The sequence below is a fragment of the Microtus pennsylvanicus genome, chromosome 15, assembly GCF_037038515.1.
Source record: "Microtus pennsylvanicus isolate mMicPen1 chromosome 15, mMicPen1.hap1, whole genome shotgun sequence".
Classification (NCBI taxonomy): Eukaryota; Metazoa; Chordata; class Mammalia; order Rodentia; family Cricetidae; genus Microtus; species Microtus pennsylvanicus.
In genome coordinates, this window is record NC_134593.1 from 29,096,775 (window position 1) to 29,167,447 (window position 70,673).

Below are 70,673 nucleotides of genomic sequence, written 5' to 3' on the forward strand. Positions count from 1 at the left end.
TGAGGAGATGGGAGATAGGTTAGGCTAGAGGTGCCCAATCAGCTCGTCTGCATTTAAGGTTAGTGACTCTGAGTACTTCCTGGGATCAAGGGAGAAGGGAGCAGAGACATGACCTCAGGGGTGGTATGTATGAATGTGAAATACTAGGAACTTATGAATTCTCAGTACTAGTGAATCTAGCTCTGGGGCACATTGGAGCACAGACACCCATCCTTGAGGACCACTGTACAGTAGTAAACACTGAAATGCCAGTTCTTTGGGTTTTGGTTTGGAGTCTGGGTCTTGGCTATGAATCCCAGACTGCCTTCCTTCACAACTGCCCTGCCTCAGCCTCCTCGGAGCTGGAATTACAAATGGATAGGTTCATCACCGTATCCATAAATCATTATTTTTAAAACACTGTGATAGGGATCTCTGGAGAACTGGCACATTCCGATTTTTGTCCTGTATGGATTCCTATTCTGTTTTTAAAATCTAACTTGTTTTTGAGACAGAGTCGAAATCTGTATGTAGCCTTAGCTGACCTTGAACTCACTGTGTACACCAGGATGGCCTTCAACTCAGAGGTCTGCCCACAGCTGCCTTCCAAGTTCTGGGATCAAACGGGTATGCCACCATTCCTGGCCCTCACCTATTTTTGTTATTTTAATATTGTGAGTTTTTATTTTTATTTATTTTATGAGTGTTTTCCTGCATATATGTGCATGATATGCGTGCCTGGTACCCGCATAGCTCAGACGGCGGTATCTGATCACCTTGAACTGGAGTTACAGACGGTTTTGACCACACTATGTAGGTGCTTGGAATCAAGCCCAGGTCTTGTGCAAAAGTGAGTGATCCAAACCGCTGAACACCCTCCTTAGTTCCTCATTATTTTAGCCCTCCTTCTGGCAAAATCTTCGCCAACAGACTCCAGTCACACAGCAGGACAGCGCCTGGGGGTGGCTGTTCCCAGGCATGCTGTAGTGTCTTGTTGCTGTGGCTTCAGGAGGGAGACCCCCACTTCTGAGTAGTCTCTGCATCGGTGTTCTTATGCTGACATTGTACATCAGGGCTAGCTGGGCTCTATAACCAGCCCCAGCCCCAACAGCAGGTGTGTGTGCCACCCTCACATCTGATGCCCTGTCTTTGTCTCCGTTGGCAATGTGTTGGTAACAAAGCAAAACAAGGCATGCCATTAGGTACAAAATACTCATGTATTATGAATTCATGACCAAATTAAATATGAAACCTTATATAAAAAGGTGTGGGTTTGTTTGTTTGCGCCCCCATCCTCTAACACAGTCCTGAGTGACATAGTCCAGGGGAGCATGTTCTTGTGTCACTGACCCCTGCTGCGGGGCTTTCATGTCACAGGCTTGCCCTGCACTGAAGTGTCTCCTGCTTCTGTCTCCCTGGAATCCAGAGCACCCATGGACTAAGGGACTTTGCATGTCCTCTCCTCTTTCACAGACCCCCTGGGTGGTTCTACTAGGCGGTAGGGCTTACCTGACACTGGCTCTGACAGATGTGGGGGGTGGGGGGGGTCCCTGAGGGGTAAACTGGCCTGGGTGGGGCATGGTCTTCCTTGACCTTCCTCCAACTCCATAAATCCTCCCTTTCTCCCACCGGCCTGTCCATCCTCCTCACCAGTGATGCTCGACTGAGAGACCCGATTCCCCTTGCTCTTTAGGACTGGACGCTACTTCTTCCTTAGCTCCCAGGAGATACATCCCTCTCTCTGTCCTCAAAGGAAGGGGTGAGAGGCAGGCTGACATGCCCTTTCAACCTAGAAGTCATTTAGAATTCAGCTGCAGGAGGGCACACTAGCCAGCAGAGGGCAGCATACAACACACTTCCCCAGCCAGCGATTCTGAAGGCCTTGATCACAAGACAGCTGTAGTCTTGGTGGGTCCAGGTTCAGACTATGGAGCTCAGTACTCGGTGAGACTGGTTACTGCCTATTCCTTCTGACAAGGCAAGATCAGAACTCTAGGTCCCGGTACCAAACAATTGTAAGGTTGCATTTGTTTCTGGGTTTGCTTTAATCCCAGACCTAAGCAACCTATCCAGGGCCCTGTACCTCCACCTCAAGTCTAAAATATGGTCAAAGGAGCTGACGTATGGAGTATAATTACGAAATGGAAAGGGTCAACTGAGGCCCAGTGTTTGTCCCATGGGGGCTTCAAGCCACTGTGTACATTCTCCAGTCACCCAGATTCCTCCCTGGACTAACATCGTTTCCTTCCCGCTCAGCTCTCCCATTCTCTCCTTCCCTTTATCCTCAGCCAGTACCAGGTCGTTCTGTGTGGCCTGCTCCCCAGTGTGTCCTTTCCTGACATTTAACCCCTGCCGAAGGCCTCCCACCCCACCCATCCCATCCCCGGAAGCACAAGCTCCCATCCATCCTGTGAAGTCACCCTTGGAAGAGAAGGCTAGCCTGCATCAAGATGGAAAATGTCCAAAGCCACTTAAGCCTGGAAGCTAAAACCTTCCCTGAAACCCTGCAACCATCAGCCTTGGGCAACAGCATTCTCAGATATGGAGAGGATGCGAGTCTTTTCCCGAAAGGCATTGGAGTAGCTGGGACCACTGGCCCTTCGTTTCCACATTATTGTAAAGGCCTCAGTTCAGCTTTAGGAAAATGCATACCCTACAGGGTCTCTTTTTGGAACTTCATTCTTTGGGGCAGGGCGGGGAGGGGGGGGAACAAAGGATAGAGTGGTCTCGGTGGTGATTTCCTTTTGAGTTCGGTTGTCATTTGTTGGGCTGCTTTTGCCCCGCCCCATAAAAAAGCAGTGCTACCCAGAGCCGGGGGAAGAGGCCTAAAGGATCATGGGATTGCTGAGCAAAGCGCCCACCCTTCCCCTTTCTCCTTTCACGTTCAAAATGTGAGGAGTGCAGGAGGGGCGAGGTAGAGGACTCTCATAGGACTAAGAGGTACCGCCCTCAAACCTGAACCCTAAATCAACGCTGCCACCTGCCGCTAGATGTGCATAGCCTATAGCCCCTAAAAGATGCTAGCAGGATGAACTTTACACCATTCTCCCCCGCCCCCAGCAGCCATAACTCATGACATGGGCTCTGCAGACTTCTTTCCTACCCTGACTTCTCAAGCGGGGTATTTAATGCTCACGGAACACTTGTAACCCTTGCGCAGAATACGTGCTACCCTCAAGTCTGTTGGTGAAAAAAACATGGGGAGGAAACTGCCTCCCCGGCCAAAGCAGAGACCAATACAGACAAGCCCACGTCCAGGGAAGTTTTCCTCCATTGGCTCTATTGTCAAGTCCAGAGAGAAAACACCGGAGCTCTGAGCTCTGCCCTGCTCCCCACCTCGGGGCAGATGTCTTCCTGCTCTGCCTGGAATTGGAGGTGGACCCTGTTCTGATCTGCAGGGCCGGGCTCCTCTTGGCCTGAGCCACGTTGGCTGGTGAGAACGGCTCTGCCCGTAGGGCCCTGGTAAGGTGAGTTCCCTCGTGCCCTGTCGGGTGGAGAGGATGGTAAAGAAGAGCAGAAGGACAAGGGCTAATGAGGACAACGGCAGCAGGATCAGAAGAGGGTGGCAGCATCTCAGACCACGGCCGAGGAGGAGGACGACGGGGACGCCGAGCCCGCTGCTGAGGAGGACGGTGATGAGGGACTGTTCCAGAACAGCCACCGCCGCTTGGGCTGCCTCCGCAGGTGTAAGTAGTCCTCTTTCTCGCGTTCCTTCCGCGCGCGCTGATAGTGGTCCTCTTCTTTCAGGTACCAGACTGGTGGCCACCGGTGCTTCTCGAAGTACTCCTGGTTTTCTACAGCACAATGCAAGCGGCGCTAAGTTAGGAGGTAGCCCCAGCTCAGCACCAAGCCCACCCGTGTCCACGGTCCAGGTTAGCTCCTGCTGCAGGCTGCAGGGGCTGGCATAGAGACTCACCTGGGGACATGGCCTTCATGTCTCTGGGGAACTTGCGGCACACGTTGTTGTAGTTGGTGCAGATGTGGTGGAGACACCAGTCGGCCAACTGATACGCACAGTGGAACTGTGGGTGGTACAGAAAAGCATCCCTGTTGGAGCAGGGACTCTGCATAGAGGCCCCATGTCCATGGAGCAGCAGCAGTGGGCAGTGCCCACACATGCTCTGCAGTCATAAAGGGCTTGCCCTCCAAGCGAGTTAACCCAGAACCAAGGAAGACAGTGCTTGATGTAAGCTCCTGGACCTTAGTACCAACCCCACAATTGCCTCCAGCACGGTGCTACTGATATTCGTGTCCCACATGCCCTTCCTCTGGCATCTGTCCTCAGCTCTTACCCCACTGGGGTCCCTTCTCCTCCCATGTGCAGACAAAACAGTCCACACTAAGAAGTGTGCAACCACTTGGAAACCTGGTACCAGGCACACTCAAGGACCGAAGTCCTGGCACTGTGACTCCTTTGTTTGGCAATAAGGAGGCAGGCAGTTAACTTCAGAGAGGTCTCCTCAGTACTCCCTAGAGGACCCCAGTCCTATTCTGGGGTCCCCTCTGATGACCTATGGTCTCGGTCCCTCCGTCTCTTGTCCAGCTTTCATTGCAGATATCCAAAAGTTCTCTAGTTGCTTCCTAGTATATCAGATGGCATAAACCCCACCCAGCTAGTGAGCCAAGGCTGTTCGCCATCCCAGCTCTCACCTCCCAGAGCCCTACACTCTGCCTATGTGCAGAGAATGCCTGGAGGCAAGCCTCGTCCATCTCTTCCCTGCCATGATACCTGTGCCAGTTCCAGGAACACAAGGACATCCCCATCGATGTCCACCATCATCTGGGTTGCTTCCATCAGCCCGGTCACTGTGTACTGCTCTGTGACACACACATAGAGCCAACAGTCAGCTGAATAAACATGGCAAAGGACCCACAGTGCTTATCCACCACCTAAGGGGATTGCTGCAGGGAGGGGTCCAAACCGATCAGGTCCTAGATAAGTCCCAACAGACCAGAAAGTCCAAGGGAGACTTGAAGTTTGTTCCCATTGCAGGGAAGACTTCAGTGGGGTCAGGAGAGCAAATAAAAAAAAAAATGTTAAGAGGTCTTTTCAAACTACATATGTCCCGCCATATAATCTGATATGACAGGGTCACAATCCTCAGTACAATTAGCCACACAAATGCAAGAGGGCCTGGGGCCTCATGTTTGTTGCAAATGAAAACAACCTGAGAACTCTGATCTAGAGCTGGGTTAAACCTACTTATTGATATCCACTTAAGCTTTATTAACAGACGGTACATTAATCTTCCAGTTTACATGAAAACATTTATATGGTGAAAGTAAACTCCTTTCACCCTAAATTTAATTAAAAGTATCAAAATAAACCCAGGAGGTAATTTTTTATCCTTAAAAGGTGAGTACGTTTTCCCCAGCTCCTCCTATAGGAAAGACCAGGAAACAGGAAGTATCACAAGACCAGTGAGCCTTTCCATTGTCAACCATAAGAATCCAGGACTTCCAGCATGTCCAGGGCCCTGGGTTCATCAACACAAAGAAGCCAGAGTGTTTTGGAAAAATGGCTGATCCCAGGTATGAAGCATAAAGGTACAGGGTGGAGCTAGAGATATCTTTTCATTTCAGACAGCAAGGAAGCCAAGGATTCCAGAGCAAACGTAAAGAGACTGCTATGGGTTAAAAGTACAGTATTTGAACTTCAATGAATAAATGTGTTGGTTATGGGGGTACCTGTCTACTATTCTGGCACTCTGGAGGATGAGGCGGGGGAGCAAGAGTTCAAAGCCAGCAGCGTAAGCTACACAGCAAGTTCAAGGCCAGCCTGGGCTTTTATAAGGCCCTGTCTTAAAAACAACAAACAAAAGAATAAATACAATTAAGTGAAACTTACCAAATTTGTTCACGATAATACTTTAAACACACACACACATTGGTCAACCTCAAAGGTGGGTGCTATATCTCAAAAACATTTACGTCAAAGGAAAGGACCAAGAATTACTGCCTTTCCGACAGAAACTTCAATTACTGAGTAATCAAACAGTAAGAGATGGGTGTGTCTCACTTCGGATAAGAAGGAATGGCTAAGCTGGGGTGGAACCTTTTTGCAGCACCTAATTGGTTGATAGACTCAACAGCTGCTAAAACCAGAACAAAAGGAAACCAGGCAATCTTTGTCTCTTGATGAAGAAGAGAAATAACCTATCAGGCAGTTGATTTTTTTTAAGTGCTCCAGGATCTAGATTCTAAATTGAAAAGTTTACAAGAAATATGGTGTGGAGAGAATTCTATTACCTACACCATTGAACTTGGAATTGTGGGACCAGGGCTATAGCTCAGTTGGCAGAGTACTGGTCTACCACGCATGAAGTCCTGGGTTCTATCCCAGCACCACATGAGCTAGGTGTGGTGGTGACAACTAATAATCCCAGCATTCATGAGGTGGAGGCAGGAAGATCAAAGTATGAAGCAAATCTAGCCTTCAGAGGATGAAAGGAAGGAAGGAAGGAAGAAGGAAGGAGGAAGGAAGGAAGGCAGGCAGGCAGGCAGGCAGTAAAAATCTAGATCACAGAAAACTACAAGACCAAAAGAGCAGAACAGGGCTGGGGAGGTGGCTCAGGAGGTAAAGGTACTTGCTGCCAACCCTGAGTTTGATCCCCAAAGCACATAGGATGAAGGAAAGAACCAACTCCCAAAAGTTGTCTGCAGACCACCACATACACACAGCAAATAAGGAAATGTATTAAAACGGACCAGCATTGGGGTGGGCTGGCTACATTCTGTCAGCTTGACACAAACTAGAGTTAACCTGGGAACAGAGAATGCAGCAGCCTTTCTTTTGGGTCTCTAACCAGCTCCCAAATCATGACACGGAGACTTCCTATTAGTTAGGACTGCTCAACCTTAGCTTATACTTGTCCTACTAGCTCTTAGAGCTTAAATTAATCTATTTCTCTTCATCTACATTTTGCCTCAGGGCTTTTTAACCTTTCTTTCACTCTGTACATCCTACTCAAGTGTCTGGTTGCTGGAAATTGCCTGGTGGTTAGCCCCAGGTATCTCCTCTTCTGTCTCCCTCCTTCTCTTCTCCCTCTTCCCCTGAGCCTAGATCCCTCTTACTCTCTGCCTGCCAGCCCCACCTATCCCTCTACTGCCTATCTACTGGCTGTTCAGCTTTTTACTAGACCAATCAGGTGCCTTGGGCAGGCAAGGTGAAACAGCAACACATCTTTACATGGTTAAACAAATGCAGCATGAACAAATGCAACACACCTTTACATAGTTCAAGTAATAGTCCAGAATAAGGGAACCTTGATCCAGGAATTGCCTTCATGAGATTGGCCTGTGGGCATGTCTGTTTGGGGCATTTTCTCCATTACTGATTGATCTGGGAGGGCCCAGCCCACTGTGGGCATAACCAACCTTAGGCAGGTGGTCCTGGTTGTATAAGAAAGCAAGCTGTAAATCAGTAAATTCCTCCTTGGTCTCCGCTTTAGATTCTGCCTTGGCTTCCCGTGATGATGGACTATAACTTATAAGCTAAATAAATGCTTTCCTTCCATAAGTTAATTTTAGTCTTTTTTTTTTTATCACAGGAGCAAACAGCAAACTATGACAGTTTGCTTTTCACAAATAACTTTAGGGAGTTTTTGTTGTTGTTGTTGTTTAAATGGACAGGTACTCACTGATTAAAAAAAATTCAAAAGAAAACACACACACACAAAACTAAGCTGTAACATTTAAAGGAAGCATGCTCGGATGATAGGACAATAGACTGTCAGGAAGTGAGTCTGTGAGAATTCTCTAAGAGTGCTGGGCAGTATGGTTTCCTCAAGGGACAGGAGAAGAGCTGTAATGGGGGGAGAGAGTGGGAACTAACTCCTGGTGTGCCAGGGAGGCTCAAGTTCCTGACATCCATCAAGATTAGAAAAGAATTTTGCTATATTATGCAAGTTCAAGTATGAACGGACAGCCTCAGAAAACGTACAGCCGTTACATTTTCTGTACGTTCGCCGAGCACCTGAAACTCAGCCGCTCCCATCGATCCTTAAGCACAGTCATGCTTTCGTGCAGTTTCTAACTTCACTGATCGTTTCTGGGGGAAAGTAATTAGATGTTGCTTTCTGTTACTTCCTGCAAGGCCTCCCACAGGGCAGTGCACTTTGATATTAAATGGCAGCCATGAGAAAATCACCTATGTGGGCTTAACCAGGGGTGCTTCTCCGACTGGCTTCCAATTCCTGCCCTAGTGAAAAGAACTCCTAGAAATACCTTTATGGGTTTTGTTTTTCCCTGAGGTGATTACTTTAGAGACGGCTTTTTGGAAATGGAATTACTCCATGTCAGAATTTGAAATGTTATGGCCTCTGGAAAGACCACCATTTCCCATGGGCACCGAAGGGTGCTATAACAACAATCCCGAGATGCGGCTCTAACTCCCTCCCCTCAAGTCCCTCTTGCCCCTAGCTTGGGTCACTGGACTCCCCCTATAGGCCTGAATTTTAATATTCTGTCCTGATCAATGATTTCTGCCTTCTGGCTGTGACTGACATGTCCCCTCTTATTCTCCTCTCCTCACAGGACTGCTGTCTCCCCGGTGTCTGCCCTTAACCTCAACTAATCACCCAGGGCTCCAGCAGCTTTGACACCGGCCCCTGTCTAAATCCTGACTCAAGTTCTAAGGCTCTTCTCGCTGCCCTCTCCTGACCTGTCTTGACCTCAGTGCTGACATCAGGATCAAAGTCAAGAGCAACACAAACACCAACCCCACCGTCAACAGAAGTGGCCTGCCTGCCTGGGTCTCCATCTTTAGATGCCTTTCCCACTGAGGGCACCCAGCTGCCCACAGCTGCATCTACCAATTGCCTACATCTTTCTTTGCCTTGAGGGCTTCTGGGATTGGCTCATTTAAAAGCTGAGCTATGGCTCTCATAATCTCTCCTCTTTTCCTGCCTGCCTCCCCCAGTGTGTGTGTGTGTGTGTGTGCATTACTAGGAACTAAACCCAGGGCCTTTCACAAGAAAGGAAATGCCACCTCTGAGCTACCCCACTTTTTTTGAGACAAGGTTTGCTAAACCACCCAAAATAATGAAACTTCTGTCGCTCAGGTGAAACTTGAACTGAGGTTCCTTCTACCTCTGCCTCCTGTTAGCTCTGATTACAGCCCATAATACCAGGCCCAGCCTTCACAGGCCTCACAAGGAACAACAACAGCTTAGTCAATGCTTGCTTTATGTTTCTGCAGAGAAGAAGGAAGAAAAGGTGGAGTCAAAGAAGAAGGAGAGGAAGAAGAAAAGACCAGGAAGCTGACCAGGAGAAGAAACATAGCAGCAGCAGAAGAAATATGTTCTATTCCCCGGGACTTCTTGACCTTGCCTGAGTGAAGGTCAAAGTGTCATCACCTACAGAGGCCATTTTGTGATGTCACAAGACCTCTAAGGTGTCCCATCATCCCAGCAACACCAACACACACACATTGCACATCTATGTACTCAAAAAAAAATCTACAGAGGCCAGCAGACTGAATTTTTTTTTATGAGCATTTGTATTTTGCCTCCATGTATGTCTATATGAAGGTGTCAGATCCCCAGGAACTGGAATTACAAGCAGTTGTGAGCTGCCGTGTGGCAACTGGGAATTGAACCCCGATCCTCTGGAAGAGCTTCCAGTGCTCTTAACCACTGAGCCATCTCTCCAGCCCCCAGCAGACTGAATTCTAAGAGCACTTTTCCCCTTGGCATCCCAGTTTGTCCCCAAGAGGAGAGAGGTAACAAAAGATACATAATCACTCCCTGGGGTCTCCAGGGCCTTGTCCCAGGGAGGTCCCAGTACACTATAGTTAGTTACCTGTGAGGGCGACCAAGTGCGGCAGGCAGAGGCGGTTGGCTAGGACGATGAGCTTCATGTCATCCAGGTCTGGGCTGGAGGTGAACATGCCCGTGTAGAGGTACTCCAGCACGGCTCGCATGCAGCTCTTGCTCGTGTACGGGAACACCACCTAGGGTGGAAGGAGCAGGCAGGTGCCATGATGTCTCGGGAGGCCCAGAATAACTCAGTCCTGGCAGATGAAGACCTAACTCGGTGGGCTGGTCTCCCGCAACCAACTAGCTTCCTGGGTTGTTCCTGAATCCTCTTGCGGAACTCCCATAACCTTGGCACCCAGCCTCGGAGACCTGACAGCATTAGTGAGTGGGGCTCTGGCGTCTTCTAAAGGGACCTAGATTCTTGGCATCTTCTGAAGGCACTCTGGGACGGAGGATGCTTGGAAGGGGCCATTTGGGTCAGCTACTCCCCCAAGCCCCTGGCGCCTGCAGGGAACCGCTAAAGTGGGCTACGGAATGAGCAAAGGGAACCAGCAGTCTGCTCGGCGCTGCTGCTTGGGGCCTCTGGGATCTCATCAGAGCAGCAGGGAAACGAAAAACTGCTTTCTCATCAGATGTGCGTCTCTCTGGACTTGCTGGAAACCAGGTGGAGCTTTAAAATGTGTCTGTGATGCTGGGAAATGCCCAGGGCACACGCGCCCCTGAGGCTTCAAAGAATCCTGGCCCCTTATCCTATATGTCCAACTCCTGCTCCCAAGTCAGAGACCAATTCAGCTCTGAACCTGTCTGCTCTTTTTCCTTATTCACTTCCTTTCAAGAAACCTTATGGAGCTCATATTCCAATTCACCCAGCGTGATCGCTAATTGCTCTTAGTTCGGTTTTTCAGTCAAGGATCTGGTGAGCATGGTCAAAGGGGTGGGAACCATGGTGGGGGTGACAGGGGTACGTGGCAGAAGTCCCTGCTCGCCAAAGAAATTACAGACCAGCTGGGAAAACCGAATAGGGATACTTTCAATTTTATACACTGTACAAAGTAGAATCCTGTGAACTATAAGAGAGTGATGGGCAAATGATGGTCCAGCAGACAGAGATAAAAGGAAACCAAGGGTTGCTCTGCTTGTCTGGGAGGATGAAAAAGAGGGAACAAATGCAAGAGAACATTTCTAAAGCTCATCAACAAACACCTTCCAGCTATAGGCTGAACTGGTACTCAAGAGGGTAGCAAATGAGGAGGAGGATGGGTCAGCTGAGGTTGGGCACTGTTCGGAGAGCAAGGTGTCTGTATTCATTATGTACTTTTATATTCTGTATTGATGCTCTGGCACCTAGAGCCTGGCTGGTCCTTTCCAGCCTGGTCAGCCAGTTCCTAGAGCTAGCTAGCAAAGGAGCTGCCTGCAAGTGGGCCCCCCTCTGCCACACTCACACCCCAATCTATCATTTCCTGCTGTAATCACCCCCAGAGCCTGGTATCAGACAACCAGGAGACCACCACCTCCATGTCCTGGATGACTCTTGATCTTCCCTGTGGAGCCCCACAGGGTGTAGTCCCCCTTCTTGGGATCTATATCAAACCCCTTTTCAATGGCATTATCTCCTGATAGGTCTCCCCACAGCTCAATAAAAAATAAAGCCTTTCCTTACAGACACTGCTGACTTCAGCTTGGAACACAGGCTTTTCGAGTGCTTCTGTGTGTCTCAGGGAACCAACAGAGTATAACCAAGGAACCAAGGACTTGTCAATCCTGCGTTCTAGACCTACCCTCTTTCTTCTAGCTGCATAACATTGTGCAAGTTGCATAACTTCTCAGGGCATCCTTTTCCTGCACATAATGGATTCGGTCTGCTGTATGTATGTCAGGGTAAAGTAAATAAAATATATATGGAAGAGTTTTCCAAACGACTAAAATCTTGTAATTCCCTCTCCTGCAATATTGAAAAACCCTTAGCTATCCGAAGCATCTCATAACTTGTTTTGAGTCTATCACTGTGGTTAGAACATGACCAAAGCTAAGGCAAGTGCCATAAACTGATGCTCTCTCAAATTCAAAGATGCAAACGTCTCTCCCATCCTCTCCCTTCCCATCTCCAGCCTCACCTCCCTGGTAGAACTCTCCACAAATGGCCCCCCAAACATGGCAGCCATCCAGTCACAGCTGGAAATCAGTAGGGGTTTATGGGCGCTGATGGTCCCATCATCCAGGATGAAGGTCACATCTGTCCAGGAGGAGAAGAGGCGTCACATAAGGACACAGGCTTGGAATGCTGAAGAATCAACCCCAAGATCAATCACTGGGTCCTGACTACCCACCCAACTTCTGGAGTCATATAATAGGAGTCCCAGACAATCAAGCAACTGGCTTGTGCAGGACGACATTTTCAGGGCATTGGGAGCTGAAGCCAACTCCCAATACTAAGGGGATAACCTAGGGCCCTCAGAAAGTTTCCTATGGAGAACCCCTTGTCTTCTAAACATGTCCCATACCTGAGAAGGTGCCCTTTGCCAAGCACTCCTTAACCCGGTTGGTCCGGCGGACATGGAAGGCCTTGGTGATCTCCTGATTCATGAAGGCCTCGTTGTTGAGAATGTTGGCCACCATCATACGTAGATCAAAGACCTCTAGCAGCTCAGCAATGTGGGCGATGTGCATGAGGTCTCGCTCATTCTCACCCAACTCCCCGGTGTACAGGTACTTAAGAACAGCCCGGAAGGGTCCCGGCTGAATAGAGCTATCCATCTTCACCACCACCATCAGCCGGGATTTGAAGGTCAGAGGATCCTCCGCCATCTCTTCCTGGATACTCACAAAAGCTCGGCTCCAGGAAGAAAGCACACGCCCTCTGCCAGGCAGGTACCCTGTTCCATTACCCCTTAAGATTCCATCACTGGTTGAAGCCCGGAGGCCAGCAGGACCAGAGCCCCCAGCCTCGTCCACACTCTCACACACATCAAAGCTGGCTGCCCGAAGCAGGAAGTCCCGCCCATGGTGGTGATGGTGATGATGGTGGTGTTGCTCAGGGTGGCTCCGGTGGTCCTCTGGGCGGGGGCCCCCTGGCCCTGAGGGGCCCCCCAACTCCCCCTCACTCAGGTCCATGAGGAACAAGTCATAGAATTTGGAGGAGGAGGTGGAGAGGTAGATCTTGTGGGCAAAGATGCGCACGCGCTCCTGCAGCACCAGGATGACGTCCGCACAGAGCGGGTCTTCCAGGAGGTGGGCGGGGCACTCCTCGCTGCTGGAGGGGGGGTCGGGCACCACGATGATGGGGGGCGGCGGCTTGGGGGGCAGGAAGGGTGCTTGCAGTAGAGGCCGCTGCACATTGCGCAGATGAGATTTCCAGAACTGCAGGTGGCGGCGGGAGATGAGTGCGGCCCGGATGGCATTGTCAAAGACGTCCTTGATACCAAACTGGGCCACCACGCTGGTCTCGTAGTAAGGGATCCCCAGCTCCTTGGCCACTTCCCGACCCTTCTCTGGGGGGAGGATCTCATTGGGCTTGATGGGCCTGGGGCACGGGAGAAGGGAAAACAACTGTGTTGGTGGTGGAAGGAACCTGGCCATTGTTTCCCAGGCTGGAGGCATCTACTCTACTCCCAGAATTCCCTTGGTATCTGAAGGGGACCAGTTGCAAGATCCGCTTCAGATTCCAAATCTGTGGAAACTCAAGTCCCTCATATAAAATGCCATTGTAGTTATAAAACCTGTGCGTATCTCTGCTATTCTTTAAACCTCTTCTAGATTGCTTATGAAATCTAAATGCTAGGCTATGGCTCTGTGTTTCTCAACCTGGGGGGCGCAACCCATGGGGGCAGCGAATGACCCTTTCATGGGGATCTCTTAAGATCATCAGAAAACACAGACATTTACACAATGATTCATAACAGTAGAAAAATTACAGTTAAGAAGTAGTAAAAGCCAGGCGGTGGTGGCACACGCCTTTAATCCCAGCTCTAGGGAGGCAGAGGCAGGTGGATCTCTGGAAGTTCGAGGCCAGCCTGGTCTACAAGAGCTAGTTCCACTTTAATCCCAGCACTCGGGAGGCAGAGGTAGGCGGATCTCTGTGAGTTCGAGACCAGCCTGGTCTACAGAGCTAGTTCCAGGACAGGCTCCAAAGCCACAGAGAAACCCTGTCTCGAAACACAAAAAACAAAAAACAAACAAACAAACAAAAAGAGCTAGTTCCAGGACAGGCACCAAAGCTACAGAGAAACCCTGTCTCGAAAAAAAACCAAAAAAAAAAAAGAAGTAGTAAAAAAATAATAATTTTATGGTGGGGGGAGTCACCATAACATGGGGAACTTAATTAAGGGGTCGCAGCATTAGGAAGGTCGAGAACCACTACCACAGTTGCTATCACGCTTTAGTTAGGGAATCATGATGGGGCGACAGGAGTCTGGACGTTCCCACTCACACTGGCTGGGCCCACAGATGTGGAAACCATGATAGGAAGAGCCAACTGTATTAGCATCATGAAATTATAAGACCCTTTCATACAAATATTCTCACACATGACTTCTCCTAGATGTTTTTCATCATGGGATATAGTACAGGACTGCTCCCACGGTGGAGTACATGACTGAGAAGGATGAATGAATGAGTGAATGAATGAATGAAGCATGCTTGTTATTGACTCTGATGCGAATTTGCTCCAAATGGAAGGAGATGTAAGGGTCAGTGGGACTACTTCAGGGCTTAGCCGGGAGCCATCGCAATGACCCGCCCCCCCCATGCCCCTTCTCTCTCCCTGAGCACCAGAACCCCTACCTAGCCAAGGGTCTCCTGGCCCGGTTAACGGCTTCCAGATCAGCATAGCGAAGGTCCAGCTGGCAGCCCACCAGAATGACAGGAGCTCGGGGGCAGAAATGCTTGATTTCCGGGTACCACATGGTCTTGACATGGTGGAGGGAATTGGGGTTGGCAATGGAGAAACACAGAACCACCACGTCGGATCTGGGGGGAGGGAGAGAAAAGTTACAGGCTGAGAAAGTTGGTGGGGGGGGTCCATTTGCCCCTGAAAAGAGGAACACATGTCTGCTTACTCCTGTCCCACCTCAGCCTACCCCAGTTTTATGAACCGACTTACACCATCTTCTACAATCGTGACTATAATGTATGCAGCCATTTTAAAGCACAAAAACTTATTTGGCCTCATAGTTATCTTGTGAGTTAAAAATTATCATCTGGGGTTTGGGATATGGCTAAGTTGGTAAAATGATTTCTATGCAAGCATGAGGACTTATGTTCAGATCCCCAAGTACTCAGACACTCACGTAAAAAAATCAAGCATAACTGTAAGCATCTCCAGGATAGAGATGCAAGGGGGCGGGGAGGCAGGTTATCGCTGTGAGTTTAAGGCTGGTCTGGTCTACAAAACAAGTTCCAGGACAATCAAGGCTGTTATACAGAGAAACCCTGTTGGGAGGGGGAGCTGTCTCAAAAAAACTAAGGTGGAAGAAGACACCCTGATGTCCTCTAGCCTCCACAGTTACACACACGGGTGCAAGGCTCTCTCCCTGCCAATTTGCACACACATGAATAAGTATATGCCCATATATGTATATATGTGTGTATATACGTACATATATATATATATATGTATACACACACACACACACACACACACATACACAACTTACTATTTTTCCAGACCTGGTGGTACAGGCCAAATATTTGAGAGGCTGAGGCAGAAAACTTCCAGCTCAAGGTTGCCTGGGCAACAGTTAGTTCAAGGCCAATCTGGACAACTGAGGAAGACCTTGTCTCAAAATGAAGTTCTCTGCTTGTTTGTTTAGCTTTACAAAGGGTTAGAGACAAACATAGCTCAGTGGTAGAGCACTTGCCTATGATGTGTGAGGTTCTAGGTTCAATATCCAATATTGAAAGAAAACAAAAAGGAAGAAAGAAATGATCACCATCTCACGGTGAGAAAAGTCATCCCGGAACTGCTCAGAGCCAGTAGGTTGCAGAGTTGCGCCTCAAATCAGGCATCCAATCCCGGGATGCCTGCAGGCTCAGGGAATGCCCACCGCCATATCCCCTCCAGTCCTTTCTCACAGTTTCTACTGCATCGAGTTACTAAGTTCCTCAGAACAGAGTGAAAACTCTCCTGTATGGCTTCCTACCTTCCATAAGCAAACCGCCGGTCTTTGTGGTGGTCTCCAAAGGTGTCCCAGAGGCGCAGGGAGACACTGACATCATCTACCACATCTCGGGAGCGCTCTAGCACCTGGGCATGGGGGAGACAGGACAGTGGTTCTTGTGGCAGATGTCAGCTCAACCCTGACCCGGAGGACAGTGCAGGCACGTGTGTCTTGCACAACCTGCTGTCCGCATGAAATCTCTGGAGAATCAATGAGGGTAGTCTCCATGTGAGCAGAAGCAGGCGAGACCTCAAGAGAGCACACTTATTGTTGGAGAAGGTAATGTTACCACTTGGGGCTGTGACTGCACAGAGCATGGTACACAGCCAAAGCTAGAAACCTAGCCACCGGCTTATCCGATTGTGCTGGCTAGTTTTATGTCAACTTGACACAAGCTAGTCATTTGAAAGGAGGGAGCCTCAATCAATTGAGAAAATCCTTCTGTAAGATCTAGCCACAGGAGGGCATTTTCTTAATTGGTGATTGATGGGGGAAGGCCCAGCCCATCAATCACTTTCTTAATTAGTGATTTATGGGGGAAGGCCCATCCCCGGACAGATGATCCTGGATTCTATAAGAAAGCAGGTTGAGCAAAGCCATGAGGAACAAGCCAGTAAGCAGCAAACCTCTGTGGTCTCGGCATCAGTTCCTACCTACAGGTTCCTACCCTGCTTGAGTTCGTGTCCTGACTTCCTTCAGTGTTGGTAAACTAAACTTACTTAGTGGTGTAAGCTAAATAAACCCTTTCCTCCCCAACTTGCTTTCAGTCATGGTGTTTCATCACAGCAATAAAGCCCTAACCACGACAACACTGAAAAAGCAAATGATCAAAGATACATCCTTGGGGATGGACTTCCTTCAGATCTCTCTCCGGGGGCTCCTTCTACTTCATCCACCTCTGCCCCACCCCTAGGGGCCTCTCATGAGCTCTAGAGACACCCACCTACAGTTCAAAATACATAGAATGGACCCCCCAACCAAGGGCCTTGTAGTCTTACCTCCTGACATACTCGATACTGGTCAATGGCCCACACTGTGGGCACATGGGTGGCAAGAAGCTGGTACTGGGTGAGGGTGGCATTGCAGGCCCGGGCGCAGATGAGCCTGGTCTTGCCCACGGCGTTGTCCCCCACCACCACGCACTTGATGGTCTCTACGTTTGGCCTTTCATAATCCATGTCAGAATCCATTAATTGGGACCTGAGGGGGCATGAAAGGAGGAATCAGGACAGGTTGGCATGTTATACCCCTGAGGACCAGGGTCAACATAAGCAGCCCTCCTCTGCTGGCTCTGTGGCCCTGTCAAGCATTAGCGCCGATGGGAAGAGAGAGGAGTGGGCAGCATTCAGGGAAGTAGCTTTGCAGGCCCTAGGAGACAGGCGATCATTCAAGCTGAGTAGTTAAGCACCGTCAGAAGGTCCCCCACCATCCTGCATCTGGCTTTCTGGATGAACGCAGTCTGTGAGAGATCCCAAGGCAGAAACTGCCTTGCACCTGGCCCCAGCCCACTCCTCCAGAGACAGGGAATCTGCCTGGTAGCTTACCCATCCTCTTCCCTCCTCCTCTTCCCTGGGGCTGTAGCAGCAGCAGAACAAACAGCTGAGAGAAGCAGACATGGGGCCAGGTCCCCACCCCTTCCCAGCATGCTCCAATGCAGAGTCACTTTAAAATTTAATGGACATGTCAGGGCTGGGCAGCAGCTCTCCCAGCTTTCCCTGTTTTCCCCTGGCCCTCTCATATGGTAAATTTCCAAGACCCAGACTGCTCACTTCCATCCTCCTACCCTATCCTCTTTTATGGGCTAGGAGCGGTTTATCTGGCAGTGCCTCTAAGTAGAGGGCCTTCTATGTACCTGCTGAATCTGCAAGCCCCCCTCCCCTTACGCTGGTTCTCTCTCATTGCCCATGTGTCTTCTCAGCTGCAGACCTACTTTGAGGCAGGGATGGAGGGAGTCCTAGCCCAGAACAATACACTCTATGGTCCCTGGACCTTCCCCTCCCTTATCCCGGCTACCCGCCGCATGCCAGCCACATCCAGCTCCCAAGAGTAAGATCTACCTCCTTCGAACCTCCTACAGAGGAAGAGGCTTAGAGCGGAAGATCCTCATTCCTCTGGGTCTCTGAGTAGAAGCTAGACAAACTGTCTGTGTGGGGAACTGGTTGCCAGAGGAAGTTGAGGGTCAAGCTTAGCCTAAACTTCTGCCTCAGTTTCCCTTGGTAAGAGGCAGAGAAGTTGTATGTCCATCCCGGAGAGTAATTGAGCAGATGAATGGATAGAAGGCACTTCTGGAGTTAACAGTGGTTAAAACACTGAGGCCCTCAGTTTGAGGAAACTTTGAGGGCAGTCTCTCCCTTGGCGTGTACCCTTCTAGAAGGATAGGAAGGGAGTAGGGGCAGGGCAGAGGTGCTTAGGGCTAGCAGTTTGCCCCTGCTCCTTCCCTATATACAGCAAGATGTCTCGGGGTAGAGCTATCTGGAGCAAGCCTTCCCAGGTACAGGAAGGCTGACCCCAGGAGAGTTCTGGAGGCTGCCCAGGCACTGTCCTGCTGAGCCATCAAGACCAGAGCCAAGCCACCAGCAGCAGCAGCAGAGGAGCACTGTCCCTGGCAGGCTGTAACTAGATGCTAACATGCAGGAATGCAGAACTGAAATCCTCAAGTAACGTGGCAAGTGGGATCTGTGCAAGTGGATGCAGCTCAGCAACCTAAGCAAAAAGTGCAGCAAGGACTTCTCAATGAGACAGACTCCTCTCCCTCTCTGGAATTTTACAGGATCTGGACCCTTCCACTCCAAAGGGTTGCCACCAAGATCTGACCCGGTCTCTATGGCAACTCTCTGCATTATTCCTGCTCCCTCCTGGTCCTGTCCGCCAGGCAACTGTTATAGCCTTCCGCTTTCTGCTACCTCTCCTCTCTTCTAAACTGAGGACATAAAATCCTCCTCGACAGCTTCTAGTCTCAAGTTAGACAGCTGAGGGATGGGTGGGCACCAGGGAGAACCAAATGGATGTGGTTTTGCCTTATGGGATGGATAACAAAAAAGAAAAGAAAAACAGAATCTTGCCTATGAATGAAGACAGAAACCCAGAGGGCAACAGAACTTCCTTGTGTGGTTTTGATTCACTAGCATGTAGGTCTGGAAGCAAACAGGAGAAGGAGGCACAGAGGCGGGGCCTGGGTTCTTAAGTCCAGGGTCACATCCAAGTTCAGCTGCTTTGTGACATAGCGCTCACACACACCTTGTGATTTTGCTTCCAGAGTTCAGGAGGGGACAGCGAGCCAACAAGTAGGAGAGTGGTAAACACTAGCCATGAGTTTAGGAAGCGGCCTGCCTAAACTGCCACCTAACCAGAACACTTCAGCCCATCCTCTTTCCCGCTGCCCCTTCACACACTCATCAACTCCCCACCCCCTTTTTTTTGGTCATCATCCCTATTGCAACAGCAAGCTTCATTGTCCTATCTAGAAAGAGGCAAACCTCTTCACCTTTTGTGGACATCAGTCTCTGCCTCCAGAAAATGGGTACGAGGGTGTTGGGAGAAATTTTTTGAGTTTTGGTAAATTCATGCCAAGAGAGCCTGGGTGAAAGGAGGCATTTGTCTTCTTATGTAATGTGGTATTATATAATGCTAGATTGCATATCCGTATGTGTAATTATATCTCTCTTTAAGATACAGGCTGGCCCAATTAAGCCAGCAGAACTTTTTGTCTAATCGGGCCTATCTTAAATGAGGATCCTGTCCTGGGGACAGCATGCCAATATTAATATAATTTCTGCTCTAGACTATTACCACTTTCTGGATTGCTGCTGGTGCACAATGGTACAAGCACTCATGATGGTACCACTGCCCTCTCCCCTATGGCAACTCTTTTCTTCCGTGACTCAAGACTTTCATTCACAGTTGCCTCAGCCCCATTCCTTCAGAGACTCCTGACCATCCTCCGCCCTGCCCTGGGTACCACAACCTCCAATTCACTCCACTCCTTGACAATCCCAAAGTCACCGGTACTTCCTCCCCCAACTCTTGTCCCCAAACCACCACTCCCCTCTTCACAGTCTTCTGCACAACTGCTTTCCCAGTTCCCTGTACTCTGTCCAGGACAGATCCGAAGGTGTGCTCGGATTACCCACAAATCTCAAGGGCTCCCATTCCCACCCCCGCACCCCTACACACACTCTTTGCAGAGCTCAAAAGCCCCCCTTTCCCTCCCACAGCTGATAGGAGGCTTGTTCATCTGTGGCTGCCCTAGTCTGGTTGTCAAGGAAACGACAATCTCCCTGGGAGCCTGGCTTGTCTCCTAGCAACCAATATCCCACATCCTGCATCTTACAAAAAAAAAAAACGTAAAAGGGAGGAAAATAGAGAAAATGAAAGTAAAAATCAAGGAAGATGGATAGAAAGGGAGAATCGGAAGGAGAGGAGCAAAGGAAGGCTGGATTCGGAATTAAAGGAGCTCCTACTGGGGAAGCTGACATTGTAATATGGGCGAAGGTGGAGGGGTGGATCTTCCCCACGCAGAAAACGTAAAGCAAGGCCCAAAGGGATCTTGAATGATCACTTAACAAAAACAGAAGCCTAAATACAGGATAAACCTTTTCAATCCGAGGATACCCAAACATTAACAAACAAAGCTCAACATTTCCACCAGTAGTTTGCCAAAACTCAGCTGGGCAGACCACAGTGGAGTTGACTCTAAAGAAAGATCTCAACAACCGTCAGCAAACACCCCAATTGGCTTTGAGAGAGAGAGAGAGAGAGAGAGAGAGAGAGAGAGAGAGAGAGAGAGAGAGAGACCGACCTCTACCACTCTGGATCTCTTATTTTCCCCCTAACATGGTGCTGTGCACACACATTTCTTTTTAAATGAAATAAATAGGGAAGGGGGAGGGGCACGCCACGCCAATGCAAGGCATATACTTTCCCCTAAAAACACCCAAGAAAGGTTAGTTTCTCTCCTCCTCTGAATCGAGCAGCCTCAGCAAGAGCCCAGAAGAACAGTGGAGCTTGGGGGAAAGGCAGGAGGGGCTCAGGCAGGAGAGGGGAGGGTGCTGAAGGCTGAGCCAAGGCAGGCAAGGCGGCGCGTTTGCAGAGGCTGCTTGCAACCCGGCCATAATAAAAATCAATCATGTACTTACACCACTACATGTGACGGGGTAATTTCTAGTGTAGGGAACACATCTCTTCCTGCTAAGCACGCTCATTTTAGTGAGATGTCTGGGGTCACTCCGCGCGTGCAAGCAAGTTGGGGCGCCGCCGACGCCGCTGCTCTGTGCTGGGGATCCAGTCTCCTGGGGTCCCGGTTCGAGTGCGATCAGAAACTCTGGCACAGCAGCCCAGGCCGAACCGCGGCGCGTGAGCAGTCTCGCGCGCTGCACTGCAGCCACTGCCTCTTCCGGATCAGCATCTCCGCGCGCCCCGGGCGCCCAATGTCATGGAGGCTCGTGGAGCCGGACTGCGCGCCTCCGCTCGGACCTCCGGTCGCTGGGCCGCGCCGCCGCCCGGCTGCGCTGCGGAGGTTGCGGGCGGCGCGCTGGAGAGCGAGGTGCCGGGCGAGGCCGCCGCACGCGCGCAGCCTTAAGACGCCGCCGAGCGCCGCAGTCCCGGGGACCGCTCACGACCTCCTTTTTTCATTCACAAAAAAAGCAAAGTTAGGGGGGGTTGGGGGGAGAGAAGGAAAAAAAGGGAAAAAAATTGCACCCAGGAACGGTTGCTGTGACAGAGACCGCCCACAGCGGCGCGCGGTTGGTGGAAAGGGGAGCGAAGGGGATTGGACACCCGGAGGCCACACCCTGAGCACGCCTCCAGGCCCGGGCACGCCCCGCCGCTGCTCTGCTGCTATTTGCGCCTCCTCCCTCTTCCCCCGGGAGCCTCGGATGGTGGCCAGTGACTGACCTGGCCAGCCTGAAAAACTTACTGGACTCTCACACGGTTTCCCCAGGAGGCTAGGAAGAATCTCTTCCTGGTGCGCCTTGGGAACGCGAGTTCAAGGGGCACGAAAAAATTTTCCTGTTTTCCCTGAATTCATCCAAGCCTCCATCAGTGAGTGGCACACAGCTGCATTTCAGTACAAGTCCTCGGTCTCCTTGGGAGTTTTTCCGAGTACTCAAGGGCCTTCCTTCCTGCATCAGCCCAGCAACTCTGGCTCTCGGAGCTTTTGTTGAGTTTCGTGTATGAATACCTGTACCATCTTCAGAGGTTCCCATCCCAACCTGTTGCCGAGGAAATGTTAGCCAGAGAAACCCTAGGTGCTCTTCTGTAACATGCAGTAACTCAAGTCAGATGTGGTGACCGTAATCCCTTGGGAGGGTGAAACTGGATGATTGTCATGAGTGCAAAACTAGCCTGGGTTACCTAGCAAAACCTTGTCTGCAAACACTGAAAATAAAAACGGGCTGATTCTAATGCCATCCATTCTACTCATCAGAAGGAAGCTTCCTTGTTCAAGGCTCGTTTTGTTAGGATGGTCTGGACTGTTAGAAATTAAAATCTTGTCGATTATCTCTGGACAGATTTTAAAGACCAGGCTGGCAAGCCTCCTATCTCAACCCTCTATCACACTTCCGACTTGTTCTTTAAGAACGCAGATCCATTTTAATATTAGTTTATGTAAAATATGACAAGAAAGAGAGATTTACTACTTCTCCCCAAAGTCAAATAAAAACTGGATATTGGCCAGGTTCTGTGATACACATCTGTAATCCCAACCTCAGGAGGCTGAGGTAGGAGGATGGAAAGTTTGAGGTCAATTTGGGCTACATGGGGAAACACTGCCATAAACAAATTTGTATTATCTGAAACATATCTCTTGTCTGTGAGTGCCTATGATTGCAAGTTGCCCATCAGCGTGCGTGTGGTAAGTGTACATTCAGGCTCACTTAATCATCATTTCGTACGTAGATAATACTTTACTTTTGGGGGATGCTCCCCCACCTCCAACATCTACCCAGAACTAGGGAGAAGGCTGACGGTGACCGGGGATGCTTCCTTAGAGCTCATGTTCAGACTCAAGCTTCATAGAAGAAACACTAGTTCATACACCTGTTTAGGAAAGAAGCTGGACTTTGCTCAGCTCTGTTCTTCCGCCTGTATTTGGTACAGGAGAGCCTCACTTCACTGTTTATGCTCCTAAGACTGAGTGTACTAAAGGAAAACACAGTGTGAAACTTCTCTGGGTCTGTGCATCCAGTCAGGGCCCCTCCCATCCATACCCTGGCTCTCTCCACCCGGCTCCAAAGAGCCAGCCGGGTGCTGGGTGGATGCTGGTGCCACCTTTCATGTGGCCTGCAGCTTGTCACTTGTGCGATGCTGAGTAGACAAACAGGACTCTCCTTTGCTAGAAGTGGGCTTGAGGTGTGCTTGTGAGCCTGTAGTTCTGTAGCCAATGCCTCTTCTCCTTGGGAAAGAAAGGCAGGCTGGATCATGGATAGGTCCAAGATGCAGGTTTAGGGTCCAGTCTTGGACCAATGTAAATGTCGAATGAAATTATAAACCTGCTCAGATTCAGGAGAGTGGCCCGAATCACCGCTCCTGCCAGGGTACACAGTCTTTAATCCCTGCTTTCGGCTTTTCTTCAAGCAGGAGTTGTGCTGGATAGCTTTCTGTCAACTTGACACAAACTAAAGTCATCTGAGGGAGGAAACCACAATGGAGAAAAAGTCTCTATAAAACGGCGCTATAGGCAAGTCTGTAGGGGATTGATTGGTGATCAATAGGGGAAGACCCAATTGATCCTGGTTTCTATAAGAAGGTAGGGTGAGCAAGCCATGTGAAGCAAGTCAGTAAGCAGCACCCCTCCATGGCCTCTGTATCAGCTCCTGCCTCCTGGTTCCTGCCCTGTTTGAGTTCCTGTCTGACTTCCTTCAGTGATAAACAGTGATGTGGAAATGTAAGCCAAATAAACCCTTTACTCCCCGACTTGCATTTGGTCAGTGTTTCATCACAATAGTAACCCTAACTGAGAGAGAAATCTTCCCGTCACCTCATCTTTCCAGCATTCCCAGTCAGAGCCAACTCAGTCCTGTCTTGATATGGCAGCTATCCTCCAGGCTGAACTTCCTCAGAAACAAGCGCAGCTCCTCTTCCCAGGCTCCTTATCCAGCTCTGGGATAATGCTTACCTTATCTCTTTGCCCAACCTCTCCCCCACCACCAGGTTCTCTTGGTTTGTTGAGGCAGAGTTTCTCTGTGTAGCCCTGGCTGTCTGGGAATTTGCTCTGCAAACCAGGCTGGCCTCGAGCTCAGAGAACTGCCTGTCCCTGCATCCAGAGTGCTGGGATTAAAGGGGTGAGCCTTTAATGCCCAACTTTATCTGTGTAACTTTTCAATGACAAAGTTATTGACAAATCCCTGAGGCCAGATTTACTTCAGTGACAACCAGTAGCTGCCAATGACCCTCTCTGTGCCCCTTCCTACAGCAGCAAGCAGCAGCTGTCATTGCACGACAGCAACCTCCTGCCTCCGTCACCTGAGCCTACAAGCCCAGCTCTAGAGACTGCTCTCTTTGCTTCAGGCTTCTTCTCAGGCCTGGAGTTCCTGCCCACCTCACCCCCATTCTTCCCTTCTTCCTTCTACCCCTTTCTGCCCGTTTCCTGCAGCTTAGAGTCTCTGCTGCCTGATCCATCACCTCACTAGTTAGATGGTCATCTGCATGGCCCTTCCGGGTGGCATAAGCACTGTCCTGCCATGGCCTCCCTTCCTTGCCCTGGAAGCAGTGCTTCATTGCCACCTTAGAGATTCCTGCGACACAAAGATAGGTTTAATTCCAACATTTCCTGTCCCAGACCCCCAGCATCCCTTTCCTCACCACAGCTGTCTGTGACCTAAAATCCCCTTGAACCTGTCCTCTGATGTCACTTCCTCCTTCCCTCCCCACAGCCAAACCAGGCCATCACCTGGCTGCCGTTTTCCTGTGGGCAGATGCCTGCTTCTAGGCCAGGGGTTTAGGTGGAGAGAGTAGCCTCCAACCTAGTTCTCAGGGAGGCTAGTCCCAGCACTTCCCCAATTCCATGGCTCTCTCCGGCTCTGCCAAGGCCAGCCCAGCTTGGGCAGGACCCCTGAGCCCATCCCTCTTCCAGTCTGTGTGCTCTATGTAGTTAGCAGGCAGCTCAGCTTTCCAAACTGATCAGCCCTTGTCCACGGTGCCTGTCTCCTCTTGGAGTTACCACGCACATACACAACCAGAGCTTGTGATAAGAGCCGTGTGCCCACTGGAGCAGCATGCCCACTGGAGCAGCAGGCCCACTGGAGAAGTGGGCATCCCTGCTCAGAATTAACAATTCAGAAGTAAATCTTGAGCAAAGGCTGAGGCACTTGGAGATGCAGAGCCCAGATAAGGAGAAGCAGCACAGACAGGATAACCAGGCTGTTTTCAGCTCCCTACCCAGGGTTAAGACCACTACCAAGTCCTCATGAGGAGGCGTGGTTTTTGTGGAAACACTCCCCTGGACTCAAAGACACTCTCCACCCACACCCCTTATACTGGAAAATGCTTAATCATCCTTTAAAAGCGGCCTGGATGTCACATCCTCCAGGAAGTCCTCCACTAACACCCCCTATCAATCTTGAGTTCCCTGACCTTCTCCTGCGCTCCTCTAGTAACTCAAGACACACGCTGCTGGTCACAGTGTGCTCTCTCTGTCCTCCAGTACTGAAGCCGCCTTTGGCGGGGACATGCTTATCCAAAGGGGTCTCGTCGCTATTCGTCATGCTCCTGTTGTGCTTCAACAAGCACCTAGTAGATGCTTAATAAATATTTGGTCGACAAATGAAAGTTGGGTGAGAGGGAGTAGAGTGGGGATGAAGGACAATTCCACAAAGTGGCCACTCACATGTTGTTCCGAGAGCTCTCCCATGGGCTATACTGGCCTTTTCTTCGTCTTCCCATAGTGCCGGGTTCCCTCCAGGCTCCTAATGGAAATGCAGAAGATAAGAAGGCAAGATGGGAGGAGACAGAGGGCTGAAAGGGAGTGAGCACACTGTAAGTCACCCAAAAGTTAGTTGGCTCAAATGGAAGGCTCCACCTAGGGCAAGGACAGGGGTGCTGCTACCCAAGTCCAGAAGAACCACAGGGGCCAGCTCTGAGGCAGACAGCGGGGTCCTGAGCTAGAACATTCTGAGTTGGCTGAGTCATTTGGTGAAGAATTGTCAGTTGTCACTCATGGAACCGTGTGATACTGGATAAAATGATCTTTTCTGGGTTTGTTTTCTCACAGACAGGGTGAGTCCACATGACCTTCAAGGTCTGGGAGAGCTGATGTGATCAGTTATCCTTTCCACGGAAGCAGCTTCTGGGCAAATTAGTGCTCAGCGACCACGAAGGCTGGGAATGGGCAGGGAAGCCTTTGGAAGGGATGAAAGAGGGATTAGGGCACTGTGAAAGAAAGAGAATCTAATTCTGCACGGTCATTGGTTCTTAAGTCTAGAATTTCTGGAGAGTTCAGAAATGGTAGCAAAATGCTTGGAGAAGCCAATTAGATTCCTCCTGGCACACAGCTGACAGACGCTGTGCTGTTAAAGATGGACAAGCTGACTTGGGGATGAGAAGGGGACAGGGTAGAAAGTGATAAGACAGGAGCGGGGTAAAAGCAACTCAAAGAGCTAAAAGAAGCCAAAGTAGGGAAAGATGCCTCAACAGTTAGGAGTGTCTGTGTGCTTCCTGAGGACCCAGGTTCGGTTCCCTGTGCCCATATAGGGAGACTTATAACTAACTGCATTATACAGAGGCAGGAGGATCTCTTTGAATTCGAGGCCAACCTGGTCTACAGAGTGAGTTCCAGGGCAGCCAGGACTACACAGAGAAACCCTGTCTTGAAAAACCAGAAAAAATAAAAACAAAAAGAAAGAAAAGGAATAAAAGTAGAGAGGCAGCCATCACTCTCTCGTTGCTTCTCGTTGCTTCCTACTTTTCAGACAGCTCTGTCACTTGGACAGAAGCTATAAGCTCTTCCACTGGGCACAACAGTACAAGCCACACTGTGTGAAGAAAGCAGATGAGTACCTGACCTCACCATCCCTTCTTTCTTTTTTTTGGGGGGGGGGCTGGGAGGGTCAGTTAGAGACAAGGGTTTCTTTGGAGTGTGTCCTGGAACTCACTCTGTAGACCAGGCTGGCCTCGAACTCACACAGATCTCTCTGCCTCTGCCTCCCGAGTGCTGGGTTTAAAGGCATGTACCACCACCTGACTCACCATTCTTTGGAGCACTGAAATCTCTCAAACTCTTTCCAGCTCCCATGTGCTGCCCCTCACACCTCTGGATAACAGGAACCCAGCTTCTGTCTGTATCCCAGCCCTCTGGTCCCCACGTGCAGAGCAAACCACACAGGGGCATTGAGGGAGGCTAGAGTCAGAATTCTGAGAGCCTAAGAGAAGAGACTCTGCCTTGGCCCTAAGAGAAACTCTTGTCCGCCTGGGCCCTAAGGGTCGCCTGACAAAATGAAGGGGAAGTCAGGGGAGACCAAACAGGGAACAGGAGTGAGAGTTCTTGGTGGAATGTTCAAGGCTGGCCCAGGCCCTTGCAACAGGCCTGTAACCACACCTTGGCAAGAAGATTCCATTAGCAATCCTGTGTGGCTCCACCAGCAGAAGGCTTGCCTTCACCTACTCCCTCCAGGTCTCCTGCCCACAGCTCATCCAGGATCTCATTAAATATCTTCTATGTCTCCGAAATGACTCTTCATTCAGCAGAGAAACTTGAGCTCTTGACGGTTAATGTTTTTCAAGAGCAGTAAGAACCACCACTAATGCCAGGCCCTCTAGCATGCCAAAGCAAGATACCTGGCAGCAGTGTGCTTCCAACCCAAGCCTCCTGGGAGGTGGCTTTCTCAGGACAGAGTTCTGAAGCCACCATGAGGCAAGCAGGGCTACGCCAGAATGGAGCTAGGTGCTTCTGCTTCTGTCCAGGAAGGTAGAAGAGGAAACAAAAAACGTACCCCGTAGCTAGTACTGCCAGGCCCAAGAATCCTTGGCTTCCTACAAGCTGCAGACCTTCCCAGCAAGGGCAGGTCTCATCCCCAGAGCTCTAAAGAGCTGGGGGTGTGAGGCTTTGAGGAGGCTGATCACCCCAAAATAGATTTGTGTTTTTCACAACTTTTTTTTAATGAGCCACTGGCATCTCTTGCGGCATGGGAGAAAAATAGCCTCAACTGTTAACAAATAAAGATTATAAAAAGCCCCAACTGTTCCCCCATGGGTGTCTCTGTGGCTACAGGGAGTGGGGTGAGGGAGGTGTGCAACCGAGAGCCTGGATCTCTTCCCTCTGACCTGCTCCCTCCCCCGAGCTGCCAAAAACCAGAGGACATTTGCGCCTTCAGACGCATCCATGTGTGCGAATGTTCTTGTTTTCTGCTTCCAGAGGCACAGGGCAGCTTAATACAGACCACACTGTAGCCAGGCTGGTTTCAGTGAAGCTGGAGGGTGGGATTTGTGCAGTCCATACTTGGAAGGCTCCTTCTAGCTAAGGTCAACTTAGCCTAAAATCGAATCCCCTGGGTGTTGCTAGACATCCATAAACAGCCCGAGTTTGAGGCTGCAGCTGCTTTGACCCTGGTTGTAGCGTTGCTGGGGGCTGTCCAGGAGAGGATGCTATCCTCATTCATGGCCTGAGTCTCCCCAGAGAGCCCCACGCTGAATCCTGCAGAGCCGTTTTATGCCTTTGCCCCAACCCTGTGAGCCTTCTTGGTACCTGGACGTCTAAGGATACAAGAGAGGAAGTGATGTAAATGCCCTGGCCATGGGTTAGTAACAGGGCCTCTGTCCCTACAGAGGTCTCAGACAAAAAAAATGGGGTGGTTGGTTGACCTGGGGGCCTCTTGTGGGAGTCTCAGCTCTGATCACACCTATCTTTGGCCCTGATCTTTGTCAGGAGAATAAAGGCACCATAAGCTCCAAGGAGGCCCCTATTCTCTGCAAAGCCTAGGATTCATCCAGACCCACTCCGCCCACCTTTACAGGTTCGGCTCTCCTCTCTTCTTGTTTGTCTCCCTTTTTCTTTTCTCTCCATCTTCCCACCTCCTGGTCTAAGATGCATAAAAATAAATGCACGTGGCTCACCTTAGATAGCTTACAAGATGAGTAGGCAGGTGACTAGCCAGGATGCTAAGAGACTCTAAGTGGCATTATTCAACCCCGATGACGGGATTTAGGGACTGCTGAGCAGATGTTCATTGAGACAGCTCCAGTGGTGAGAAGCCCACAGGAGAGTTGTAACATCCCTGACCTCCTCAGGACCGACCCCACTCTTCTCAGGCACTAACTTTCAAGTGGCTAAAAACTGGGGCAAGAGCTGTGGAGAGACGGCTGAGAGGCCACAGAGCCAGAGCTATGGTTGGAAGGAAGTTCAGGCTTAGAGGCAGTCCCAAGAGGAGTTTGGAGAAGAAGTGGCTCTGCCATGCTGCCACCACAGGGAGCCTTGAAATCCTAGCTTGGGTCACCCAGATGCAGACCCGAGGACTAAAGAAGCAGGTGCATTGAGAGATGGAGTCGTGGGTCCAACTTGGGTGTTCACAGGCTGCCTCCAATGCAAGGTGGTGATGTCTCAGGCAGAGGCAGTGTAGGGGCACAAGCAACCCTGCAGGAACAAGATGGTGAGCAGTCTGTACAATCCATGCCAGGCTGCCTAGCCGAGACCTTGCTTCCTCTGCAGGTAGTAAGGCTTCTTTGCTCACTTGTCCCTGTCATTGGCCTCGCTCTCTCATCCATCAAACGCATGCTAAGCTCCTTCTGGTGCCTGGTGCTGGGTTAGAGATCACAGAGATTACGGAGTGGCTAGGATGCCAGCAGTCCAGGCCATGGAGGGACTTAGGTTTAGAAGAACAATAGCTACTTATTCCGTAGTTATAATATGCATGCCCAGCATTGTGCTCTACGGGCTACCTTGTTTAAAGTTTTTAAAATCCTGTAGGAAGAAGTCATCATCATCGTTGTCTCATCACCATCAACATTATCTTTTTTCTTCTCCTCCCCATTGGCCAAAGAGGAAATGAACATTGAAGCTTCCAGAAGGGATAGGCTTTTCCAGGGTCACAGAGCAGGCAGTTAAGAATAAAGATTCCCACGAGGCTGAGAAGCTAGGTAAAATGCAAACGGCCTGGGGTGTGGAGGGGAGTAGAAGAAGTGTGGACCGCTACCACTGTGGTGAAAGCGCATTTCAGGTTCCGTTGTCTGGGGTTTGTCACAGGTCATGCAGTGTTCATGCTCTGAATCTCCCAGAGGAGACTCCACAACCCCCTTCCTGCCTCGGCTCTCTCTCTCCCTTATAGGGTTTTGTTTTTGTTTTGGCCTTCAGTTTCTGTAAGGTACTAGGTAGGCAGCTGACCCTCCCACCACCACACACACCTCCACCCTCCATTTTCGGAATTCTGAAGTATGATATTACCGAGTAACTTTGTCTGCCATCAGGGAGGGTCAACATAGTTTCAATGGCTGGAGGGAGAAAGAAATCAGGGAAGCAGGCTCTGCTAGCCTGAGGACCTCTTCCAGGATTCTCTGGGTGGGGCTGGAGCCCTCCTTTCCTCACACAGAGTCCTTAATATGAGAAGGCATTTGTCTATCCAGGCTAGAGTCTTAACTCAGTGTTCACTTGGCCAATGAGAGCCTGGTTGGTCTTAACATTACGGGTGAGAAAGCATGGCCTGGAGATAGGGCGAGGAGGACAAGATAGAAAATTCCTGAATTTAGTACCTGGGGCCAAAGTGAACGTGAACCAGGTCCACCTTCAAATGGCTACTTCAGAGAAGCTCTCTTAGTCGGCCAGATTTGAGCAAGGTGTGCACCTCTTGATGACTGCCTAGTTAGGGTACTTGCAAGCCCCAAGAAGTCTCAGGCTCAGACCAGACCCCAGCCCTGTCCCTTACCGAAACGGAAGGAGCCTTATTTGAAGGGACTAACTGCAAGTCTTGAGGGGGGAGTGGGAGTGTTTGCTGGAAGCCTGTGAGTCCCTGGTTAGTGGGGAATGGAAAGAGAAACAAAACGTAAAGGTTGAGGGTAGAAAAGGGGGGAATGAGAATCATTGATCTACTTCTCTTGGGGCCTGCAGATTCTATTGCCTAAAGGACTGAGAGTCCCCCAAAACAAGGAGGGTCATTCAGCACTCAGGGACCAGAAGATGTAAGTTATCCTAAAGGCTGGAGACACTAGAAGAGGAAAGACTTCCTGGAGCATGTGAGGCATAGGCAGGAGCCCTAACAACTAGAAGAGGCTGCAGATCAGGTCACCATGAAAGCCAAGATGGCCCCAACATCACTGTCACTGTGGTCTATCTTGACCCGTGACCACTTTCATGAGTAAGAATTCAGTGGTCTGGCTGGGCAGTGGTGGTAAACACCTTTAACCCCAGCACTCAGAAGGCAGAGGCGGGTGGATCTCTGTAAGTCTGAGGTCAACCAGGTCTATGAAGTGAGTTCCAGGACAGCTAGGGCTGTTACACAGGGAAATATTGTCTCCAAAAACAAAAACAAACAAGCAAACAAACAAAAGAATTCAGTGGTCTGGAAAGTGGGGGAGGAGATGGTGTTTGCTTGTACCACCCTTTCTTAGCTTCCCTTCCGTCCAGAGCAAAAAATGGGACCGAGGTTTGCCCTGGCCCATGGCTACTAGCATAGCAACATAGCAAAGGAAGCCCTTGCTCTGACCCCAGCAGGTACAAGTTCTTTGTCTCCTATTCCAAAGCTAGCTGCCACAGGTAGCTGCTTGGCCACAGTCCAGGCTAGGCTACAGGTTGTCAGATCAATCCCCAGGTTCCTCAGCCACCTACTCTTTTCCTGTCTTCATATGTCACCTTTCGTAAGAGACCCAACACTGAGAGCGACGTGCAGTGATGAGGCGTGACCGAAGCAGGCAGGGATGAGAGAGATGAGAGTCCAGAGTCCAGGACCAAGAGGCGTAAGCTTACCTGCTGTGTCTCCTGAGGGGCCCAGCTGGCTTGTGTCACTGTTCCTTGTCTGCAGACAGTGGTGGGCTGGGCCAGCTTGTTGAGAAGGGAGGTGTAAAGAAACAGCAGACCCATTGGATTTTAAGGTTGAGATCTAAATCCCAGCCTATGGGACAGTGGGTAAGTGCTCTGGTAACCAGGAACGTGGCCAGAATGTTGGCCTCCTGCTTTGAAACCCACACCCCACCCCACCCTACCCCACCCCACCCCGCCCCTGCCTCTAGGTCTGCAGAGAGCCCAGTTTAAGCCACCTGTTCACACCTTTGGCCAGGTGAGTGTTCCCAGTGCTTGGCCTAGCTTCTCTCTCCCTTGGAGCCCTATTTAGCTGCCCTCAGGCTCCTGGCAGGACTTGGGCCCTGGCCTGTCCTCCTGGGTCCCTGGTGACTCACACCACTTTGGAATTTCACTCCCTGGCGCTTTTTGCTGCACTTCCTTACAGCCTGGCCTGGTGCCAGGGAATGGCACTGTAGCAGCAACCGGCTTTTGTCTATCTGGACTTCAGGCCATAGAGGTTGGGGAAAGGGAAGTCCAGCCAGAGGAGCCAGGTGGGGACAGAGGGACTTTGTTCTGGCTTGGGCTCACCTGCACACAGGTGGAGAACAGCAGGAAAGCTGAGGATTAGCATGGTTGCCTGGGAAACAGAAGACAGAAAGCCTAAACTGGCTACCAGGCTTCTTCCTTATTGTGTGTTTTTGAGATAGGGCCTCTGTTGCTTAAGCAGGCCTCAAACTCCAGCAATCTTCCTGCCTTGCCCTCCCAAGTGCTGGGATTGCAGGGTCTCTTGGAATGCATTGGGGGTGGGGGAGGGCTCCGTTGGCCGGCTTGTGGATCTTCCAGGGCTCCAGAGGTAACTTGCTGTGAATGCCTGTACCCCTGGACTCTTCCAAATGGCTTAGGCTACCACCCCCTATTACTATTTGGATAACTGTCATCACAGACGCACATGTTGTTACCCGTGTTCTCCACCAGGGGGTGCTGCTTTGGGAGGCTGTGGAGCCTTTAGGAGATGGGGCTGGATGACAGAAATGGGTCACTGGAGGCAGGGTTTTGAAAATCACTCAGCCTTTGGTTCCTGGCACACCATACTGTGAAGAGCCCTTACCACGTGCTCCTAGTCACCATAGGCAGCTACCACCATGCCCCCTGGTGTGATGGACTGAAAACCAAAGCATGATTCCTCCCTTATGCTGCTCTATCGGGCATTTTGTGACAATAACTAATAACATCCCTCCTTTCGAAAATCATGCGAGGGGTCGGCTCTGGATGGCATCTCGGAAAACAGAAAAACAGAAACGGGAGGAAACATTGCCACCACAGGGTTGAAGAGGGGAAATGGACGATCTGAATTCATTCCCCGCGTCCCTGGTTTCCCCAAGAGGTCCCACTTCACATGAGACAGGATCCTCTGCATAGCTCCCGCCCAGACCCTCTGGAAGGAGATTTGCTTCTGCTATCCCCTGCCTTTTTAGCCTCCCTCCCAGCCTGAGGCTACCACTCTGCCTCTCCTCCCTGTTGTGCTCCTCCACAGAGAAGTCTATGACCGCCCAAAAGCTGACCCTGTGGGTGGACTAAGGACAAGGCCAGGAGTTCTGAGTAGATTCTACAGCGCAGTCACTCCATCCATGTGAGCCACAGGCCATGTCTCTGTTCAGGTTAGTGAGGAGGTGACACGATTGCGAAGCCACACCCCGAAGTCTGTGCGTCCTTTTCAACATTTGTTAGAACAGCACTAGCTTGGGACAAGTCCCCAGGAAAGCTAACCGAAGCTTGTCAGCTCATCTCCTGCTCCCCCTGACCCCTCGAGGAGACCCTAAAGGTGATAAAGAGAAGGGATAAGAAAATGAGCCCAGAGCCTCTGCTGTGGTCCCAAAGTGGTGGTGCCTTTCTAGACTCCTGTGGAGGCTGGGGTGTGGGGCCATGGCAGGGGCCTCAGGAATGGATTCACATTGTGAGAGAACGCATACATTTTCACAGGACGGGGTTAGTTATCGTGAGAGTGGATGACTGGAGAGCAGAGCTAAGCCCTTGTTTGTCTCTTCTATGTTCACTCATTCGTGTGTGTGTGTGTGTGTGTGATATGCACGCACAGGAAGTGCACCTATAGAGACCAGGAACCAATGTTTAGGATCTCCTATTGTTCTCCATCATTACCCTCCTCTCTCATTTGCACCTGGAGCTGACTGTGGGTTCTGCAGGTTAGCTGGCAAGCTCCTGGAACCCACCTGCCTCTCACCCTCGGCACTGGGGTTGTGTGTGCACACTGTTATGCCCAGCTTTTCGTGTGCTCATGTTGCCGTGATTGCACAGCAAACACTTGACCATGGAGCCACCTCCCACCCCCGCCCTTCTGCTTTCCACCACGAACTGAAGCCAAACGAAAAGTTGAGCAGATAGCAGTGCTGTCACACTCTGAGGTTTCGGTCCCCGACCTGTGAACCAATAGAAACCTCTTTGCTTTATAAACTTCCCAGTCCTGCGTGTTGTGTTATGGAAACCAAAATCGACTAAGATGGGATCTACTCGCATAAGATTTTCTTTTTTTCTTTTTCAGATAAAAGATCCTTTAAGTACATCGTGGACAAGTGGGTTTATGATTTTAAAATCCTAAATCAGATTGTCAGAGTTTAAATCAAAGGCATGCTACTTACAGTTTTTGGATATGCTTCCAGTTTCCTTCTGTTGGCATTAACATTCCTTTAAGTCTCATAATATATAATACAAAAACATACTACATGTACCCGAGTTATAAAACGTAGGAGAGGCCAAGCAATTGTGAAGGCCTTACTCAATTTTAGAAGCATAATATAATCCCAGATGGGAGTGGTGGCCCACACCTTTAATCCCAGCAAGTGGATCTCTGTGAGTTCAAGGCCAGTCTGGTCTACAGAGTGAGTTCCAGGACAGACAGGCTCCAAAGCTACAAAGAGAAACCCTGCCTGGGGGGGGGGGGGAGACAAAAAAAACAGAAAAAAGATATGCTGTGGGACAATGGTCTGTACCCTGCCTCTTGCATTTTAAATAAACACTGGTGGGCCAGTAGCCAGGCAGGAAGTAGAGGCAGGGCAATGAGAATTCTTGGAAGAGGGAAGTTTCAGTCTGAAGTCATCACCCAAACACAGAGGAAGCCAGACACCAGAGCAAGCAAGATGTGACTGCCTTGTCAAAAAGGTACCAAGCCACGTGGCTAACACAGACAAGAATTATGGGCTAATATAAGTTATAAGAGTTAATAAGAAGCCTGAGCTAATGGGCCAATCAGTTTCTAATTAATGTAGACCTCTGTGTGTTTCTTTGGGACTTAACTGCAGGAACCGGGCAGGACAGAAACCTCAGTCAACAAAGATAGACTTGTTTTACTCATTCAAGTCTATTCAAGAATATTGAATTCAAGAATATTGAGGCACAGATCTCAATATTCGTAGCTAATGCTTGTCATGCTACAGAATACTAGCCCTCAGCTACAGCAACACAAGGCTGCTCAGTTTCCTTCAACATTCTTGTGCTTATCTTTATATGTGTATATTCAATCCCTCCTCATTGGTGAAATACCTGGACTTGGTATGCCTGAACGATAGAAAATCAGCATGTTCAGCCACACAAGAAAATGCAAAAGCATTTTCCCCAGTAATTTCTAAGAGGTCCCAGCCAAGCACAATAGTGCACGCCTGCAATTCTAGCACTTGAGATGAGAAGGCAGAAAGATTTCAAATTCTGAGAAGGACTGCACTACACAGAAAAACTCTCTCAACAATAAAAAAAAAATAAAAATTTCCAGCTGCTTCATGTTCGCGTCTCCAGGTGGGATTTTAGATATGACCTTACACCTTTCTTTGGGGTGTACAATGGTGTCCTTGTTGTACAATCTGTGGCTTGATGATGATTACTAACAAGACCAAAAATATATTTCCCTGTATCTTGGTGCATTGTGTTTCTTTTTCTATGAGATGCCCGTCTTTATCTTTCGCCCTTCTGTGGACGCTATCATTTCCTCTTCCTCTGTTGTGCATAGCAGTTATTTGTGGATTCTGGGGTCTTCTGTCATTCATGTTTCATTTATGTGAATGTGAGACTTTCTGAGGACGTGTGCACATGTGTATACGGGAGTCTTTAGGGGCCAGAAGAGGGTGTTGGTTCCTCTGGAATTGGAGACACAAGTGTTTGTGAGCTACTGCATGGATGCGGGGAACCAAACCTGGGTCCTCTGCAAGAGGGGTTAGTGCGCTGGAACACTGAAGCATTTCTCTTCCATCTAACCCTCTCCCTTGACTGACTGAGTGATTGATTGATTGATTTTTGAGACAGGACCTCACTATATAACCCTGGTTGGCCTGGAATTTGCTATGTTGACCAGAGTGGCTTCAGACTCAGAGATCTGCTTGCCTTTGCCTTCGTGACAAGGGGCTGGCATCAAGGCCTGTGCCTCTGATCTTTGCCAATTATAAGCATGACAGATGTGTTCTCCAGGGTTGTGGAGTTTAATGACTTTCCTGTTGTGTCTTCTGATGAACATAAATTCTTAATTATGTCGCAGTTGAGTTTATCAAGCATTCTTTCACGCCAGTTCTGTTCTGTCTTAATCGAGAAGCCCTTCCTTATCCCAAGAAGACTAATTGGATTTTCTCCTTGGGTGCCAAGTCCTGCTTTTCCTCTTCGAGCTTTTCTGTGCTTGATATTTAAAAATTGGGAGGGCTTTCTCTCTTGTTTGTAACCTTAAGAAAAAGAGTATTTTGTTTGAAAAGGATTTTTCCCCCTGGGCCTAGAAGTTGGTTCAGCATTTGCCATAGATGCCTGCCTACCCGAGTTTAATCCCTGGAACTCACTTCAAAAGCCCTAAACCAAATGTGATGTTGCACATTTGTAATCCCAGCACTTCTACGGTGATGGCGGGCAGAGACGGGAGAATCTCCCAGAAGCCTGAGGCCAGTTATCATACAGCAGTAGAGCCACAGAAACAGGGCCCTGCCTCAACAAGATGGAAGACAACAGGCTCCAGAAAAGTTGTCCTCTGACTGCCACACGCACACTGCAGCGTACGCATGTGCATACACACGTACACACACACACACACACGTACACACATACGTACACACACGTACACACACACACACGTACACACACATACGTACACACACACACGTACACACACACTTTTCTTATCAAACTCAATAAATAAAAAATAAGTTATTTCTGTGCTCCACAAATAACTCAGTGGTACAGTGTTTCACGTGTGAAAGGCCCTAGCTCCACTACCAAAAGGGAAATAATAAGTCATATTTTCTTGGTTCCATAGATACACATACCCATAAATGAAGGAAAAGAAGCCTGAAAAACATGAAAACATAGAACAGAAATGGTCACCGCCAGTAGATACAGAAAACTGAACTCTGAGCCCCACATTACACTGCAGAGAACTGTCTTCATTCTTTTGTCTTTTTCCCCATTCTGCAAATTCATAGTAAAACATGCAGAAAATAGGAGAAAAGCTCACACAGCTCTGAAATGTAACTATTTCTCCCATCATCCTCATTGATTACCCAGGAGCAGAGCTCTCCATTGGCAAGACAGGAAACAAAAATCGAGTCTATGGCTACTAACAACTGTTTTCCTCGTGTTTAGCTACAGTTAAACAAACCAACTCAAAAATTCTGCCCCCCCCCTCAAAAATTTCCCTCACTTTGAAAAAATTATGTGTGTACTTGTGGGTGTGTGCTGTGTACTGTGTGAGTGCAGGGTCTGCGGAAGCCAGGAGGGGTCTTGGGTCCTTCGGAGCTGGAGTCACAGGCGGTTGTAAGCTGTGGGTGCTGGAAACTGAACTTGGGTCCTCTGCAAGAGCATCACCGCAATCCCTCCAGCTACCCCACCCCCACACCTCATCTTTTAATCTAAGCTATCTGCCCCATTTCCTTGGATTAGTGCCAGGAAGTCTGCCTACCAATACAAACTCCATGCTTCCCTCGTCATGACTCACAGGTCTGGTCTCTGTAGTTTCTAAAGTGATGTCAGAGACGCCTGACAATTCAGATAGTGTCTCATGCACGGGGCTAGGGCTACTCAAGATTCTGCCCTGGGATAGCTAGGGTCCAGAGGTGTCCTCCAAATGTTTATGTAGAAGCATAATCTGTATGGGACTGGAGAGATGGTTCATCAGTTAAGAGCACTGGCTGCTTTTCCAGGGACCAAGGTTTTATACCTAGAATCCATATGTCAGCTCGCTATAGTCTTTAAATTCAGTTCCAGGAGATCTGAAGCCCTCTTCTGGCCTCTGGGGATGTGGCCTGCAGACATACATGCAGGCAAAACATCCATACATATAAAAAAAATAATGAAGGGGGGCGGGGGAGAGAAGAGAGATATAATCTGCATTTGAGAGGCAGAGCTTGAGAAAAAGGTTAAGTCACAAGGTCCCGTCCTTATAAGCAGGATTAGTGTCCTAAAAATGACAGAGGGAGCTTGTTTGCAAGTCACATGAGGGCACAGTCAGAATGTGACGTCTAAGCCAGGGCTGGCAGAAGAGGTGTGTAATCGCAGCCCCTGGGGAGGCCAAGGCAAAAGTTCAAGGCCAGACTGGGCAATTTAGTTTCAAACTAGAAATTTAAGAGATGTAGCTCATTGAAAGGAGCTAGATTCATCAATCACCAGGACCCAGTGCTCAATAGCTCTGGAGACAGTCACCACCTTGTTCATACAGTAGGGGCTTTGAGGACCCAAGAGGGATGGATGCCTGGGGCTGAGGTTACTTACTCTGAGGTTCAGGGAGATGACTGCGGCATCTGGGAGGAAAGTGGCTCAGGGCACTGAGGCCCGGGGGCCAGAGCAGCCAGCGAGGTCGCTGCAGCTAGCACTCAGCTAACTGGGCTCCGGGCCAAGCTGAGGCCAGGTCCTGGCACCGTCGGCGGGAGCTGGCCTCTGTGCAGCCGGAGAGTGCCGCAGAAGCTCGGCAAGGCAAGCTCCGGGGTGGGGTGGGGGTGGGGGGGTGGCTTCGCAGACCCTCCCCTGCCTGCCTTCAGCTTCTAGCCTTGCCCTGCCGAAGTCAAGGGGTCTGAGCTGGCCACTACTTGCAGAGTCCGAGTAGGGACCTGGTGACTGGCAAAAGACTCAGCTCTAAAAACCAAACAGCGTAAACAGTCTCAAGGGGCCTGCCCTACCTAGTTAGTTCCAAAGAAGCAAAGGAGGCGTTGGCTGGGGGGGGGGGGGGGGGAATGGGAGAGTGGGAGGGGCTTCCTGCTGCTCTGGAGGGTCCCACACTGGGGACCAGATGAGCGCAGCTCCTTCTAATCCTCCCCAACACAGGTTTGAAAAGAACTGTCACCACAACCAGACTTAAACAATTCCCAGCCACCAACCGTGTTTGCAGAAATCCTGTTCCTAAGAATTACACAGAACTACTTATGCCTGGGCATTAATGATTTGCTTTTACAATAGGAAATGAGACTGCAAGAAAGAAAGAAAGAAAGAAAGAAAGAAAGAAAGAAAGAAAGAAAGAAAGAAAGAAAGAAAGAAAGAAGAGGAGGGAGGGAGGGAGGGAGGGAGGGAGGGAGGGAGGGAGGGAGGGAGGGAGGGAGGGAGGGAGGGAGGGAGGGAGGGAGGGAGGGAGGGAGGGAGGGAGGGAGGGAGGGAGGGAGGGAGGAAAAAAACCCACAAAATCTTTGGCTTTAAGCTCTACAAACAGACACAAGATGACACCAGGAAGAAGACCAGCCCAGAGCAATTTAGCGTTTTCTTTTGATTGGCTGTAGCTAAAAGAGAAAGTTAAATATTAGGAGAGGTGAGCAAACTTTAAAAATATTGGTTTTGGGTGACAGGCTATGGGGTCTGGGTGCACTTAACAGTGATCAAGTTGAAACACCCAGGTTGTAATTTGGGACCTACTCAAGCGGTTGGGGTGTCACACAAAGCTGGAGGGGGATCAGATTCCTTGGAATGTAGAGCTGAAATTTTAACTATCTACAGAATTTGTTTGGTGAAAAAACTTGGCACTGGACATCCGTGCAGTATTGTACTCTGAAGACAGCTAGGATAACAATCAAAACTGTGCTGGTGAGACGAACTGACTCTTGTGTTTTTCCAAAATTAGGAAGGAATTTGGTGATTCAATGAATTCTTTTTTTCTTTTCTCACTGGTAAGAAAATACTCAGGGTTTTCACTGTCTGTCCTCATAAATATTCTGATGTGACAACTGAGCATTTAAATCTCCAGGGATTTAATGTACTTAAATTATTTAAGCAAATTAAAAATAGGCAAAGAACATGCAAATATGATTCATTAAAAAGGAATTAAATACAGCAACATTTTAAAACGTTTTACATTGGGCCTTATGTGGCAAGGCTGTCAGCTGAGATCCTTGGGCGGTTGAGGCGGAAAGGTCTCCAGTTCAAGGTTCGCCTGGTTAGTTACAGAATGAATTCTGGGCCAGCTTGGGCAATTTAACAAGATCCTGTTTCAAAACAAAAAGTACTAAGAAGGCTGGGGGAGGTAGCTCAGTAGTACAGTGCTTGCCTAGCATGCCTGAGACCCTGGGATCCTGGCATCTTTAGAACTGAGAACAAAGGTGAAAATTGAATTAACACCCCCACCTCCAGAGAGGGTCTCCAGCCCAGGACCTCTCTCAAGCATGCTGTATAAGAATGTTTTTTGTAGGGGCTGGAGATATGCCTCAGGGGTTAAGAGCGCACACTGCTCTTGCAGAGTGCCTGAGCTAGGTTTCCAGAACCCACACAGGGTGGGGAATCAAGGGAATGGACACTCATGTGCACACAGCCACACATAAATATGCACATACAAATAATTCAGTAAGATCTCGCTCTCTTTTTAAACAACATGTTTGTTCCTAAAGTACAGCTTTGCTATGTGGGCTAAGCCGGATTGGAACTCTTGATTCTCCTGTTTCTCTCCCAAGTACGGGGCTATGGTGTACACCAACACTGGGGAGATTAAAATGTCCTTAGATGATAATTCTCTATTTCCTCTGCTTGATGGGAGTATAAACTGGCAAACCTTATCTGGCGAACACTTAGATGAGGTATGGAGGGACCCAGCCAGAGCCCCAGGACTGCTATAAAGATTATTTAAGACTCTCATCACTTTAGGAACCAGTTACTTCTATTTTATTTTATGTGTATGGGTGTTTTACCTGCGTGCACGTCTGTGCAGCATGTGTGTGCAGATTCTTCAGAGGCCAGAAGAGGGCATCAGATCCCCTGGAACTGGAGTTACAGACAGTTGTAAGCTGCCCTGTGAATGCCTGGTCCTTTGGAAGAGCTTACAGGTTGAGTCAGCTCTCGAGTCCCCAGCTACAGTCCAGTCTTCCTTGACTCCACGTCTGGACGTACAAACTCTTTTGTCTCCTTTAAGCCTGTCCTGTACCACTTTAATTCACAGGGGTAGGGACTGTCCATAATAGGGTAGAATGGTTGTTTTGGGTTTTTCCCTCTTTTCATATATATTCAGGGGCTTAAAGCATTCTCATCTACTTTGATCCAAGAAAGTAGAAAAAAATCTAGGAAATAACATTAGTCCACAAACATTTGGCGATATCAGTCACAGTGGGGGAAAACAGGAAGGAAAATAAGTGTGCCACAGTGTAGGGAAAGATTTAAATCAATGGTGGATGTCTGTCCTTAGGATGGAATGTGAGTAGCATTGACTGTCCCAGTGCGTGCGCGCACACACACACACACACACACCAGCTATATAATTGTTGATTGTTTATTAGTACACTCTCAAATTATTAAGGAAAAATTCACCCACAAGGAAAAATTCAGAAACACGTAATAAAGCTATTTCTAGGTCTCCAAATTACAGATCTTAACATCGAATTTTTTTGCATATTTTAAAGATGTTTTCCAAACTTATATAATACATTTAACTTTAGATTTAACTGCAAACCTGGGTGGCAAGACCTACTTCACCCCCTGGGCTCTGGTCTATATCATGGTATGGAGGGGGGGTGTTCTACTTCTCCAGCGTGTGGTAAGGAAAACAGTATAAGTCTGAATCTAGCACAGGAGAAAATAGCAATCTGGAGCTGGGGTAAACCCTGAGACGTGTGAAGCTGCTGCTGGCAGAAGACGGCCTCCTTTTTCACAGGAAGTTCTGCGAGTGGAAGGGGTGCGTTCCGAAATCGCGATAAAAGCACAGTACGGCACACATGCCAACGGCACACTCGTTACCCCCAGCAAGAATGATGGACGAAGCCAGGCACGCTGCTCACACATCCCAGCGTTTGGGAGATGAGACAGGACGATCCCAAGGCTACATAGTGAAAACACAATGATGACAACAACAACAGAAAACAGTCTTTTCTTCCCGTCAGACAGTGGCTCACATCTGTAATCCTCTTGGAAGGCTAAGGCAGGGAAATCACATGTTCAAGGCTAGCCTGAGTTACGTAATGAGTTGGAAGCCAGGCAGGATTATATAAGGAGACACTATCTCAACACACAAGAGCGCACACACATGATCACACACGAGCACACACACATGATCACACACGAGCGCATACACACACACACACACACACACACACACACACACACACGGTGCTGGAGAGATGGCTCAGTTAGTAAAATACCCACCGCATAAGAACACGGACCTGAGTTTGGTTCCCTAGCATTCACCTAAAAGCATTTGCTGCTCTTGCAAAGAATCTGGGCTCAGTTTCCAGCACGCACATGGTTTCCAGCACCACCTTCTATAGCTCTAGCTCCATGGGATCTGACACCCTCTGCTGAACTCCATGGACACCAGGCATGCGTATGGTGCACACTCATACACACACACAAAACCCAAAAACACTCATACACTTAAAACAATTCTAAAAATGAATATGAAAAAACTTTGAGCAGTAACGACTGGACAATGAGATAGACTGCCTGATAAGCAAGGCGACGACTGAGTGGCTAGGCAGGCAGCGTATACACAGAGGATACACTGGGCGAAGGGATGTGGTAGGTCCTGGACGAGGCAGAGCCAGAGGAAGCTCGATTTCTACTTGCTACTCTGAATAAGGCACATCTAAAACATAAGAATTATTTCTTTCTGGAATCTTCCATTGAGCGCTCTTGGACAGCAGTTGGCCTAGGGTAATGCAGACGACATAGAACAAACCATCGATAAGGGACTGGTCTCTAAGTGCCCTACCTACACTGGTGATATGCTTTACTCTGTCTTGTCTTGAGCTGTGTCCCTCTAGAAGGTTCTAGCTATCCTCTGGCCCCCAGCTCAGATCTGACACTCTCGAGGCCCAACTCGAGCTCTAAAGATCTTCATCTTTCCTCATCTCTGCCTTTAGCTCACATCTTCTTGTCCCCTCTCCTGGGTCGCTTCTGCCCATCAGAACTTGCCTCATAGAAAACCCACTCCGTGTAACAGCTCCCAGGGGAGTCTTTCCCCACTTCTTGGGGGTATTTCCAGCTGGCTGTGCTGGTTACCATGTGATCCATTTTGTATGCATGACAAACTCAGTATCTCGTTGCCAGTCAGGCACTAACACCTTGTCCGTAGCCGGCAATGCTTCCTGCATGTGACCTTGGCATCTTCCCTTCCTAGGGCATTGAGGAAGTCCTCATTCAGCCCCTGTGAGATACAGGTCAGGTAGAAGGTAGATGTTAGGACCTGACCAACAGCAGCACTCTGCTAAAGTGCTGATCTGGGTGTGGAGGTGGCTTGTTGCCTTGGTGAGGAGGGGGCAGCAGGATTTGACTCTTTGGAGAGAGAAGGTACAGGAGATGTAGGTTTTGGGGTCAGCAGCCTGGGAACACACACTGGGTCCTTTAGAAGGGTATGGACATCTAGAGAGATCGTAGGGTCTTAAGGGACAAAACAGAGTAGAGAAAGGGACACAGTGTGTACTTAGGAGGTAGAGTATTGACCTTGCCCCTTTATTCACAGGCCTTCCAAGTAGAGGGAACTCTGAGTCCTAGACACTGGACCAGTCACCTCCCAGCAGCCCTTGCTCTACCCCTACTGGTCATGTGGTTTAATTATGAGCTCGGGAAAGGATTTCTAGTAGAGGGGACCTAACCCATGACTGCCCTGCTGACTAGACTTCTCGAGCCAGCATCAACACAGCCTAGCCTCCAAGCCTTGCAGGCTTCAGGGAACCAAACCTTCCTGACCTGTGTGGCAGTGGCTATGGGAGTCTCCCTTAGCAAGGCCTTGGGGAGTAAAATTAGAATGTAAAATTGTGCAGAGCCCTAGGCCTGTGGGAGTGAAAGGGAGGCCACCCGAACCTCAGCTTTCTGTTGTCGTTTGGGCTCTTGTGTGAGGCTCACAGGGCCACTTGAGTCTCCCCTCTAGATCTGTAGATCTGCAGGCTCCATCTTGTCTGTTTGTCTCACCCTTAACACTGAAAGAGACACAAAGAACCTGCAGGCCACCCTGCACCCGCACCTTGCCTCTGCCTTGTGACTGTGCTTAATATAGGCCAAACGAAAACAGCTCCCAAAATAGAGCTGCTCTGAGAGGCAGCTGCGGCTAGGAAGCACGCCACAGAAAGAGAAAATGTGCAGGTGACGGAGAGCCTAGTTCTCCTCAGGTGTTACATAACCCAGGCTAGCAAACTGGGGCCCTAAATCAGCCGAGGGGGGCAAGCTCGCCCTGACCCTCCGGACCAGGGGCTCAGCCCCACTTGACTTGCAGGGAAGGAGTTGGGCACAAGGTCACCCCTCAAAGCATCCCCAGGGAGCCTGTCATGCATGCCTAAGTGGTCACATGACTTCCCAGAGCTGGCTAGGAGCCCCAGAGGGGTCAGGTGACTGGGGTGGGTTTCATCTGACCACAGGGGTGGGGGCAGGAGGGGAGGAAAGGGACAAGATGGCCAGAGGAAGCTGCAGCAGCAGCAGCAGCAGCAGCAGCAGCAGCAGCAGCAGCAGCAGCAGCAGCAGCAGCAGAGGCTACCCTGTGGCCAGCATTCTCTGGAGTCTAGAAGAGTCTCCAGTCTCTGGCTTAGCATTTTTCATGTCACTTTAGCCAGGAGGAGACCTCTATTGTTGTGGAGAGCTGCCTCCTCCCTTCACTGGCTCTCTCTATTCCTTCAGTGGTTATTTCATCGCAGGAAGTTCAACTTCCCATCTGACATACTTCTACTCCACTTCCGGGCTGACAGTAGTGGGCCCTCCTTGGCTTGCCTTACAGTTTCCCAGGTTTCCTTTCTCCTCCCCAGCTAGTCGTCCCTGGCTCTTGTCCTTCCTCTGACATCCTTTAAATGTCATTGTCCTTTGTGTCTCCAGCTGGCTCCCAACCAGGTGTAAAAAAGACCATCTCTTTGCTCCTATAGTTGCTGAATTTAGAAAAGGGAAGAGCCAAGGACCAAGGAGGGGGGGGGGTGGAGCCCAGAACAGTGAAGGCCACTGGAAAGGAGCACCCAGAGGGTGCAGGGGTCATTTGGGGGCACAGCTACAGAAGGTTGAAAGGTGCCAGCCAGTTCAGGGAAAGGGAAGGCGCACTATAGATGGTCCAGGCAGAGGACAGGGGGCATGTGCACAAGCCCAGGGGCCAGACGGAGAGAATGCTTTCATGAAAAACTATAGCCACTGCCGATAGATTGTGAGAGGCGGGATGAGGGATGAGCATGATGCCGTGATTAAATGTCACACAGCCACAAAGGACTCTGCATGGCAGGTAGAATGTTTTTCAACCTGACGACGTTGGGGCACAACTGAGGCCGAGGGTTCTCAGACTGGGTAGCAAAGAGCAGGATAGAAAAGCCAATCTCTGGCCTTACCTGAGATCTGTTGCATCAAAAAGTCTGGGCATGGGCCCAGTGTTGGAGGTTTCCAGAACTGCTGAGGCTCAGGGTGTGAGCAGTTTAGAACAACAGCTGGTTTACGGGACGATAATGGTGTGGAACAGGGCAAGGCGAGGAAGGAATGCCTTTAGGACACCCTGGGAGGGCCCATGGCTTTGGTTGCAGTGCTGATGCAAAGTGTCTGCTCTGGGGAATGTTGGAGAGTGAACTGGATGGCTTTAGTGGGCTCCTTCCTCCATTAACAAAACTGCAAACTGGCCAGAAGGATGGTGCACACCTTTAATCCCACCACTCAGGAGTCAGAGGCATGTGGATCTCTATGAGTTCAGTGCTATCCTGATCTACGTAGCGAGTTCCGGAGGCTTGGAGGATAAAACGCTTAGTTGATAAAATGCTTGTCTTGCAAGTGTGAGGACCAGAGTCTATGAGACCCGGGTAAAAACCCATGGTATCCACTTCTAATCCCAGCTCTGGGAAGGTGAAGACAGGTGGGTTCCTGCGGCTTGTGAGCCAGCCAGGCTGTCTCATTGGAGAGACCAGGACCAGTGAGACTCCTGGCAAGTGACATTGAGGTTGTCCCCTGGCCTCCATATATACTTACACATATGCACAGCTGCACAGAAACAAGGCCATGCACACACACACATACGCACACAATTAAAACTTACATCCGATGGCTCTATTTGGAGTTAACCTTTTTCTTAGGAGTTTTCCAAAAGTGAAAGGAATTGTGCAGACCCCTGAAAGAACCGAGCCCTCCTCACCGCGCCCAGGGGATAAGTCAGCCATAACTGGTCACGTGAGAGACTCAGAAGGACTTGCCTTTTGCTGGAAGCAGGGGAAGATGGGGCATTATAGCTGTCTCTCCAAATCTGGAGTCAGGGAGCTGGGTGGATGAACAGCAAAACCAAGGAGAATGGAGGAAGAGAAAAGCCACCCCTACCTTTTCACTCAAGTTCCAGCATGAGGTACCTGAGGAATATTAAAGAGGCGCCAGTTGCTTGAGCAGGACAGATGTTCCAACACAGATGTGCAAGTCATGACTGTAAGGGCTTGCTGAAGCAAAGAGAGAGCCACGGTTGTCCTGGCAGAACCTAAGAGGACAAGGATCTAAGGAGACAAACCCAAGAGACATTTAATGATATTTAAAAGATGGGCCAAGCCACACATACAAGAGAGGAAAAGGCACAGCCAGGGATGTGGAAGGAAAGCCAGAAAAGTGTAGGGCCAACCAGAGGAAAAGACTCAAAGTGGGCAGCGGCCAGGTATCAGCCCTATGGACGTCCAGCATGTGGGCAGCAAAACACGTCTTCTGGGTTGAGGTGTTAGCCTCAGTCCGTGGGCAACTGGGAGACATGGAGGCCAGGAGCTGGAGTTCTTCCTCCAAGATGTTTGGCTGTGAAAGAAAGGAGAGGTAGTTGTGGTGGTGAGTGGGCTTGTGGGGGTGTGGAGAGTATCTATATCGGTTCCCTGGGCGACAGATGCCAAGATGAGAGTTTGCGGGCAGGAGAGTTCTTAGGGAGGGCCAAGTGGGGAAAGTGGGCATGAATGGCATCGCTGGGGAGAGGGCCAGTGATGCAGCCGCAGTGAAGACCTTTGCAGAGCTGGCAGGAGCTGCAGAGCCAGGGAGGTCCTTCTGTCATCCGTCCACCAGGGAAATGAGAACGGGAGCTTGGCTCCACCTGTGTATAGCATCTTTCTGATTTCTGTTTGTTTTTTTTCCGGTGCTTTGACGTGGAGTGGGATTGCTACCCTTGAGAGACTGGCTCACCCTCTGGGATGGCTATTCTTAGAAGTGAAAAACTATCCCCTCCCCCAATAAGTACGGCTTTTTACATTTATAGCGATCCAAAGCCTATGCTTTCGAGTCATTTCTTTTGGACTTACCCACTATGACCCACCCCAGTCATGCCTAATGGAGCAGGTCAGGTTCTGACACTGGGGAGAGGGACATCCTAAAGCCCATTTAAACGATTCAAACGGGGCTGAAGGAAGGGCCTTGCTTCACTTTCTTTGCTAATATTTTCAGTAGAAGTCACAACAAAGGCTCTTGGTAGGGTTCCCCACCCACTCAGTTTCCTGGATGACTGTGCTTCACCAAGTGGCCCTGTGTGGCACATCTTCTGCCCTTGGGATACTTTTCTTTTTGAGGCTACTGGGATTTGATCCCAGGGCTCCATGCATGGGAAGCCCATACTCTGCTGAGGCACTTCTGCTCCTGTTTGTAGGGATGCGTGAGTTTGGAGTCCCCCTTTGTGGCAGTCATGTGTCTGTGAGACTTACAACTTAATGAAATAAACTTATCACTCACTGGAGAAGGCCTGCCCTGAGGATGGGTGTTAGTGTGGCCCAGGCAGCATGTCCAGAAAGGTGCTTAACTCTCACCGTCAACAGCAAGGTAGGAAAGGCGAGTATATACTTCTGTCCAGGAGGGGGCGCCTGTTGACACATCACAACATTGACTACAGAAGGCTTTTGAAAACATTCTTAGAAAGTGCTCCTAAGCTAATGTAAATGAAAGGGAGGGATCAGAGATGAAGAGAAGGCAAAGAAATAAATGAATGGCAGGAGGCAGAGGTCTGAAGCCAGAAAAGGGGAAAAGTCCTAGGTTCCTGGAAGGATGACGTCCCATGTTGGAAGGAAGGTGTGACAATTCTGGAAACTCTTGTCAATAACTCCTATTTTACCCTACAGAATAGAAAGGAGAGAGGCAGGGGGAAGAAGGCTTGTTGAGGAAGGGGAAGGTTTGCAAAGGTTTGTAAATCGGGAAGAACATAACTGAGGCATAGTTGTAGCGTAAATCAGTGAATGGATTGGAAAGCTGGGAAGGAGGTTGTTAGAAAGCCTTGCGAAATGTCCAGCTGCTGAAGTGAAGTGCTTCTGGGAGAGATAAAGCACTGGGGTGAGCCCCAGGCCGTGGACGGCAAGACAGGATAGCGGTAAGCACCCGGAAGGGGTAGCGTTTAAAGACTAGAAGCCAAAATGTGCTGTAGTTCAAATGTGTGGTGCTGGCTCTTGTCTCTAAATGGTCTGAGTAGAGTAGATGATGATGAGCCTGAACATCATCAAGGGGTGAGGGGTGGTACTGATAGGGAGCTGGAGAGGAAAACGTGTCCTGGAGGCTGGATGACTCTTTTTATCCACACGCCCCGGGACGGTGTGGGAAATGATCACACGGGTATCTAAAGGAAGACAGAACAAACTGCACAAAGACGTGCCCTTTTCCTAGCAGGTACCCTCTGATAAGCCTCCTCTCTGAGTAGGCATGCCAGGAGGAGGACCGTGAGCAGGTCACACTCAGCTTTCCTTTGAGATCGCAAGACCACATCCTCACCTCAGGCCTGATCTTTGTATTTTTTGTTGTTGTTGCTGCTGTTTTTGTTGTTTGTGGGTTTTTTTTTTCTGGTGTTTATGGATGCCCTGATCCACAGGCCAGGGCCTCTTTCATTCAACAGACTACCGTTGCTGTAAGTGATTGTCTTGGGGTTGATGACTTGGCTGTATTCAGTCCTCCATCTGGCTACAGCACAGCAATCATATGATCAGATGTGAGGGGTTGGGTCTAAGGCAGGCTCTAAGGATTTGAAACGTGCATTCAAGACCCATCAAAGAACAGAGGTCGAGCTTACAAGGCACAGCCTTGAAGACTCACCGACGTACCACGTAATCTTCAATCCTAGTCTCACGAGACTAGCTCTGACCCACGACAGCCCTTCAGCTCAGGACCTGCTCTCTGCCCTTTAGTGTCTCTTCCTTCTCATCGCAGTATCTGATATTAAGCAAGTGCATGCCTTTCCCATTAAACCGCATGCTGCTGTGTGCGGCCTGGGACTAGCATGCAGACTGAGATCACCGCTTTGCACATGGGAGGGCTCGAAGAGGTTTAGGATTTGGCAGCTTCTCCACTCACCTTCCCTCAGAAGAAAACAGCTAAGCCACCACTCCAAACCTGGCTGAGACTCCTATTTTTTTTCTCCTCTCTAATCCCCCATTGATATTGCAGTAAGATAGCCAAACCCCAGAGACTGGCAGCATCTGGCCTGGAGAAGACCCAGAGACTGTTTGTTGACTGAATGAGCGAATGAATAAACGAATGAGCAGGATGTCCAAGAAACAGGACTCAAAATGTCCTGCGGCTGCTGCAGTTTTAGGGGAGTGTGAACCAAAGAGACAGTTTGCGGCAAGGAAGGGACATTTGTGTTCACGGGACAGACAGAAAATGCGGGCAGCAGAGGGAGGATATCTTAGCGTGGGGGAGGGTAAGCACACAGGCTTTGGATACAGAAGAATCTGGGTTGGGATCCAGCTCTTGCATTCACTAATTGTGCAGCCTTTGATAAGTAGCCAAGCAAACTTCAGCAGCCAAGCAGGGACCTAGGTCACAGGGCTGGATTAAATGGAACAGTACAAGTTAGACATGCTCACAGGGTGCTTGGCACCTGGTGAATGCCAACACTGTCCCTGTCCTTGTACAGGCTCAGTGGCACCAACATCTAGGAGAGCAGGATACCTGGAGACAGAGAGCAGAGGCAGGAAGTGTTTATCCACCCTTTCCTTCCTGCAGACCGGCTCAGGAAGCTGTGGGGCAGTCAGATATGCCTGCCCTGAAGCTTCCTTTGGAGGTGCTTCCAAAAAGAGAGGCTGGAGGCCAGCACTAACTGTGATCTCATGGTTCTTCTGCAGTTCAGTGGCCCCAGGGACTCCTGGATGGCAGCAGGGACGATCTGGAAGGGATGCCCTCACTGAGCTGGCACTCACTGGCACCTTGTGAACTGTCGTCTTGCAATGCTCTGTTTGTCGTAGTGGGGATCGAGCCCAGAGACTTGCTCATCCTAGGCCAACTCTCCACCATCATCTTCCAGTTTGGGTGAAATGGGCTAAGCTTTGAGCTAGGTGGTAGCGGGATCAGCATCTTCCTACCGCCAGCACCTTCAAAGTAAAGGAAGGAACTTGGAGCTGGCAGGTTCAGACTCTCTGAGGAAGAATCTAAGGTGTCTGGGTCTTGTCCTCAGAGAGTTTAACAGAATTCCCCTTGGTTATGACAGCATTTGCTATTTCCTGGTCTCTAATAGGCAGCCAGGATTGAAAATGAACTAGTGTATGAACTTCTTTTGACCTCCCTCCCTTCCTCCCTCCCTCTCTCTCTCTCCTCCCTCTCCTCCTCCTGTACTTTCCTCTTCCTCCCCTTCTCTTCTCTTTCCCAGTACAGGGGTTTAAAAGTAATGTCTTGGGCATATCAGGCAAGTGATTTGCGATTGAACTATACTCCTACCCCCTCTTTTTTGCTTTTTAAAAAATATTTGTTTGAAACAGGATTTCATATAGCTCATGTATCTGGCTTTGAATTTACTGTTCAGTGGAAGATGACCTTGAACTTCTTGATTCTCTTGTCTCTACCTCCTCAGTGCTGTGATTCACAAGTCTGCACCACCTTACTTAAATTTACGCGATGCTATGATCAAACCCACAAGTTTTAATGCACTAAATAAGTACTGTACCAAAAGAGCCTCATTCTCGGTTCCCCCTTTTAAAAAAGATTTGTTTATTAACATACTTTATGCATATCTGTATTCATGCACACCAGAAGAAGGAATCTGATCTCATTACATGGTGTGTTTGCTGGGATTTGAACTCAGGGCCTCTGGAAGAGCAGTCAAGTGCTCATAACCACCAAGCCATCTCTCCAGAACCACCTTTTTCTCATGTTTTATTTTGATACAAGATCTCACTGAGTTGCTGGGACTTTCTTTGAATGCCCTCTATAGCTCAGTCTTGCTTCGATCTTGAAAGTCTCTCTTGCCTCAATTTCAAGCAGCAGAGACTCTGCGTCTGTGTTCTCAAGTCCTTTATTTTCCTGGGGGGAATTCTTTGGAAGAAATTAAATAAAGTTGCAAACCCAGGTGTGGCTATTCAAACGCAGCAGGAGATCTAGGTTCTGAGTGAGACCCAGAGTTTTGTCCTGAGCTCGGTCCTTTGCAGCTGGAAAAAAACTGCAGCTATGGAGGCCGGGAGCGAGTTCTTCCTCTGAATTTCTCAGGTCACACAGGACGGGGAGGCAAAAGGCTCCAAGGAAGTTTTCTCTCTGAGCCTTTCTGAGTTTGCACACTCTCCAGTGCTGCTGATCTGTCTCCACATGCTGAACCCAGCCAGCTGTTGGCCTTTTTGACTCTGCATCTGTCTGCAGCTTTCTCATCCTGCCTCTATAGCGTCCCTTGAAAAATAAGAGGAACGGGGAAAGAATTGTCCTTGAAGTTCCCACTCTCTGCCTTAGAATCCTTTGGAGGACAACCTCTCCTGTCCTTCTTTTCCATCCCCGACCACCCTAAGTAAAAGCACCTCCTTGGAACTTCCTGGAACTTTCTCCAACTGCCTCCCCAACAGCCAACTGCTTCCCCTGTCCTGTACTTCCTCTGGGAACATTCTCCAAGACTCTCAGGCCCATTCGAGCAAACATTGTGAAGAGTACCCAGAGGGACCTCTGCCAGCTCCAAAACGGATCGAAATCCCCCAGCTGAGGCCAGAAGCAATACAAGAACTAATGCCATAGACCGGGTAAGTGAAAAGGGCACTTTCAGCTTCTGGTGTGAGGTTCCATAAGCCAGAGGAAACAGAGGAGAGACTGAGACACAGAAGCTATGCCTAGAAAAGTGATAGATACTCGTGTCGAGGATAGCATTTTCTAGCCCTCCAATTTCATGCGATTTGAATACATCGCTTATAGTGTTTCGAAGTGTTTTGTCTCTGAGCATAAATACTTCTTTAACCCTCTTTAAAAATAGCACTGGAATGTTTCTCATTCCTGGGACTCAGGGCTCGGCAAAGAGCTCGAGAGACCATAGCATGCCTCAATTCTGACAGTCTTAGCATGTTGCCTTCCTTAGAACAATTTTATTTTATGTATCTCTGTGTGTGCCATATGTGTGCAGCTATCCACAGAGGCCAGAAGAGGACATTGGATCCCCTAGCTGGAGTCTCAGGCAGATGTGGATGCTAGGAACCAAATACCCATCTTCTGCAAGAGCAGCAAACACTCTTAACCCCCGAGCCATCTCTCCAGTCCCTTATTTTCTTCTTCAGTGGCATCCTCTTTCCTTTTGTGAAACAAAAAAACAAAACAAAACAACAACAACCCCCCCATTTCCTCCCACCCTCAGAAGTATGGGGATCCAGACATTGAATCTGTTCGTATGAGGAGAAAGTGAGGTTCAACTTTCCAGCTTGTCTTTTTTGCTTCTAATCCTTGTGCTTTTGATATAAAAAAATAATGTCATTGATAAATCCATGACAATTTAATGACAGTTTCCTCCTGTGTTTTCTTCTAAGAGTTCTGTACTTTTTATACTTAGATTTAAAACTGTGACCTGGTTTTTATATATGGTATATTCTTGGACATGTGACTCTCTGACTTTATAGTCAGTAACGCCATGAGTTGAGATGGTGGTCTTTGTTTTATGTTCTTAGTATCTTTATTGCAAATAATTAGACCACAACACATATAAAGGGTTATTTCTGAACTTATTATGTAGATCAGGCTAGTCTTGGACTCACAGAAATCTGTTGCACACTTTGTCTTGGGCTACCAACCCAGATTATGACATGGAGACTTATTAGTTATGAATGCTTGGTCTTATCTTAGCTCTTATTTTAATCTGTTTCTTTTTATGTTTTGCTTTGGGTTTTTTTCTTTTTTCTTCCTCTCTCTCTCTCTCTCTCTCTCTCTCTCTCTCGACTAGATTTTTCCTTCTTATTCTTTCTATCTGCTCACCCTGGTTTTTCCTCCTCTGCCTCACTATTGGCCATTCAGCTTTTTATTGAATCAATCCAGTGCCTTAGGCAGGCAAGATGAAAAAGCAACACATCTTTACATCATTAAACAAATATAACACATCTTTGTCACAACATTTCCCCCTTTTTGTCTAAATAAAAAGAAAGGATTTAACTTTGATAGGGATCTACCTGTCTCTGCCTCCTATTCGCTGGGATTAAAGGTGCACACCACCACATCCAACCCTAATTGTTTTAATATAAGCATTTCCTGTTTCTTTTTTTAAACAATTATTTATGTGAACGTGTGTGTGTCTGTGTATTCATTGCAGATGACAGAGAGGACATCAGATATTCTAGAGCTAGAATTACAGGTGGTTGTGAGCTGCCCAACATTTTGTGTTCTTCTTAACCATGGTGCCCTCTTTACAGCTCCAGCTTCACTCACTGTTTTTGTTCTCTCTCTCTCTCTCTCTCTCTCTCTCTCTCTCTCTCTCTCTCTCTCTCTCGGCAGGATTTCTCTGTGTAGCCTTGACTGTCCTGGAACTCATTCCATAGACCAGGCTGGCCGAACTCACAGAGATCTGGTTGCTCTGCCTCCCACACGTTGGGATTAAAGGTGTGTGCCACCGCTACGCAGCCATTCACATTTTCTTACAGTGATTTGACAGCATGACCTGTTTTCTCTGTATCCAGTCTGCCTTGGTATATTGTACTTCCTTTTCATTTCTTTTTGGTTATTCTCTGGTCTCCCTCCTGATCTGTTTGTCTGTTTACTGGTGTGCTGTTAATGGACTGAGGATGTCCTTTGGGGATAGATAAATTGCCTAGCAGGCATGAGACCCTGGGTTTGATTCCCAGCATCACCAAAAATGTGTGTTATTTCATTTCAACCTGCTTGTGATTTTTTCCAGCATTCCTCAGGCTTGCAGCAAACACCTTTGCCCACTGAGTCCTTTCAGGAGAGGGTTGAAGGCTGCAACTATGATCATGCTATTTTCTAGTTTTACTCCATGGAATTCAAAGCCCATGCTGTAGGATTTCCACATTTGATATCCATTAAGACTTGCTTCTGTGGCTTAACATGGTATATGAGAGAATATTCCTGTGTTTAGTTGGGGAACATGTTTATTATCCTGTTGTTATGTGAGCTGTTAGGTTTATATTAATACATTCAATTGGTTTAAAGTATTGTTTGGTTCCTCTATTTCTTTATTGAAATGGCCCAGTAGGTAAAGTCACTTGGTGCCAATCCAAGCCTCATGATCAGAGTTCAATTCCTAGAACCCAGAGGAAACTCCCATAGAAAAGGAAACTCCCATAAATTGTCCTCTGAGCTCCCCATGGTCTGTGCATGGTCTGTGTATCCCCCACAATGAGTAAATGCAATAAAAAAAACTTCAAAAGTATGCTATTGAGTTCTCTGTTATCATCATGTTATCCATTTCTCTAATTCTGTTAATGTTTGAAATCTCCATATATATAGTGTATATATATATATATATTTATATAAAGATATAACATATATGTGTTATATCTTTGTATTAGTCTGTTGTCTGTTGCTAAAATAAAATACTCAAAGATTGTTACTTTATAAAGAAATGGGAGTCACTGAGCTTATAGTTTTGTGGGTAGAAGAGCATGGTACCAATGTCTGCCTGGCTCTGGAAGGGAACCCTTTGGTTGCCTCATGTGGTACGCGGCACCAAAATGGCCGATGAGGCCAGATGCGAGAGAGCTGCCTCCCAGACTTGTTCCTTTATAACAGTCCTCTTGTGACTAACTCCTGCCCAGGACAGGGCCCTTAATCACTAAAGCATTGCCATTAGTCTCCATCTCCTTTGGTTTCCTCATAGTTTTGTTTTTGGTTTTTCTTGTTGTTTCATTGTTTCTTGAGACAGTATCCCTTTATGTAACCTGGGCAGGTCTATAACACACTATTATAGCCCAAGTGATCCTCCTGCCTCAACCTCTACCAAGCACTGGGATTAATGGCAAGTGCTACCATGCTAGACGATGCCTCCTAAAGGTTGTACATTTATTTTCTTTCTCTCTTTTTTTCAGTTTTTTTTTTTTAGAATTACTTTTATTATTTTATGTTGTCCACATTTGTGCACCGTATGCGTGCTTGGTGTTGTGGAATATATTTTTAAGATGTGTTATATTTGTTTGTGCTATGCAATATTTGTTTAATGATGCAAAGATGTGTCACATTCTTTTATGTTATATTGTTTAACTCTGTGAAGCTGTGTTATTTTGCTTGCCTAAAACATCTGATAGGTCTAATAAAGAACTGAATGACCAATGACTAGTTAGTCAGGAGAGGGGTAGCTGGGGTTGTGAGGCAGAAGGAAGAAATAGGAGAGGTGGGGGAAGGAGCGAATAAAGTAGAAGAAAAGGAGGACGCCAGGGCAAGCCACCCTACTAGCAACAGAGTAAGAAGGAAAAAAGATTTATAGAATAGAGAAAGTTAAAGCCCAGAGGCAAAGGTAGACAGGATAATTTAAGAAAAATTGGCTAGAAATAAGCTGAGTTAAGGCTTCTTTAAGAATAAGTAAGAATAAGTCTCTGTGTTTTTATTTGGGAGCTGGGCAATGGGCCTCCAAAGAATAGAATAAACAAAACAAAACAACCCAACAACAACCCCCCCCCCCAGGCAAAGGTCAGTTCTCCTTCGCCCAAGATGCTGTGGTTGTCAGGAAAGGGTGGAGCCGGCTCTCTCAGGCACCCTTGCGCCCTTGCTGTAGGGGTCAGTTCTCCTGAGCCCATGACACAGGGGCCAGCTCTCCTGCTGCAGCTGCAGTTGACAGGCAGGGCCAGCTCTTCTGGGCCCCTGCCACTGGGCTAGCTCTCCTGAGACCACAAATTGAGCGATTTAAATCTAAAATAGTCACCAATAGTCAATGACTTATTCTGCCATTTAAAAAGGTTGTTTTTAGCTCCCCCATGCCATTTCCTCTCCTCCATGTGATCAGCTGAGATATATATATATATATATCTCAAATGCTATACATATGTATATATATTTATATATATACATACATATATATGTATAGCATTTGGTTAACTTTTAATCTCCTTTTGTGTATATTGTACAGATTTACTATGTAGGTTACATAAGACCTCCCAAAGTTACCAATCCAATTTGAATAGATGCACATAACTTCAATTGCTTATAAAAACATGTTCTTATAGGGCTCTATGTTGTCCTCCTTTTGTATGTTATTACTGCCACAATTTATATCTTTAGGTACGGTATACCTAACTAAGGACACATTTACGGTTCTTTATATTTAATGTCTTCAAATCTTGTATTTTAAAGGGGGAGTTGCATACTACATGAGAATAAAAAACTTTTAATTTTATTGTTTGCCTCTAATGGAGATCTTCATACCTATTCTGCATCTATTTTCACCTTGGTTTTCATGCTCACCCGAACATTTGGTTTATCATCTCTTGCAATATAGCCCCGCCGATGGTGAAGTCCATCCTCGTCTGTTTCCTTAGCTTCGTGGTTAATTTCTCCCTCTCAATTTGAGGACAGCCTTCCCGGATATAGAGTTTTTGGTTGGCTGCTTGTTTCAGCACTTGAACTACAGCATCCCATTTCCGCTGGACTTCCGGGATTCCTCGTGAGGAGTCGGCTGCTAATGATTATTGAGGATTCTGTACAGAACGAGTTACCTCTTTTTCTGCTTCTTTCAAGGTTTTCTTTGCCTTTGGTCTTCAGTAGTTGAAATACATATCTCGGTGTAGGTCTCTTTGAGTCTGTCCTAAGAGTGGGTGCTGATGCCACGGGGTTCACAGATCTATTCTTCCTCTATTGATGTCTTCTGAGTATGGGTTTCACTCAACACTGAGTCTTTCGAATTATATATAAATGAGTTAGGGTTTTATATTAATGTCACAAATCCAAAGAGAAGTATTTTAATTCAACCAAGAAGTTGCGATACAATATTTAGATCCACATATTATGTTTCCATAACATACAAATATTTTCTGTATTGAGTATAGTTGACAATTTGCTACTATAAAGTCTTATTTTAAATGTCATTACTTAGAGAAGTACTTAATGTTTTAGCAATAGACTTTTAAAGGGGGATTTCATAGTTGATGAATTGACAATATGGGGTATTTGGTTTATGGATCATATTCCTTTATTACCATTTTCTCAAAAAATTCATATACTTTTTTTGGGTTTTTTTTTCGGTTTTTTTTTTTTTTGAGACAGAATTTCTCTATGTAACAATCCTAGCTGTCCTGAAACTAGCTCTGTAGACCAGGCTGGCCTCGAACTCACAGAGATCCACCTGCCTCTGACTTCTGAGTGCTGGGATTAAAGGATTGTACTACCACTGGGCCAAACACAATTTTTTTATGAACCTATGCAAAAGGGTATAGCAAGCTATCATTTTCCTCTCTTATTTCAAAGTAGAGGGAGTTCCCTCTTCATGCAGTATGCTGGTTCTCTGTCCCTTAGCATTTTTTTTATTTAAGTGTGAAAGAATTTCTACACATGCATACCATGAATTATATTTTCTTCATTGGATAGTAAAGAATCTATACAATTGCCTATAACAATGGAGCTGTACACAGAGTACAAGAAGAACAGGGATTCTTTTTGTATCAATCTCATCTCTGATTAGTGGCAGAAGCAGAAAGTTGGCAGACAGATCCTAGGACTTCACTGCTCATCACAAGATCTCTAAATGCTCACATGTGTTGTAACCTAAAGCCTCCTTGGAAATGTGACTAGCTGGAGTGATTGTGGAGGTAGAAACTTGCGGGGTTAGTTTTCAGTGAAAATACTGAGCTGGGCGGTGGTAGCACATGCCTTTAATCCCAGCACTCGGGAGGCAGAGGCAGGCGGATCTCTGGGAGTTCGAGGCCAGCCTGGTCTACAAGAGCTAGTTCTGGGACCAGCACCAAAGCTACAGAGAAACCCTGTCTCGAACCCCCCCCCCCAAAAAAGAAAATACTGTAGTTTCCTCAGCTCCAATGGTGTGTCATTTATTATTTCATAGGAACTCAGAGTAAAAAAAAAAACTTGGCCAGGCGGTGGTGGCCAGAAATCCAGCTGCCATATTCCCCAGACAATACCATGCTCTGGCTCTCGATGACCTACAAGCTTTGTGAGCCCAGGGACAGCAATTGGTCCGTCCATATACCACAACCTGGCATGTAACTAGATAGAGAAATGGATGATGGATGGGTGAATGGGTAGGTGGATAGATGGGTGGATGAATAGATAAATGAGAGAGAGAGAGAGAGAGAGAGAGAGAGAGAGAGAGAGAGAGATAGGTTAGATAGATGAATGGGTGAGTAGATAGGTGGGTAGATAGATAGATGATAGATAGATAGATAGATAGATAGATAGATAGATAGATAGATAGATAGATAGATATAGATAGGTTAGATAGATAGATGAATGGGTGAGTAGATAGGTAGGTAGATAGATAGATGATAGATAGATAGATAGATAGATAGATAGATAGATAAATAGATAGATAATGTATGGATGTATGTAGATGAGTAGATCTGAAGGTGTGGTTAGCTTACCCAAGATGAGCGCTTACTGCATTCTTGCAGTGTAAGTTCTTAGGTTGGGGGAGTCATGCATGTTTGGCAAGCTTCAGAGCATGAGACTGAAAAGTATGCTCAATTTGTAGGACCGAAAGGAAGAATTTCCTGCTAGAGTTGGGGTCCTGGGAGCAGAATGCAGAAAAGAGTTCCACTGAGAAGCAAGAGACACACCCTCCCATCTCATGCTCCCAAGTGAGGGCTGAGGGTGTCGGGGTCTTTCGACTTGTTCTTGTGATGGGGTGTGGTGTGACTTGGCAGTTACTGGAGCAGAAGCTAGGGGTCCAAAGTCCCCAGTCTCTGGGATCAACAGGGTAGATCACGCCTAAATAGCCCCCGCTGCAAGTTCTAATCAAAATTCCATACCTCAAGCCCAACTGAAGGGCTACTTCAAGGGACAGAAAGCTTCATAACAGGAACACTACCCCCACCTTCCCTCAGCCCCCACCTCCCCCACCCCTCATCTTTCCCATAGCCACCTGCCACCCCCACCCCAGATTGGGACAGACCCTGCTGCCCACCTTCAAGCTCTATGCAGCCCCCTTCTCCAGACAGAGTTATTTTGGGAGCGCATTGTGCTCAGCACAGTGCAAGGCACAGTCAGGCACCCTCTGTCCCCCGGTGACATTTTAGAGCTGGTCTCTGGGTGGTGGCCCCATCCCACATAGCAGCAGCCCCTCTTACATAGGGTCGCCCTCTCCAACCGTCTCCACCTTCTGGTGGCCCCTAGGCTACGGAGATAGGTAGCAGAGAAGCCGAGGTAAAGTAGACCAGTTGTGGGACATAACTCAGCTAACCCCCCCCCAGCCCTCTCCAGTCTGGACAGTCTTCTTCAGAGCTGGCAGCCAGAACAGGAGTGTCAACAAAGCTATGTCCTGCCAGGGAGGGGCCTCAGCCAGGACAGCAAACAGAGTACAGCTTGGAGCAGGCTCCAATCCTCCCAGAGTACAAGCAGCTGGGTAGTGGATCAGTGGCTGGAGCCCACCAGGAGGACTCTGGAGTGGGGCCTAAGAGGGGAACAGAACCCCCGCGTGGGGGCACTGGGTCACGGCATCACGCCAGCTTTGGTTTTCTTTCCTTCAGTTGCCAGGGACCATGCCAATGAAGATGTGCGCAGTGGCCCTTTTCTTGAGCATTCTTGCGGCCGCTGTGTGGTTGGGCCTCTCAATGACAACATCCGAGTCCTCTGGAGGAGGTGCAAATCCTGGAGGAGAGGAAGAAGGAAAAGGATGTGTTCCTACACTGTTGCCGAAAGCGGACGTTCGACTATGCGGGTAAACAGAGCGGGCAGGGTGGGGAAGGGTGGCCTCACGGAGTGTGCATCTGGAACTCAGTGGCACGGGTGTCTTAGCCAGCGTTTGCAAGAGCAAGCATAAAGCCTGGAGATCACCTTGCCGGGGTGCGGATGGGGCCAGAGGGTGGTGCTCAGGGGAAGCTAGTCATCAAAACCCACCCAGAAAGCCCCCTCCCCAAGGTTTCCAACAAAGTGGCATCTTAATGGAAGAAGCCCTGCCCGTCTTCAGAGATTACTTTTTCACCAGTCGGGCCCTGTGTGTTTTGCCAGGGAGCCTTCCAGGGAGTGTGGCCCCAGCTGGAGCTGAGCTCTCTTGATTCCTTTCAAGGCCACACGGTCTCCTCACTCTGGGTTGGCACCAGCTGCAAACCTCAGAGTTCCGCAATCTCCCCAGAGCCAATAGATTGGAAAAGTGAGTCTTTATCTCTCCAGACCCCTGAGTCACCCTGAGGTTTTCCTTGCCACTTTTCTGCCATTTTCTCTGCAAGTTGCTGGCTGAGGAGACTTGACGCAAACTAAAATCACCTTAGGAAAAGAAACCCTAATTGCGGAATTACCTCCATCAGACTGGCGTAGGGCTGTTTACTTGATTAATGATTGATGTGGGAGCACCCAGCCCACTGTGAATAGTGCCCCTCCTAGGTACCACTGATGTGGTCCTGGGCTGGATAAGGAAGCAAGCTGAGCAAGCAGTGTTCCTTTGTGGTCTCGGCCCCTCGGTTCCTGCCTCGGCTTCCCCAATGATGGGCTGTAAAATGTAAGATGAAATAAACCCTCTCCTCTCCCAAGTCGATTTGGTAGGTGACCACAGCAACAGAAAGAAAAGTCGGACTTTTCCTAAACAGTACCACCAGCTAGGGACCAAGTGTTCAAACACGTGAGCCTCGAGGGGACATTTCTCATTCAAACCTCCAGACCTTTTAAGACGTGGCCTTGGAAATGAAGCTATGTCAGGTCAGCCCCAGGACAGAGCAATAACTTCGGTGTGGGATCTCTGCCGAGGAGGCCTGCTTAGCTTAGTTTCGAGCCTTGACTGCAGAGCCTGACCCTCTGTGGAGTCTGGCAGGGAATTCTGGAGTGTTGAACTTAGAAAGATTTTCAGGGCAAGGCCTTACCTACATCTGGTAGAACCTAGGCTCAGTCTCAGAACTGGAATCCATCTGACTTTGGTACCCTCCATGGTCACAGCAAATGTGCGTGGGGTCCTGCGAACCTTCCCCACAATGGGGAGCTTCTCCCAAAGCCATGCAGAAGATCTCAGCCTTTCAGAGTTCCCCCTTATCTCCAGGCCTAGGATTCTTCTTCAACTTTGGCCTGTTTCCCCTCATTTTGCTTAGGGAACTGCATACGATATCTATAAGTTCTTTCTTCTTAAAGAAAAACATTCTTAAGTGCATGCAAGTTTATAGACACCTTGTCCCCTGCCAATGCTTCCTGGCATATCCTCCCATGTGAAGCAACATGACGTCTTCACACGCTGGACTGGCAGTGCCCTTTAGGTGAGGTGGGCAGGCAACAAGAACACGGAACTGCCACCCTATCCCCTGGCAGGTCCCATCAAGCAGTTTCTATGGCACTGAACCCATCCACCAAACAAAGGTGCTGGAATTAATGGTTTAACCCTTTCAGTTCCTCTAGGATAAACTGGGAGAGATCTGCTATGGGGTGGGGAGGCCCTCTGTTTTTTCCTCCTTCTGATTCTTAGCTTTTCCCAAGCCCCTGCCACATGCAGACTGTTTCTCTTGTGCAAGACAGCATCTCCTCTGCCTCCCTCGCTTCCTGCTAGCTGCAATGATAGTCCCGGAGGCAGAGCAGAAGGGAGTCAAATAGTCTTCAGAATGCTGCCACGAATATAAATGCAAAAAGAAACAGGCCTTTAATCCCAGCACTCAGGAGGCAGAGACAGGTGGATCTTTGTGAGTCTGAGGCCAGACTGGTCTATAGAGTGAGTTCTAGGGCAGTCAAGGCTACACAGAGAAACCCTGTCTCAAAAAAAACAAAACAAAACAAAAACAAAAACAAAAAACACCAAAAAACAAAAAACAAAATGAATGAATGAAAACCCATCCACTAAGATGTCTTCAAAATCTGCCCAAACCATACCATCCGGAAAGAGTGCTGTACCCATACAGGAAGTTAATAGAAACAAGTAACACGCCCGAAGCATTGGTTCGGCCAACTCGTACTACTTCTTCCACCTTCCGGGACCTCAGCAACCAAGTCTGGACGGTGGGGGTGCCCACCCACCAAAGCACCCTCTGTACCACAGCAACCCATGGGCTCAGCTGCCTTTGTCCAAAGCTGAGCCTCCAGAGCTGCTGGACGGATGGGGGACAAGGGGTTGGGAGGGCCACATGGGGCCCACTAGGAGGCCGTCCTCAGCCTCTTCTCAGTTCTGCTCTGCAGGAACTCTCCTTAAATTACGTTCTCTCTGGTATCGCCCCAGCAGAGCATGAGGGACCGGTGGACTGTTGTAGGTAGCTGTTGTCTATTTGGGGAATAGCTCAGCTGCACTGGGCTACTAGGAAAGGCTAGGGACTATAACACCTGCTCTTTGTATGATAAGAATGTATGTGTAATGTCCTGATAGGCCCAATTCGATCTTTCTTTTTTTCTTTTTCTTTTTCTTTTTTTGCATTGGCAGGGTCTCCATCTGTAGATTCAACCAACCATGAATTGGAAATGTCTGGGGTGGGGGGATTACCTCTGACCCAGATACAGTCACACATTTATAAGCCAAGCACTCAGAAGGTTGAGGCATGAAGACAAGAGTCCCAGTGCAGCCTGTCTCAAAAAGAAAAAGGAAAAAAGGCAGGGATTATGGGAGCATAGCTCAGGGGTAGAGTGCGTTCCTGGTATGTACAAGTCCCTGGGTACCACACACACACATAAACCTATGCACACACATAAACATATATACGCATACACATAAACAATATACACATGTGCACACATACATAGATATACATATATACACAAATACACATGCACACATAAGCAATATGCTCATAACTACATGCACATGTATAATATATACACAAATACACACATGCACACAGACATTGCTTAAGTATTGAGTATGTATAGACTTTTGTCTTCATTCCCTAATTGCATAACAGTTTTGCTGTGTGTATCATGAATATAGACATGATCTGACTACACAGAAAGACGTGTGTGTCAGTGCAGACATACTCCTTTTGTCTTTTGAGGGACTCACATATCTGAGGGTGTCCATGGACGAGGTGTCGTGGAGCCAGTCTCTGGGGATACTGAGGATGACTACATTCCTCCTGGGCCACCCACAGTGTGCCAGTGTTCTACCCACTGACTGATGCTGTATCCCCACGTCAAACCTATGAAGCAGGCACCAGCTCTGTTACAGGCCAATGACATCAGGCAACTCTTGGGTCACACAGCTACCTAGTGGCGGGGTTAGGATTTAGTCCCATAGTCCCACCCAGCTGCCCCTGTCCAGGGGTATAGACTCTAGCCTTGTAAGCCCCAGGAATGGTTGACACCCTGGCATAAAGTGGCTTGCTTTCTCTTCTCCTTAGGAACCTTGACGTTTTCTACATGGAGTTGGGGAACGTCAGCTGCAAAATTATTCCTAAGTGCGATCTATACAGACAGAAGATCACAACATGGCCGCAGCCGATAGTCAAGTTTCCCGCAGCCATGGATGTGAGTGGATGGGGTTGACTGAGGAAGGGATGGAGGGGGGTCCTGACATGTCTTTGGCTCACTGGTCTTGGTGACTTGGAGCCTTATGCAGAGCCCCCAGGGCCAGGTTTGCTTAGAGCCATTGCTTAGAGCAGTGGTTCTCAACCTTCTTAACGCTGCAACCCTTTGTTCCTCATGCTGTGGTGATCCCCCCCAACCATAAAATTATTTTTACTGCGACTTCATATTTGTAATGTTGCTACTGTTATGAACTGTAATGTAAATATCTGATAGGCAGGTGGTCTTTGACAACCCCTGTGAAAGGGTCATTTGACCCCCGAAGGGGTTGCAGCACACAGGTTGAGAATGATTGGCTTAAAGGTTGTGTGAAAGCTATTATAAATCCCTGTAGGATGGGACCTTTGGACTGGCTATTAATTCCTTACTTCATTAATCCCAAGGGAGTCTCCCACTCTGTGTTGCTATTGCTGCAAGGATCCACTAGATGGAAGTGTCGACTGCCAAGCTCCTGATCTCCCTCCTGGGAGGAATAGGAGGCCAGTCAGGAGAATCTGATCTCATTGGGTTTACTTGATTGTCCTTGGATGCAGACACACAGCAGAGAGGCCATCGTCTTGGCCACACCCTGAAATCTACAGTCTCAGTCTGGAGGTGAGGGTGGAATTGAGAGAAAAGAGACTTAATGCAACCGAGGAGTATCAAGACACAAGAAGGAAGGATTGGGGGAAGCAGAGGGCAGAGAGGAGAAAGGGGTGTGTACTAGTACAGACCTAACAGACCCGTGAGAAGGTAAAGCCGGGGGTACTGTGAGTGCACCAAGTATCACTTCATGCATCTATGCCTATGCCATTGGCCCACTCAGTTCTCTCAACAAGCCTAGGGACTAAGTATTTGCTTTTGTAAAGGGGTTAGTGGTAAGTCCCAGGATCCTGACTGGATTACATGTTAGTCCCCAAACCAAACAGTGGCTTCAGTTCTCCACACTGAGGGGTTGTGGGGGGGGGAGTAGCAAGGGCTGTTCTGGTGGATGTAAGGATCTAGCCAACGCTAAGCTGGGCAGTGCCAGTGCCAGGCTCAGCACATAGATCTGTTCAATATCCAACTCTAGAACCCTTGGGCTCCAGCAGTCAATCACTGCCCAGGGATCTGAGGAGGACACGAGGGATCATCCTTAAAGAGGGTGGTGGCTGGAGCTTCCTTGTAGAGATCAAGGAAAGAGACAGCTATAGAGAGAGTAACGAGAGGGGCAGAGAGGAAGTAGATGCCATATTGGAACAGCGTACCTCAAAATCTAAGCAGGGGTGGGAAAAACTTGAGTCTTCAGCTAGAGGAGGAAGGCATTTCTTCAGAGTCCACAGGGTTGATGGAAAAAGGCAAGAGTTGGCACATGGCTCCACGAAAACTATACCTCTTTTCCAAAGTGGCTGAATTTAAGCCATCAAAGTAAGAACTACCAGGGGACTTGCCCAGGGAGATCCCGCCCCCACCATGCCAAGCAAGCTCTGAGGCCTGGGCAGGAGTGCCTCAGGCATGGGGCAGGTCTCTGCACCCTCATGGAGGTCCCTGCCCCGCTACACATTTGCATAGGCTTCTCCCATAGTTGCCCCTTGTTTCCCCCTCCGGGAAGACTTTCCTGACTGCTGGCTCTGAACCTCACTTCCATCCTTGCTGATGTCTTGCTCGAATCTCATTAAATATCCTCTGCCTTCTAACCAGAACATCTGCACTCCCTCTGTTGCCCAGCCTTATCCTCATACCACAGCAATCACAGTAAACACGGACTCACCTACAGCACCTGCTGGCATGGTGGATCCTGTGCTGGGTGACTGGGTAAGAGGGAGTGAATGAAGAAGTGGATGGTGGATGGATGGATGGATGGATGGATGGATGGATGGACGGACGGACGGTGGATGGATGGATGGATGGATGGATGGATGGATGGATAGATGGATGGATGGATAAATAGATGGGTGAACATATAAGTGTACAGATGGATGTACAGATGGACAGATAGATAGTGAGTAGATGGATGGACATGTGGATGGATGGATATGCACATGAATGGATAGGTGACTGAGTGGGTTAACAGATTGATGAATGGACAGATGGCAGGCACAAAACCATACCTTGGTGTATAAGCTATGAATGGTAAGCCCCACTGCTTGCCCATTAAGCTGTCTGGAGTCCTAGGCACTGTTGAGACCAGAGACTCAGGAAAGCATTATCTTCCCAGGTGGAGTTAGCTCAGAATGGGAAGGGAAAGCAGGAAGGGAAATGGAGAAGGTCAGGGGTCCTCCAAGGGCAAAGGAATTCAGGAAGCAGGATGCCTCCCTTTGATCTGTGGCTGAGAACTGAGGGCCAAGAGCAAGCTGGTTAGTGGGTGCTTTTCTCCCCTGGTGTTCCCACCCCGTGTTCCCTCTCCTGGTGTTCCTTCTGACAAACATTAAGTGGCCAGCATTTTAAAATGCATCCCGTTCTCCAGCCAACGAAAACTGAATAGCGCCGAGAAGCGTCTTGACTAAGGCTTATTCTTCACTTTAAATCTAACCAGCTGGAATCCTCTCGAAAGGAACAAATTGCCCTTAAGTGGGGAGTATGTGCTTGCATTAGAGGGATAGAATAAAAGCCACAGCACTCTGTCCTGCTGTCCCCTAGGTTTCCAATCAAGATCCTGAAAGCCAGTGACCCTGAATGTTCTCCAGAGCCGAGCAGGCACACCCCCCTGCCGCCTGCGTCTGCAGCAGCAAGTCTGTGTTGCTGCCCCCTAAGGACCACCTCCTTGCCAACATTGTGAAGACAAGTTTCTCAAGGGCTAGCAATCTGGGGACAGGCACAAGGCGCAGGCAGCCACAGACTGCCTTCAGCAGGGCTTAGCTCTCACAGGCCTACCCCAGCCTTCTCTTTCCACATGGAGGAGGAGCCTGCTACAGTCGTGGAAGATTTCACTGTGGGATGACACGGGGCTTCAGAAACCCTGGCTAATTCTGGGCAGAGCGAGCAGCATGGCTCCTGGTGGAAGGGACAGATTCACGGGGTCTGGAATCAGGCCTTCCAAGCAGAGGGGAAGTGTACATGTATACACTGTACCTGTAGGCATTTGCTCGAGGGTCTGTGACCACACAGGCTAAGCCATGTTAGTAACCTAAAGAGATTTGCACACTGTGTTCTCTGCACCTGTGTGTGTGTGTGTGTGTGTGTGTGTGTGTGTGTGTGGTGTGTGTAGGGGCGTGGTGCTGTCGGAAACCTTTACATCTGACCTGCATCAAAAGAGAAGGACAATAGAGGGCAGCCCACGAAGAAGACTTCCAGCGAGCCCCACAGACCTTAGAACTCACCGGATCACTAGAGTAAGGAACTCCCAAAGGCCAGGAAGTGGAAGAGGGGGCGCTGCCAGCTCTGGGGTGAGGGCCCTGTGCACCGGAGTCTCACCAGCAGAGCCCCAACTCTGGGGCATAGAAACGATGTGGGAGGTACCCTGGGAATGAGTGGGAGGGCTTTGGGTGCGGAACACGAGGGATGGATACTCAAGCTGTCGGGTATGACAGGAAAGGATAGTGAAGGAGAAGGTGAGAGGCTGCAGCAGCGGGGAGGGGTCATGGCATCCTTGTCCTCTGCCTTCCCTAGAAAAGAGAGGGAATCCTACCACCCTAGAACAATAGTCTAAGAATGGAAGGTACATGTGACAGGGTGAGGGGACCACCAGGCCATCGACACACCAAACAACGGTTTAGGGAAGAATTGGCGAGATATTTACTCATTGCCTAGCACCTAACCAGAGCTTAGTGAATGGTAGCAAGTTGTATTGGGTGTTATTGTCCAAAGGGACTGGGGAAGGTTTGCAGTTTGTCTTTTGAAAGGCAAAGGATGGAAAAAGGACCGCTTTCTGAGGCTGTGGGATGCCTGTGTGGCTGGAGGCAAGAGCTAGGAACCCATGAGGGCAAGGCTACAGAAGTAGGGGTGCCAACAGTCAGAACTGAAGCTGGGTAGGCAGATGAGAGCATCAGTCACAGACTGGGACACATCCAGGAGACTCTGCTCATTCAGGTGTCATTGACTTCTTAGCTCGAGTGGTCCAGCCTGTCTGTGTCCCACTTCAGCCTAGGCCACATGGCCATCCGTTGTCTGGGGGCCACTTCTAGATGCAGCAGAGCCAAGTGGTGAGGAGGGGGGCCAAGAAATTCCCCAAGACGACAGGTGAAATAAGTAGCCCCAGACAGCAGACAGGCCCGTTGTTCTTTCACAAACAGAAAACCTACCCTGAGAACATCCACTAGCGCTTCTGCTAGACTCAGGGTGCCATTCACTCGCCGATGCATGCATCTATCTGTGCAGCTGTCATTCATTCATTTTATCCGTGCGTCCATCCACATCTTCGTTCGTCCAACCCTCTGCTTATTGGAACTAATCTTGATGGAGGTTTGCTTTCTGCAGCTCCTGCCAGACACTATTTCAGGAGCAAGGGATGCAGACAGCACACTACTGTCCTGCCCAGACATCTCAGAATAAGAAGGCTCTTCGCGACTGCCGTTTCCACGCTCCTTAAACACTGAACAGTGAATGAAACCAACTATAGCGGAGCTGGGAATACAGCTTCCTATAAACCATGTGTAGTAGCACATACCTGTCATCCCAGCGAAACTCAAAGTCATCCTCAGCTACGCACTGAGCTTGAGGCCAGCCTCAAAAAATAAAAACAGGCCTCCAAAACTAAAACAGAATAAACCACATGCTTAATGAGCCGTGTCTTACTGCAGGGTGACAACTTCGATAAGCCCCTTGGTCTTGACCTTTGACATAGTTCTCTTCATTCCTCCCCAACCCCCTGCCAACATCTTTCTTGTTGAACTCAGTGTTTTAGGACTTGCAGGACTTCCAGCCAGACCTGGGTCTACTCGGGATCCCCAGGGGTCCCTCAAATGACCACCCCAAGCACCAGCTGGTGCTTGCTCCAGGAGCGCAGCATCTGATGTCTGATCTCAGCCCAGGCTCCCAGGCAAGGGGTGAGGAAGCACTAGCAGATGTTTTTCAGATCAAATGATGTCTCTTTGAACAATCGTGTGGGCCGCTTGCATGGAAGGGCACATGGGACCCGAGAGAAGAGTTCAGTGGGTTTGCATCTGGTTGAGGCAGGAACGCGTGTCTGTGTCTGCGGCTCTTTGCTGCCCACAGTGGTCTGTTGAGCTTCAGTAAAGGCTTTTTAGAGTTTCGAACATCTGCCCAGTCATTGTCACAGTCATCTGAAGGGTTGAGCGCAAGCATCTCAAAGGCTACAGAGACTTGCTGGTTGCCCTCACTCGAGAAAGAAGCTTCAGAGAGGAGTTCTGAGAAAGGCTTTTGCAGATTTTTTTAAGAGATGTAGAGCATTATTTATTGTTCACACTTGCACAGTTGGTGGCGAAGGGAGGCAAGGAGCCGAGGAGGGACAGTGACAGGAGGCAGTGCAGTGTGGAAGCTTGTTTGTTACCCTGACTTTAAAGGTTTCGCTCACTCTGCAGGGACCAGTGTGCCCCATCCAGTTGGGGAGATCATTGTATATCACGAAGTCTGCCTGACCCTAATCACAGCCTTGTGGGCATCATAAACAGGCTAAACAGGTTTCAGGGCCTCTCTTTTGCAAATGAGGAAACACAGTTGCAGGGAAATGGTTAAATAGACTTTATATTTTAGATCGGTTTTAGGTTTGCAGTAAAATGAAGCAGAAAAATCAAAAGTCCCCCTCCCCCTCCACTCCTATGCACATAGCTGCCAATATCCATCTCTGTCACCCGGAGCTGGTGGTGTACAGTCTATGGCTTTGTGGTCTCCTCATGGCATGTGGCCGCTGTTACAGAGTAACCCAGACAGAGTAAGCTCACCACTTGAAGGATACTTTGTATTCTTCCTGTTTATCCTTCCTCCCCCCTAACGTGCCTGGCAACCGCTGATCGCTTCACTGTTTCCAATTTGCCTTTTCCAGAGTGTTACATAGTTGGAATCATTTGGCATGTAACCTTTTCAGACTGGCAGAGCCTCTGCTGCCACCAGGCATCCTAACTCCTGTGGCAGTGTCTTCTTCCCCTGCAAGGGTTCAGAAAATGACATCTATCTTTGCTCAAGCCAATGACCAGCTGCCCTGGGCTCAGCTTTTCCTCTGAAGATTGCTCTTCCTCTAAATGGGACATTTCTACCAAGACTTTGGTGTGACCAGAGGACCACCCCCTTCTGCCCTGGGGTCAATTTCAACATTCCTTTTTCTTTTTGTTTCTCCAATGAGAATATGAACTTCTCCAGGGCAAATGTCTATATTCCTGGGAAAGAAACAAGATCACAGGTAGTTCTCATGGAGCGAGATTCATGCTGCGATACAGAGCAGAGTGCAGGCCACTGGGAGTTTTGTCCCTTGGTAATAACAGGGTACGCGTTATGATTTTCAAAGCACTTTCCCTGTTATGACAGTCTTTTCTGCATGCTCTATGCCATACTATAATTTCGTATTTCCTATCTCAGATCAGTCCTCGTAGATAGGCTAGATAGGTGTGGGGCTCTGTCTGAGGGAATCTGAGATCCAGAGAGGCCCAGGGATTCTCCCCCAGATGCCCCAAGAAAAGACAAGTATGGTCTGGGGGTAAAACTCAGTTGGTAGAGTTCTCGCCTAGTAACACTCCTAGGTCTGATCCCCAGGAGTGAAGAAAATCAAGGGTGGTGTGTGTGCCTATAATCCCAGCACTCAGGAAATAGAGGCCGAAGGATGAGTTCAAGGACATCCTTGGTTACATAAGAGTTCTAGGTCAGCTTGGACTACATAAGACC

At 48.7% G+C, this 70,673-nt stretch overlaps 2 protein-coding genes across 5 annotated transcripts in view; one reads left to right on the forward strand and one right to left on the reverse strand.

The window, feature by feature from the left end:
- Positions 1–1,177: 1,177 nt before the first annotated feature.
- Positions 1,178–38,622, reverse strand: Rhobtb2 (Rho related BTB domain containing 2). Of its 2 annotated transcripts, none has more exons than XM_075950242.1 (11): positions 38,559–38,622; positions 25,719–25,797; positions 16,891–17,092; positions 15,875–15,978; positions 14,517–14,702; positions 12,239–13,257; positions 11,852–11,970; positions 9,781–9,931; positions 4,709–4,797; positions 3,896–4,001; positions 1,178–3,773 (listed from the first exon to the last, which is right to left on the reverse strand). In XM_075950242.1, exons 2-11 carry the CDS (start codon positions 25,772–25,774, stop codon positions 3,553–3,555), a joined length of 2,253 nt encoding a protein of 750 aa, XP_075806357.1. In that variant the 5' UTR covers positions 25,775–25,797; positions 38,559–38,622; the 3' UTR covers positions 1,178–3,552. The 2 variants fall into 2 exon arrangements, with proteins under 2 accessions (XP_075806357.1, XP_075806358.1); XM_075950243.1 differs by lacking the exon at positions 38,559–38,622 and adding an exon at positions 21,028–21,513 and having other exon boundaries at positions 25,719–25,784.
- A 13,327-nt stretch (positions 38,623–51,949) lies between these two features.
- Positions 51,950–70,673, forward strand: part of Pebp4 (phosphatidylethanolamine binding protein 4) — a 221,428-nt gene continuing 202,704 nt past the window's right edge. Inside the window, exons 1-3 of one of the 3 annotated variants that reach the window (XM_075949160.1) lie at positions 51,950–52,117; positions 59,993–60,183; positions 63,758–63,884. In XM_075949160.1, coding sequence (XP_075805275.1) covers positions 60,005–60,183; positions 63,758–63,884 — 306 coding nt within the window. In that variant the 5' untranslated portion in view covers positions 51,950–52,117; positions 59,993–60,004. Of the gene's footprint in view, positions 52,118–59,811; positions 60,184–63,757; positions 63,885–70,673 lie in introns of those variants that run through there. The other 2 variants (XM_075949161.1, XM_075949159.1) reach the window with 2 other exon arrangements.

Excerpts from the sequence above, each read along its gene's own strand:
- Rhobtb2 (XM_075950242.1), bottom strand. The coding sequence starts at position 25,774 with ATGGGAAGACGAAGAAAAGGCCAGTATAGCCCATGGGAGAGCTCTCGG. Across the intron at positions 17,093-25,718 it reads GAGAGCTCTCGGAACAACAT|GTCCCAATTAATGGATTCTG; the intron begins GTGAGTGGCCAC and ends ATGCCCCCTCAG. Across the intron at positions 4,798-9,780 it reads GCACTTGGTCGCCCTCACAG|AGCAGTACACAGTGACCGGG; the intron begins GTAACTAACTAT and ends TGTGTGTCACAG.